The sequence below is a fragment of the Pundamilia nyererei genome, unplaced genomic scaffold (assembly GCF_000239375.1).
Source record: "Pundamilia nyererei isolate P.nyererei 1_Seehausen unplaced genomic scaffold, PunNye1.0 scaffold00226, whole genome shotgun sequence".
NCBI lineage: Eukaryota > Metazoa > Chordata > Actinopteri > Cichliformes > Cichlidae > Pundamilia > Pundamilia nyererei.
The window spans coordinates 126,358-198,446 of record NW_005187627.1 but is presented as its reverse complement, the minus strand read 5'-3'; the positions used below and the strand labels follow the sequence as shown (position 1 = coordinate 198,446).

The 72,089-nt window shown below is 39.9% G+C and overlaps 2 protein-coding genes across 3 annotated transcripts; both read right to left on the bottom strand.

Moving 5' to 3' along the window:
* Window positions 1–15,858: 15,858 nt before the first annotated feature.
* On the bottom strand, window positions 15,859–57,367 carry sdc2 (syndecan 2). 2 transcript variants are annotated; one of them, XM_005748652.2, is made up of 6 exons: window positions 56,844–57,367; window positions 38,296–38,313; window positions 24,921–25,035; window positions 23,980–24,152; window positions 21,900–22,020; window positions 15,859–18,325 (listed from the first exon to the last, which is right to left on the bottom strand). In XM_005748652.2, the coding sequence occupies exons 1-6, from the start codon at window positions 56,901–56,903 to the stop codon at window positions 18,162–18,164; spliced, it is 651 nt and encodes a 216-aa protein (XP_005748709.1). In that variant the 5' UTR covers window positions 56,904–57,367; the 3' UTR covers window positions 15,859–18,161. The 2 variants fall into 2 exon arrangements, with proteins under 2 accessions (XP_005748709.1, XP_005748710.1); XM_005748653.2 differs by lacking the exon at window positions 38,296–38,313 and having other exon boundaries at window positions 56,844–57,361.
* Window positions 57,368–59,920: 2,553 nt separating this feature from the next.
* Window positions 59,921–69,463, bottom strand: ppp1r36 (protein phosphatase 1 regulatory subunit 36). Its single transcript, XM_005748651.1, has 11 exons — window positions 69,382–69,463; window positions 69,127–69,310; window positions 68,948–69,028; window positions 68,683–68,819; window positions 67,067–67,136; window positions 66,870–66,968; window positions 66,598–66,723; window positions 64,923–64,965; window positions 64,092–64,309; window positions 61,980–62,180; window positions 59,921–60,334 (listed from the first exon to the last, which is right to left on the bottom strand). Exons 2-11 carry the CDS (start codon window positions 69,225–69,227, stop codon window positions 60,235–60,237), a joined length of 1,176 nt encoding a protein of 391 aa, XP_005748708.1. The 5' UTR covers window positions 69,228–69,310; window positions 69,382–69,463; the 3' UTR covers window positions 59,921–60,234.
* Window positions 69,464–72,089: the final 2,626 nt, after the last annotated feature.

Here is a 72,089-nt window from a genome sequence, read left to right as displayed (position 1 = left end):
ACTCAGATACGGACACGCACTGTACAGCTCATTTGATAAATACATCATTCAAAATGGCCCCAGCCTAAAAATATGACTCATTGAATCATTTATGGGTTAACAATCAAAGTTGTTCTCCAGACATGAGGAAGCACAGCAGGAGTCAAAGCCTCAGAGAGCTGCCTCAGCGAGCAGCTGTTAGAGACGAAAAAGAACCGAAAAGGAAAGACTTAAAAAAGAAAATCAGGTTTTTACTCCCCGTGCAGGGCTTTTATAATTTGGATCATTACTGATGTGGTGTCTCATGATACAAGACATTTAAGGTACAGCTTTTCGAACATGATGGCCCTTCCTAATGACATCCCACACTGACATTTTATTAGGCACAATATTCTCAAGTGGAAAGAGATTTTATGTGGCGCATTTATTTTTTCCATAAAAGAAAAAATAAATGTCAACGAGCAAGATTATCTCCATATTGCGACGGAAGATCTGGAACATTTACATTAATGCGTCCTTTAAAGATATTCTTTTCATAGAAAAAAGACTCAAAGTACTCAGGGGTTTTTGACTTTATTGTAAAAGGAAGATGGCTTAGGACAGGGGAGAGAAATGGATGAGGGCAGCATGCCCAACCAAGCAGAAGCAGAGAGGTGAGAATGAACCATAGCGCTGTGCTAATGTTGTCTTTCAACTCATTAATCTCTAGCTGGCCACGTCGCAAAAACAGAGCCTGGATGAGAAGGAGGCTGTAATCACACAGACTGAGCTTGCCAGTGGCTGACTGACCGTCCCTGGCCTCATGTATTCTCCATGAAATCCACAGTTTAATTCACGCATGCCAGCCTCAGCCCCAACAAACACAACAGCGCATGACTGCGTGGACGCAGAGAATGAAGACAGAAATAACATAGCCAGGTGAAGAACAAACCATTTCAGTCTTTGATTTGTCTTGCTATCCTGCTGGTAAACACGTGTAACAAGCATAATATCACTGTCAAGTCATTTCTTAAGCTAGTAGCATATAACAGAGTGGTTGGTCTTTTAAGAAACGTTTCTTTCTTTTGTCTTTATTTACCCAAATTAATCTTCAAGGCCTAAAAATCGTTTTAAACACACAGGCAAAGCAGTTATTGTCATTTTTTAGAGTGTAGAGTTCTGTTTCAGTAAGTTAACAACCATATCCTTCAAAACACATTGAGAGCCCTGTAGAAGCAGAGCATACTCTGGTATTAATTTCGATTCTTTTTGTCATTCCTGTGTCTGAATTCCTGCCTTCTTTACCTGCTATGTGCAGGTTGATGAAGCTTCTGAATAAAAAAATGGCAGAGACATTTCAAAAGAAACAATATGTAAAATATTACAGAATAGATGCAAGTGAATTATGTTTTCTTTCCTCTCGCACTTGAAGTGCATATCACATCACCGTGCACGGTGTAGGACAAACAACTCTGGCCCCGCATTTATCTATACTAAGTGTAGGCTGTCAGTCTGCTGTTTGCCTCAGTGTCCATGCTGATTTACTCTTGCGGAGGCTGTAAATCTTTGTGAATCGATTCCAATAAGAGTTGATGAGTCAGGCAAGCTCACTTGTGTCTGATGACAGCTATACCGAGGTGAGTTGTTGAGGATATCCTAAACTTTTCTGCTGGTAAGTGATGCTGTTTTTGCCACTATTAGCCTCTGTTAGCTACTATTAGCCTCTGTTAGCTGCTATTAGCCTCTTTTAGCTGCTATTAGCCTCTGTTAGCTAGTATTAGCCTCTGTTAGCTGCTATTAGCCTCTTTTAGCTGCTATTAGCCTCTGTTAGCTACTATTAGCCTCTGTTAGCTGCTATTAGCCTCTTTTAGCTGCTATTAGTAACATTCTTTGATGTGGATATAGCATTGTTCGACTCAAAGACTTTCATATGATGAAAGAATACTATCAAATTGTTGATCAGAAGGGAAGGGGGGGGGGGCGCATTGGGTTTGTTTGTTTTTTTGGACACTCAAGCCTAACATTAGCTGGCTCAACTGTAGCTACATGCAAAAAATGTGATTAGGCAATGTCCATCTTGCCCACTGTTTTCAAGATGGCAGGGCTACATGCTTCCACAAACCAGTGCCCGTTCCTATTAATTTTTAATGGATTATTTAAATTAAAGTATTTAAAGTTTATGGTGTCAATTTGTTGGAAGATGTAATTGTACTCTAATCATTGCGTATTTATGAGTACAACATAATTTTTTTCTATTTAATCGAAATAAAATATATCTACATATTTACACAATGGGGTAAAAGGGTTAAAAAGAATCCCTGGAGTGAGAGCAATCAGCTCCGGCCGCAAAGAAAATGGAACCAACATCTTTGGCTGGTATATTTCAGCAGTTGATTTTTGCTGATCATTTGTAAATGCGGTTCAAATGGTTAGGGGTGTACCTGCCTTTGCAGATTCTTGAACTTGCATAAATCTGGTTTCGAATGTACATCAAATGCTACTGTAATATTCATCATCACCAAATGTAGATGTAGAACAGGATGCTGTGAATAATTGGATGGTATGAAATCCTGCTTTTTTTCTTGGAAAGCTTCTCCATATTTTTGAATTTTACTCACAGAAGCTGAAATGAGGGGACTGATGTTTGGCAACATTTCCTTACAGGTCTTGGTTTTCCAGCAGGCATATTAAACAGTAAAAAGAAAAAAAAACCCATAAACTTACACAAGCACTATTATAATGTTTCTATATAATTGTTAGCTGACTCATTAAGATTTTTCCATAATTGCAAGCAAGAGGCCAAGTCCAAACAATATAAAACATCCCCAGACTAAAAGTATGTGACTGAGTGTGCTTCCATATGCTACTGGCTATGTAGTTTATGTTACTGATACTTATGGTACTTTGTAGAAATTGGGCTGAAACATTCCAGAAGTCTCGTTTGATACTACCGTATTATGATTGTTTATATCACATCCACAGTACTGCACGCTGAAGTTCACTTCCCCCCAGCTCAAATGCAAACCATATGCAGAAGAGTATACATTCCATTTGATAACACATGGCCTTAATAGATCGCTCTAGGCAAGATGTCATACTGTATGATAGCAGCCCACCACAGTGGAGAATACTAGATCGTTTAGCTTGGGGTTGGGTAAATAGAGAGCTGCTGCTCGAGAAAGCAAAAGGAGAGGATGACCTGAAGAAAGGAGAAGAAGAGGCGCATTGGAGGGTTGGATTAATGGGAGGACAGCAGTAAAGTTGCCCACGGAGCCACTTTGCTGAGATAACAGAGTAGTATCAGTGCCTGGGGATGATGGAAAGAGAATCACTATCTGTTCCTGAATGCTGCATGAGTGTTTCTGAATGTCTTTTAAAAAATGCAGATATACACACATGCCCCTTTGACACCACACACGTGCATACTGCTTTCCATACATCCCATCACATCACGAGCTTTAAATGTCGTGGAGCTAACGGGATGGGACCACCACGGTTAGTTAAGTAGAGACATGATCCATGGCCTGATCACAGAGGAGGACAAGAGGTGAAAGGGGGTTGGTGAAATGGGAGAAGGGGGTAGCAGCAGTGAAAGGAGGCAGTTGTAGGAGAGAGAGAGACAAAAGGAAGGAAATCAAGAGGAAGAGGTTGAAGATGTGAAGTGAGAGGAAACGACGGCGTGTCTTCGGAGAGATGCTGGTGGCTTTTGAAGAGGACACGGGTGCTGCTCAGTCATAGTAAACTTCAAAGGCTCTTCATTAAAGCCTTGCCTGGAGACAGGTAGCCCCTCCCCTTCCCTCCAGCCCCCATCCATCCTCCTCATCCATCTTTTCTTCACTGTCTGTCTCACTCACTTTCTCCTTTTTCCCCCTCTGCCTCCAGTCAGCCATTAAAAACAGCAGGTAGAGAAGCGAGTGAAAGAGAAGAAGAGCGAGGAAGAGACAAAAGGACACAAGGATCATCCAGACGTGGCAGCAGAATACCGCGTCTGCCGAGCCAAACGGGCAATGTCTTTTCTTAGAATCTCTCTTCTTTTGTTGTTGCTCAAGCTCAATCAGCAAAGTTGTCTTGCTCGTCGCGTTTTCAGCTCGAGCGGTTGAGTCAGAGACGGATGAAAAGCTGTGCACAGGCTTGAGTGAAGAAGCAGAATAGAAGCAGAAACGAATGCTTCGGAGTGTTTGAAGCCCACCGTGGCAGGGCGATGTGTCACAATACTTATCAGCTGTCACATGAAAACACAGCGTTCTCGAAAAGTCAATCTCAGCGCTTAGGAAGAGGGAATTTTTCAAGTGTTACGTTCAATGTTGATACGATCATTAAAACGATCTCAAAATCAATCGATTTAGCATCACATATTTTGATTTGACTTAGCACAAGCGAGAAATGATGAAATGTGCATGTGATCCTCCTGATGGTTCAGTCATGCAGTGAACACATCAGGTCTAATCAATGTCATGATGAAATATACACCATGGTGAGGAAAAAGCAGCACAGCTGATCATTAGCAGGATGAAGACTACACAGACAGGGAAAACACGCAATCGCATCTGCAGATAGAAAGACAAAAGTGGCATGTTGCTTTAATTGGATATGCGGATATGCAGATGTGGACATCTGTCAGGTGGAATAGCAAAAACAACAAGTTCCCTTTGAAGGTAGAGGGGTGTCTGTCACAAATGATGAAAATGCATCCCTGACTTTGTGAAAGCAGTGACACTGAGATGTAATTTAAGGACAGAATGATAAAGCTGAATTGCCAGCAGTGTGCTTTTTGCATCACTAGTTGGATGTTCGTTCAGGCTGTCATGTACCTGAATTTTTGTTATAATTCAGGATCTGACTGTCAGTTCCTCTTATTATCAGTATACTAACAGTAGCATCAGTACATAAATGTCATTCATATAATAGATTATAATAATTTTATGTAAAAATCTTGTTTGTGTTCTGTGAAAAATATATTTGTATAAAGTTGGTTTACATACAATTATCATGGACATGAATGCATCGTCATTTTTTTAAAACTGTTCTATTTTCAGGTTGGAACGATTGCATAGCGTATATTTTAATCGTTTCAAAAAACATGTATTGGGTTGCACAAGTTCCACTTTATTTAGCATGTTTTCTCTAAGCCACACATGGTCAAAATTATACACTCAACTAAAGCTTTTAATATGTGGTGCTGAAGAATCCGCTTTGTTTGACAGCCCTCATTAAACTGACGCTCACAAGAATGAGAAAGTCTAACCAAGAAGTCGCAAATCCAGAATCCAGATTTCAGCTTTACTGAAATTTGCAGTTGTCCACATAAATGAACAAAATCTGCAGAAAAGTTTACTAGTCAGGCAAGACAAAAATAGAACTGTTTGGTCACAATAACAAGAGGTATGTCTGAATTTGATTTTCAATTCAATCCAGTGTGTTAACACAAAGTAAGTGAGAAAAGTGACTGAAGAAGAAATATTCAGTGCATCATGGGAATCCCCCAGCAGCCTAGAACTATTGCAGCAAAACTAAGGGAGGATTCAGGGTCACCTGGTCCAGCCCTAATATGCTTTGGCAAAAAGGAAAGTTTTAAGCCCAATCTAAAAAGTAGAGATAGTGTCTGTCTCCCAAATCCAAACTGGAAGCTGGCTCCATAAAAGAGGGGCCTGCAAACTGAAGGCTCTCCATTCTACTCTAGGAACAACAAGTAAGCCTGCAGTGCAAGAGCAAAGTGCTCTAATGGGGTGATATGATACTATAAGGTTTTTAAGATAACATGAGGCCTGATTCTGGATTTAAAAGGTAGCCAGTGAAGGGAAGCCAATATAGGAGAAATATTCTCTCTCTTTGGACAACTAAAAGTTGTAAAAGAAACACATGATAAATAATTCCATATTCAGCATCTCCATGAAGCCCAGTTTGATAAAGCAAAGTGAAACACCAACAGCAGCACATGACATGGTGCCCAAAATCATCACATGCTGGAAAGTACACACGTTCTTACACACATTAACTATATTTTAATTTATTAACTATATAATGTACTACAATATCAATAAAATAAAGTTATAATTAAAGTGAATGCACTCTGTTATGTAGAAAACAGAGCAAATTATAAAGAATAGCTGTATTTGCTGTTGTATACATTTGTAGATGGGTGACTACACACCTGAACAGGAAAATGAGTATATGTGGGAAATCAATGATTAGTTGTAGTGATGGAGCATGGGGAAATAGAATCACTTAGAAATGAGTCACAATAATTTCTCTTGTAAGCTCCAGTAGGTTAACACACAGGCTATCATCAGCTGACTCATGCTGCTGCTGCTGCTCTCTGTACATTTACACAGCTGAATTCGACAAGGTGTAAGCAGATGTTTCATGAGCTATCACAGCTCTTTCCAACCCCTACACACTAGCTTTATGCTAGTGTAAAGGTAGAATTCAGTGTTTTTGTGTCTTTGCTACTTTCCAACTTCACTGTAGAAATTTCTCCTTGAATTCTGTGCTTATCCAGTCACCCACCGGACTCTTAGACCACAATTTCCAAATTAAATGCAAACAGACTTTCCTCTTAGTCCAGGTAAGTAAGTAACTTACATGCACACAAACAAAAATATTTATGATAATCTGCCTACAAAACTCCATCAGCCTTTGCTTCGTGCATCCAGATTTGACTTCAAAGATACGTCCTTTCATTTCTCTCTTTTTTAAGCAGATTTATTTTGAAATATGAGGCTTCATACAGCGCTGCAATGATTATAAGAACAAAGGCGGCTGTCCACCAGGTTTTCCTGAGTTCAGTGGTTGAAAAGTCTGTGATGAATATATAATCAAACAATATGAAAGATAAAAGAAAGACAGGTCAGCACGTTGTGACTTTACTGAACCTTTTCATTGCGTATTTTATTGTAAAGTTGATTTCAACAGCTTCCTCCTAAAGTAAACTTTCCTCTCCCTCCGTGATCTTGCGGCGCTTCAGTTTTCACTTCATTTATGCTTCTCCACAGAATAATTTAAATCACTCTATCACATGGCCTTAACACCTCTGAAAACCATAATTAAACCATCACTGGAGCAAATATTACACTTCCAGAAAAGAGAGCGTTCCCAAGAGTTCTGAGCAGAAATTCATATGACTTTTCCTCCCCCGTAGCCTCAAATTTAATTAGGATATAATAGTTATAAACGTCCCCATCACAGAGACCCTAATCTAAAACAAAACTTCCATTTTCCCCCAGTGGACCTCCAATGAGCAAGCTGCATTTTAATGAAATGACGGTAATATCACGTTGCAGGCTATCGTCGAGGAAGATGAGAAGTGTGTGTCATTCCCTGTGAGGGTGCTCAGTTCACTGAAATAATTTTCCAATCCTATCAAGAGTTAGCAAGGTGTCACATTGGCATTCATTATCAGCTGGTGTTTAATCAAGAAACTCTGTGATTAAGTGACAAAGTGAGCGGCTTGTTGTTTCTCCAAATGAAGTTTGTCGTGTGTGTGTAGAAGGTTTTATTAGTCATTTCGAAATTGCATCAGTCAGTGTTTTCTAATAAGCAGTATCCCACAAGCAATCCTGCTGTTTTGAAGTGAATTTAAGCCAAGGGTATGTTTGGGATGCAGACTGAAATATCCTAACATTTATTGAATGGTTTCTATAAAAATTGTAAACAAATATTTTTGGTGCCCAGATGAGTCTTAATGACCGTGGAAATATTTTTATTAACTCTATGCTTAACCCATATAGAGGGTTGAGATTCTATATTTAACTATAATACACAGAATCTTGGTCCGTCTGTGTGTTTGTTTCTTTGTCTGCAAACTCCTCTTAGAACATCAAGAGCTGAGCAACCAAACTTGGCACACAGTTACATCTTAGGTCCCTGTAGTTTTTTATCCTAGTCAGATCTCATGACGTCTTAACGTTGCCTAGCAACCATCTAACAATAGGGGCGATCGTGGCTCAAGAGTTGGGAGTTCGCCTTATAATCGGAAGGTTGCCGGTCTCTGCCGTTGTGTCCTTGGGCAAAACACTTCACCTACCGCCTACTGGTGTTGGCCAGAAGGGCCGATGGCACGAGATGGCAGCCTCGCTTCTGTCAGTCTGCCCCAGGGCAGCTGTGGCTACAACTGTAGCTGCCTCCACCAGTGTGTGAATGTGTGTGTGAATGGGTGGATGACTGGGTGTGTAAATCGCTTTGGGGTCCCTAGCTGGGACTAGTAAAAGCGCTATACAAATACAGGCCATTTACCATTTAAAATGGCCTGTTTTTAGCATTTATAAACCTATAAAAGCATTGGATTATTTGTATTTCATGACAATACTGCATACAAACATCTACCATCACTATTTTTATTACTTTTCTCAATGTGGTTAAGTATATCATCAGAGCAAACAATTTTGCAGCTAGTTTAGGGGAAACGCCAGGTTAGGGTAGTATAACACAAACGTGACAAAATTATTAATCCAGCTATCACAGATTTAAAAGCATTTGTTCACACAACAGTTCTCAACTTCATCACATATTTACTCTCCTTTAACCAGCAGAAAGCCCATTCTCATTCCTGAGTCATCAAATACTTCCATTGTGTTAAAGCCACTGGAGTCTCGGAGATATGTGGGAGATTTCTTTGGTGCTGGCTCATGATGTACAAAGTTATAACAACAGCGAAACAGGTCTCACTCTCAGCTTATACCGTTACCATTTCATTAGCCGAGAAACGTACGTGTTAATACAACTACCACCACACCCTTTCCTCCTAATACCAATACAGTCCTGCCATTCTCAATCGTCAGTGCTATATAGGACTATGAAATTATACCTCCTAAACATGAGCATGTCAGCTTTCTACCTGCATAAAGAACCGCCATCCCTCTCAAAGCTGTTCTCATGGCTGCAGACTTGGTTTTGCTCACTTTGATTTGCAGTGTGAGAGTTAATACTCATTTTCATTGTTTGCTCTGCAGGTTGGTGGTAAATGGGATGAGAGCTGAGTGTTTGTTGAGAGCTTCCCAGATTTCAATAGCACAGCCTATATAAGTCTAATTCATGGCAGAAAAAACTGGGACAGCTGCAGCTTTTGGAGCTGAATGTTTTGGTTTTATTGGCTCCCAGTTGTTGAAAATGATCCATCTGCTTTGTTTGACTAAGCGAGGAGAGAATAGTATTTTCAGGGAGCGGTCGTCCCTCGGAGTGAAACATAGTACAAGATGTTTTGTTTGCTCACAAAAGTCTTAAAGCTTAACATAATAAATGAGTCCTAATAATCTCATTACTTTATATCACAAAGCCGTCTCTATGGCTTGAGTCATCGGAACATGAGGTTATTCCAATAAATCGGTGCGATCAGGAAATTTAATTGAGCGTGACAGAAGTTAAGTCTGGGTGAACTCTTAGTGTTATGGAAGAAGCTCAAAAAGTGTAGAAAAATCTATTCATTATATATATCTATGTGCAAATAAGATTAAAAAAACACTTTGCAACATGTTAAATCTCTCATAAACAACAGTAACAAACATGTTTAACACGTTTATCTTCCTACTTTAGATTCCTGTTACTCCTGAAATGCATGCAAGCAGCTAAAATCCTGTTTTCTTCTTACCAGACTGTCATTCCATTTTTTTCCATCCCAAATGTGTTGTTCTTTATGTAGCAATAATGGCTTAGTTGCTAAATGTCTGAGCCAGACTCAACAGCCAACTTACAAAGGCATCCGAGTGTTGGACTCCACTCTAACAATGCACCAGCTCTGTTTACCCTTTTAACCGAGGAATTAAAATAGTCTAAATTCCCCACTGGATCATTCAACCTCCCTGTTATAAAAAGCACCATTGAGCTTCAAACCCTCAAGATCCAAACTACTTTTTTTGTTTTTTAAATTCGTGATTCAGAGCTGTAAAAAGTGGAACAATAATAATGGAGATGGAGATTAAGACACTCATTGTAGCAGTTTTCATCACGACATTTAGACATGATTTACCTTCTAAACATCTCTGAGCACTAAACCTTTGATCCTGAGAAGTACTGAGCTGAGCTCACCTCCCTCACAGTGGTGCATTACCCAGGCTCTGAGAATGCTTGGCTTTTAGGAAAGGCGTGCTGCTTGAGCCCCTTTAGACCAGTCAGACTTTAAATCCAGTAAAGTGTATTTACCAAAAGAATACTTAGTTTGACTTAGGACAGAGATTAGGATCTTCACTGCCAAGTTTCCTCATAGCAGCGATGACTAAATATAGTGGTTATATGACAGACAAACATTAAACTTTCCTTTTCCATCGTGATGGAGACTTATTTCTGCCCCTCTCAGTCCAGCCAAATCCTGTCCCACATGTCCCTCTAGACCTTCACTGCTTTAAATCCACAGTTTTGTAATGTAGCAGTTAGATATTTCCAATTTGGTGATGCTGAGCAAATAAATCTATACAATAGAGCAGCACTGGTCATACAATGACTATGACTGTCACCTCACAGCACGAAGGTCCTCGGGTTGAATCCACCTTGGGGCTTTTTGGATGATCTCCTGATGTCCACATTAATTCTCTTGAGAGATATAATCTCTCCAGCGTGTCCTGGGTCTGCCCCGGGGCCTCCTCCCGGCACATCTCACCCAGGAGGCATCCTTGTCAGATGCCCGAACCACCTCAGCTGGCTCCTTTCGATGTGGAGGAGCAGCGGCTCTACTCTGAGCCCCTCCCGGACGGCCGAACTTCTCACCCTATCTCTAAGGGAGAGGCCAGCCACCCTTCGGGGGAAGCTCATTTCCGCCGCTTGTATCCGCGATCTCGTTCTTTCGGTCACTACCCACAGCTCGTGGCCATAGGTGAGGGTAGGGACGTAGCTCGATAAATTGAGAGCTTCGCTTTTACACTCAGCTCCCTCTTCACCACGACGGACCGGTGCAGCGTCCGCATCACTGCAGCCGCCGCACCGTCTGTCGATCTCCGGCTCCCTTCTCCCATCACTCGCGAACAAGACCCCGAGATACTTGAACTCCTCCACTTGGGACTGGAACTCATCCCCAACCCAGAGTGGGCACTCCACCCTTTTCTGGCTGAGAACCATGGCCTCAGATTTGGAGGTGCTGATCCTCATTCCTGCTGCTTCACATTTGGCTGCGAACCGTTCCAGTGCGAGCTGGAGGCCCTCACCCGATGAAGCCAACAGAACCACATCATCCGCAAAAAGCAGAGATGAGATTCTGAGGCCACCGAAGTGAAAGCCCTCCGCCACTTGGCTGCGCCTAGAAATCCTGTCCATAAAAATTATGAACAGAATCAGTGACAAAGGGCAGCCCTGGCGGAGCCCATCACCCTCAGGGAACGAGTCCGACTTATTGCCGGCAATAGACCCTTCTCTTGTTCTTCTGATTGCTATTAAATTCGAGTGTTTGATGTGTTGCTCTGTTCTCAGAGCAACTTTATTCTTTTCTTTTCCCCCGTCGTGCTTAGAAATGAGCTTTAAGGCTAAATGAATATATATTATTATTTCAGTGTCCAAAAGAGTTTTTATGCTGGCCTTTGCTCATAATTCTGTGTCATATTTCCCTGTGGACAATAACATATATCAACAGAATTCTTTTTTTTTTCTTTTTATTTGGTACTCAGCTTTAATTTTAGGCTACACTTCTATAAACATTAGAGTATTTGCTTTTTTTTCCTTTTTTTTTTTGAAGGTGTACAGCACCACGTCACCGAGGCTGCAGCTGCAAGAACTGAGACTGTTGAGACTGAGGCTTGTGGCAACAACAGCTATGACCAAACCCAGACAAGAATATAGACATTTCTAGAGCTGAAACCAAGACTTCTGCTTCATAATACTATAATTACCACAGTTTAATTTGCAGGACCCATGCTTGAATTGGTGCATTGTCCCGATGCAATGCAGTGTTGTGTCTGCTTGCTATGCTGCTGTACTCTGTGTTTGGGTCAGTGAGATGCTTTGTGTCGATCCCGGTCGGGCCCGGGCTTAGCATTCAGCCATAAGCTCTTATGAGGCCTGACAGGCTGTTTACCTTGGACGCCATTTCCTTGACGTTTCTGCATGGTTTGGCGCTGACTACCAGTTGATGGCCAGCAGCTTTATTGAATTAGCTCTGCAGCTATACAGGAAGAAAAGGGGGGGAAAGAAAAAGGTGAAGAAGCAAAGAATGGGGGAGGGGTGAATATAGGACAAAGGGGTGGAAAGAGAGGGAAGGACAGCAAGAAAGGAATGAACAAAAAGATACGAGGAAGGACAGAAAGAAAAAGGGCAAGCAAAGAAAGAACATGGGGAAAAGAGTGGCATTCAGATGGTTATGCCTTCTGTATATATTTCACTCAGTGTGTTCTTCCTGACATAAACACATAGTGATCTCTTACATTAACCTAAAGCAAACACAAACAGTGCATGAATTCTGGTTGCACTTTGACACGAACTTGAGACTAACAAGCCAAACACTTGCAAAATATCTTCAGCAGCAGACGGGTTGGGAAATATTTGCTACTGCATCAGCTTTAAATGGCTTCTCCCATTGGCTCTCTGCTCCACTACACCCTAAATGGCTCCTATCCTATTGAAACATCGTGTATAAACTCCCTCTGGGCAAATATCACATACTTTATTAGAACATACTGACCCGATTCCATAGAAAGGAGCGTGAAGATGAGCATTCGCTCAGAACAACATATCAAGAGCCAAAAGTAGCCATACATTGTACCCAGTGGACCACCCCTACTCCCACCTCATCCCCAGGAAGCAAGATACATGCACATGGACCCAGACATTTTACCACAATAACACACACACACACACACACACACACACACACACACACACACACACACACACACACACATATCGTATTTGGTCAATAATTAAAAAATTGTAAAAAAACCTAGCATGTTTAGGCGGAGGCAGGCACAGTTTGTTTCAGAAACACTGTAGTCACAGTGTCATTTCCAGAGCACTAGTTCCCTTAAACCAAATCATTTTGATAGTTTCATATCAACAAATGACTGTTAGCTTAGCAACATTTCTATTATTCATTGTTTGATGATTTCTTTTAATATACATTTTTGTTCGTCCTTAATGTTTAGACACCAAATATTTCCATTTCCTTAATTTGATTTGGAATAAATGCAGTGCTTTTCACCTCTTACTTAATCATCAAGATGACTACATTTACCTCTCTCGTAAATAAGAGATGAAAAATTGTTCATTTTTAATGATCTTTAGAGAGGAGAATTACATTTACTTGAACAGCACGAGGGTCCCTTGTGTTTTCTTTAAATCAGTTAATGAAACTAAAGCATTCCTCCTGAGAGTTTTGTCAGAGGATGATTCAATCCCACTTTTTTCTTTTTTCCCCCATTCCACTCACGGAACCACTCAAGATGTGCAATCCTGTGGAGATTAATCCCCTCTGTTACTCTAATCTCCCCCTGTAACAGGGGGAGATTAGGGCACCAAAATGATATGGTGCAGCTCATACCCACATAAAGATTACTCATCTGCACACTGATAATCCCCTTAGACTTTAAGTAATGTTAAGAGAGCGAATGTGCTATAGAGTATTAAAGCCAGACTCGCATTTTAAATGTGCAGTTCTCTATTTATAAATGCACTGGCAATTTTTTTTTTTTTTAAATTGAGGGCAGCTCTGCTGTGGGGTATCTTGCGCTTCAGAGTAAGCACAGAAAGAAAAGCGTACCTTTGAATAATTAGCCAAATGAGCACTTTTTAAGGTAGTTAATGAAAGGCGTCTGCTTTTCAGACAAAACATTCAGTAATAGATCCCAGGAGAAGTTCTCGCTTAAAGATATTTATGAAAAACTGAAAGCAGATAAATTAAAAGCCACACACTTTTTGCCATTATAAGCACGCCAGATGCACCAGCAAGTTAAACTTCAGTTTTTCTGTATTTCAAAGGAATAATTTGGCCTACCAGTAAGTGGAGAGTTAGATGAGAAGATTGCTTGTCCTCTTATATCCATAATGTTAAATATGGACCTGAGCCAGGCAGCAATTAGGCGGCTTAGAGTAACAAAAAATAAACACGTGTTTTAAATCGTTTGTCTAACTGGTACACAAACAGCAGAATGTTATTGAACCTGAAGCGAGGCATTTGTTTTCTGTATCATTTGCCAAAAGGTCCCGAGAGAAACTTTTGCTCAAAGATGTTTACAAAAATGTTAAAATATGGGCTAAAATAACAAAGAGCCCTCTGAAAATGGAAAGGTGTGATTGATATGGTTGACTGTATAACATATTGTGCTTTCTTTGTTTTCTGTTTATGTGTCAGCTGACTCCCTTCACAAATCGACTCTCAACCAGAGGAGAGATAGTACTCAGCTTTCGTGACCTGCTATCAGGGACTGTTATCAGGCAGTATTGAGACGTTGATGCTCAAAGGTCATCGGCTGGAACCTATCCTGGATATCACAGGGCAAACGACAGGTTAATCCCTGGACAGGTCACCGGTCCATCACATGGCTCACACCAGTGACAGACAACCACCCACACGCTTTCACATCCACGCTTGGAGTCGATGTAGCATTACCACAGGCTAGTTTTCCAGCAGTTGGATTAAGTCATAATTCTCTGGCCTTTAAGGCTTAAAAAATTGTTAACAAATCAGCAGGTCATGCCTCAGTGGCTACATCCTTTTTTGTTAGCACGCATGCTTCTTGAAGTTGGTGAAGTTGCTGGAATTCTGAGGATTGAAATGGGAAAAACTAAAAACATTGCTTGAATAACATCACAAACTTTATCAAAATTTTCACTATTGGGAATTAATTTTTCTTATTACTCCAACATGATATTATTATGTATTGCTATTAAGTTTTTACACAGGCTTTGTTTGAGTGGAAACACAGTAAGTCTTAGAGGCACCATCATGAAAATGTTTGCAATTGCAGCAGATGTCACACTTAAATTACCGTCACCCAGCTAAACGAGCCAATGCTAACAAAGGCAATGTGGCTAAAGCTATGCAGAGCTCAGAGCCAGCACGAGCCAGCAGCCTCGGTATGAGCAATGAGAAGATCAAAGCAGTTACAAGCAAAATTACGGAGATAGCGGGGAAAACAGAAAATTCTTGCTTTCTGGTGAAGTTATAAAGATACTGGAAAATGACAGAAGTACATTTACTTTGTTAAATATATCTGTATCACATGCTTTTGTTTTCATAAGCTAAAATGTCCGGAAAAGGTGGGTTTACAGCAGGTCATTTTCAGTTAATTGTTTTTACCTGTTACCAAAGCCCTTTAATTTTTTAGCTGTTTCAGTGAGAGAAGATAACTTAATGCAGATTGAGGGAAATGGTGTTTAATTATTTCTTTTATTATGAAATTTTGCTATGTTTGGTTGTTCTAAACCATTCACTGAATTCGACTTTTGGTAATCCTTGGTGAATTTGTGAAATTTCTTTGCTCTTAGATATTCCATGATTAACTGTAATTTTTTCCAAAGTGGAAGCATTTAGGAAGGACAGCTACTCAGCTCTGAGCAGATCAGAACCATCTCTGTCATCATCAGCATGATAGTTGTGTGCCGGGAACTTCTTTGCATGAGTTTCCATGGCCAAGCAGCTTCTAGAGGTCTAATGTTTAGGAGACCTTGTACTTTTGTCCATAGAGTGAATCTTACTCAATAAAAAATATAGTCAAGAAAAAAGCTGATAATTTTCACAGAGGTCACGATGACGCCCTTAAAATTTGTTTGTCTAATAAGATATTGAATCTACTATCATTTGAGACAGAAAAAAAACACTAATGTGTCATATTTGAAAAGCCGAGTAAATTGCCTGAAACTTAAAATTATCAGTAACAAACAGCAAAAACGCCTAATTGCCTGTGAGGAGTTGCTACTATTGATTTGAAAATTCTTACAACCAACAGATTCAAGAGGAAATGGAATTTTAAAAGACGACGGCAAAAGCAGTTGGATATTAGGCCACAATGTTTATTCAGTAGTGTTGTTTCAACTTATAGGTACAATACTGTCAGCTTTTGTAAGACTAAAAAAAAGTTACCATTACAGTCATCCATGCTCACAGAACGCCAGTCAAGTCGCTTACACCCCTCCTCTGTGTACACACCCGACACGTGCTCCCGTTGAGCAAGTACATTTCCAAATGGTAGGCACTTTGAAGGTTTAAAACATTTGTGAATATACATTTATATATATATTTATATTTATTTTCTTATACTAATAAGTAATTGGACTCAAAGGTCAGGTCTCTAATAAAAAGGGGAGGTGAAAGAAAAAGAAAGAAGACAAAGAAGATGAGGAAATGACACGATGTGGCCACGATGTAGGGGAGTAGGTATGGGAAGTAAAATACTTTGAGTCTTTGGGTTTTTCAGTATAGTTCAGTAACTTAGGTCCTATTACAACAAAAGACAAAGGAAGCAGACAACAAAAAGGATCACAGAGAGACTGAAAGAAGAAGAGAGAAACACAAGGGATGGAGAGGTAGAGGGATGAACAGCTGCATGTGGGGGTGGTGTTAGAAGTTTAGACGATACTACATCTACTTCACATTACTGTACATCTAAAAAAAAAAAAAAAAGGCAACTTCACAAACCTGCCTGACAAATAAATGTCTCTTAAGAGCAAGTTAATGCAGATGTATCATTAAAAGGAAAAGACAACTATGACTTGCCGTCATGTGACCATAACCTCTGTTTTTATTTGATGTAGCTACATGGCCATCCTACAGCAGCCAACATGTGGCATTTTAAAACACTTGATTTTGAGATGTAAAATGGCATCAAAACAACTTCTTTAGTTTTTAAACCTGCTAAACAACCTCACCTCTCAGAGAAAGCTCTTTAGAAATGCAAGGACTGACCAAAGGAAAAGAAAATAGCCCTCAACATGGGTGTCTTGTCAAAGACTATTCCGATATAACACTGTTTTACATATTCTGTGCAGCCTTACGTATCTATGAGTCAGAGAAACTGGGTTTCTCAAAGGTCTTCTGCTTAAGTATGTGCACTGTATGTGAGGATTGGGCCCCAGCCTTGTGTCCAAGAAGTAGCTCGCCTTCGCTGAGTAAATCTTTGGGCCTAAAGTACCTACAATGGGACACGGACAATGACACCAGGCAACCAGGGAGGGGGAGGACTGACAGCTCAACTGGCTGTACTCTGTTTATAAAGAAGGTACGAGCGAGGTGATTTGGGGGAAAACAGAAAGACAGAGAGGAAATGCAAAGGTTAAAGTCTGCTAGCAGAATTTGGATGCAGTCAGTAAACTTGAGGGACCCATCAAGGAGGAGAAGGAGGAAAGGGGGGGGGGGGGGACTATGGGCCAAAAACACAAGAAGCCACGGAGAGGTAATACTCCCCCCCACACGCACACGCAAAGCTGGACAACAACAGTGGAAAGTAAAAGCAGTGAATGTACAAAATGGAAAGAGAATGAATTAAATAGAGAAGAAGAAGAGAGGTTTGTGGATTTCCTTGAGCCCTGACATGTTTTTCTTCTTTTAAAGACGAATTCCTGCGTTTGGAAAAAAAAGAGAAAAGAGGCTACAGCGAGAACAGAACATACAAATAAACAAGACATGATGAAACGCTCACACTGACCAAAAAACTGATGTGAGAGCAAATAATAAACATTGTAACCTGAAGGGAGAACATTTACATTGACCGTTAACAGCGTTAATATGAAGACCAAAGAGCTTCATTAAAACTACAAAGGCATTTTTTTTAAACATCAGAGAAAAAGATAAATTAACGTAATACACCTTTTAGAGATCAACATCAGACATGCTAGGACAAAAACAGAAAAAAAAAAAAGAAAGTAGGTTTGATACAGAATAATTATATTCAATTATTTCCACTTTTAATTTTTTTTCCTTTACAAATAACATACTGCTACAGTTAAAAGTAGTCAGTGACGAAAAACAGCTCCTCTGACAGAAAACAGAAGCGGTCAGTTGCCTCATCTTTACACATCCTGTTTTAATTTTTTTTCAGCCTTTTCAAATAATACACAAAATGTTTAAATATAGTCAGATGCCTTAAATGAGAAATGCTTGGTTTTCATTTCAAAAAAAAAAGAAGAAGAAAGAAAAGGTCGTAATTACATTACTCTACGCAAAAGCTTTCCTATTTTACCTTAATCAACTTTAAAACATTTTGTTGTTTCTCATGTTTAAGCAGGTTTGCTGTTATTGGACTGTGCTGTTGACAGTCCTTCGTGATTTTGTCGAACTGGTGAGGGGAGAGCGGGTTTTATGCATAAAACTCCTTGGTTGGAGCCTTCTGATAGGCTGCGCCGGAGGGTTTTCTCTCTCCCAAGTCATAGCTGCCCTCATCCTTCTTCCTCATGCGGTACACCAGGAGGAGGATGAGGAAGATGGCAAACAGGAAGCCAATAACACCACCTGCAATAACAGCTGAGAGAGGCAAAGACAGGAATGGAGAGTGAATATCAATGCTGGAAGTTCAAATCAATGTCGTGTGTGTGTGTGTGTGTGTGTGTGTGTGTGTGTTTGTGTGTGTATAATAACACCTTAACTATGTCCAAAATAATACGTTTTAAGATTAATTGTGTCTCGATCATATGCAGTCAGTTACACAACTGTTTGCTTTAACAGCTGTTTCTGGAACTGCTGCAGCAAATTTCAGCATGAATGCAATTCAACAGCAATGATGAAAATTGATGGCTTAAATGTGTTGAAACCAGGCAGCAACCCTCACGAATGATTGCTCAGACTAATGCGGTTACTTCACGTCAATGGAAAAAAAACTGCAACTTGTCTCAGGAGATACAGAGTCGAAGAGTTTCTTAACGTTTAATTTCACCTCTTTCAATATGTTGCTGAGCTTAAAATTTAGCGTTACGTTAGCAGGATATTCGAGCGCCAATCCTTGATTAGTGCACAGTCCTGTTGGCCCGGCTGCTGTTGGTTCAGCAAGGTTTATATTCCGTTCAGTGACTGCCGATTGAGGTTTTACAGGAAAAAGCCTGTGGCATTGGCTAGATCATCAAAAGTCAGGCAAATAAATACAGCGAGGGAAAGCAAACAAAAACAGGTCATTAACACCAAACGGGACGGTAAGGCTTTAACTCGATCCTGCGTCTGAACTGAGCAACTCAGACACCGAGCCAGAATGCAGTTTACGTACAGACCCTCCCCCTAATCCAGTATTCTTTTGGTACAATGTTAATGTTGTGAAATTTAAAACGGCCGGTCAGTTTACCTACCTAGGTACTTTTAGGCACACCAGCAGCCACTTTGAGTATATCAGTGGCCAACTTATTAGTTGTATTTTATTAAGTATACCTCTATTCTATTATAATATTGCCAGCCACTTTTTTTTTGGTTCCATTGCCTTCAACTTTGTTAGCCACTGCTAATCCTTTTACCTCTTTTTAGCAGCAAGCCTCAGACCAAATCCAAAAGAACCAAAAATTGCACTGCAACTTCACTAGAAATTGCATTGTTTTGTATTACTACCGTCTTGTACTAAATGCATTACTTGTATTACTGTATTGTATTAATATTGAAAGATATATAAAGATAGCAGAGATAGCTTAGAAATTTATCTAGACTATTTGGGAGAGGCATTTCTTAGCAGCTATGATACTGAAAACTTGCAGGATGTGATTATGTATCCCAACAAAGAAAGCAGTCTCTTTCTTAAAGTGAGTATAAGACAGCGCCTTCCATGAGTAGGAATTTCTTGAGCAAATTTATTGATGTATGTAGTATAAGGAAGCCTTCCTCTGAGTCGCCACCATGACTGTGACTGATAAAGACAAAATGTGCTGGTCGGGCTTTGACCTGTTTTGTCAGACTCCTTTGCCATTGGTGTTTTCTGGTTTTGAACTAGGTACAGGATGTTTCGCTGTTATACTACATCATGTTTTTTGTGACTGCTTTTCATTTTTTAAGCTTGAAACAAATTTTTCCACCATCTGATGAATTCACATTTTCAGCAGCCATCCTGTATTATACATTAAATACATGCTGATCTGGAAGATGTCTCAGAGATATCCATTCAGGATAGTGAAATGTAGTTTAGAGATACTAGAAGTTAGACTTTCTGTGGAGGACACACTGTGCAGTGCACCAGTGGGCTAATAGCAGGCTACCATAAGGGGACTCTGAATGAAATCCACCCACCCTGAAATCCCTCCCTTTCAATTATGCCTGCATGAGGTTCCTTTATAGCTCCTAAATCTATTTAGGGTCTCTCCTGGTGCTACAATCTGCCCTCTGCTGCACCTTAGGTTTCCACTTGTTGACTAGCCCTGCTCTCTCAGGGGTAAAGACCCTGCTACACACCCAACTGCCGAGCTCCAAGAAGCAGTAATGCAATACAGAGAGAATTGTGAAAATTACATTATGGGCAATTATTTTTTTATAGAAGTCACAAGGGGAACGAAAAGTAATGATTATAATCCAGAGGAAGAGAAGAGGTGGAGAAGAGAGAGAAAGATGGTGGGTTTTTGCAGGGGTGGGAAGTGGGGAGAGGACCAGGTATATTTCAATTTTCTCAGACTTTATCCAAAGACTGCATGCAATAATATTTTTTCCTATCACAATCCAAGAGCAATATGCCAAAAGATGAAGTGAGTTGATCAGTGGGAGGGAAATGAAAGGAAAAGTCTTTGAGGCTGTCCTGATTTGTCCTTGTTGATGTTGTTTCTGCATTTTGCCAACACCAGATGGATATCGCAGCAAAGTAGGTGCCAGTCAAGGTTTCCCTCAGACACACATGGAGATAGATACAGCATCAGAGAGCTCGGCGGTTTTGAGTCAGAAATATTCCTTTCCATCCTCTTTTATGTATTCAAACCGAGTAACACACACTTGAAACATCCACGATGGTCTGAACTCTGCAAGGTCCCACAGAGGAACATTTATGAAGCAGCTATTCTGGTTCAGGTGAGAGACTTCAGGGATAATATTACTGAGATTTCAGAGATTGTTTGTTGAAAATATGCTCACGTAACATATTATGAAGGAAGGCTGAGGGGATGGAAAGATAAATGACTACTTAAACACATCAAAGAACACTTTAGGAAAATAGGTATCTTGTTTTCCTAGACTTAACAAATTGGCACATCAAAAACACTGAAACAAATATGAATACTATATAATCCTACTCTCTGAAATTTAAGTCAAGGTTTTACAATTCTAATGAGCTTGAATAAACAAAAATCAGTATTTGTTCCAGCAACTTTTACTCTTTGACACAGCCTGAACTCTCTTAGGTAAGCGTTGCATTAATTTTTTGAGCAGTCCTCAGGAATAGTTCTCCAGGCTTCTTGTAGGACATTCAAAGCTCTTCTTTGGATGTTAGCTGCCCTTTGTTCCATTCTTTGTCATCATGATCCCATACTACTTCAATAATGTTAAGGTTGAACTCTGTGGAGGCCAATCCACGACTAATTGTGTCCCATTGTGTCTTCCTATGCAGGTATGGTTTTCAACTAACATAAAAGCTCTTTGGGAATCACTTTGATTGCGCAAAAGTACTATTTTATGCATGTCAAAATGTATTATCTTTGACAGTTTTTGTAGATTCAAGTAACAAAATAGGAACAAACGATGCTCTGCCTCAAGATACAATTTAAAAGTGATTCTTTACTAAGTTGTCTGTTGTGTGGAAACAACACTGCTTCATCCCTCAAGTTAGGTGCCCTTTCTATACTTGAAGGACTCATAGGTCAGTGTTAAGTTGCTTAACAACAAAAAACATTCCTCTGAAAATGGTCACATACAAGCACTGGGCTTAAAGTGACTCACAAAGCAGCCAATGTTCAAATACAAGCTTTGAAAGACCATCAGAAAACCTTAAGAACTATTTCTCAAGACCACTTGAGAAACTCCCCCCACCCCCTCAAAAACTCCAGAAAAGTCTGTCTCCTTGGAAGCAAAATAAAAAGAAAGACTCAAGACTTTTGCACAGCACTGTATATTTGGTTTGGTGTCTGCTCTGGCATACTACGACACATACCTGCCAACACCTCCGTCCTCTGGAAGAGGTTTTCAGTGTGGACCTCAACGGGATTTGGAGGTGAGCCGGGGGTGCTAGTCGTGCTAGTCCTCTGCGTGTCCTCTGTATCTGGCACTGGTGCCTGGGCGAAGAGAAGGTGGGGGAAGAGCCACAAGAAAGTTGTTGTTTTTTTTAAAAAAAAGAAGCTGAAAAATTAAGGGCAAGCTTATTTATTGCTAACTTTCACATTGCATCCTCCTATATTCCTTTTTTGCTTCATATGTTTTTCTTGGCATGATGGCCAAATCCATTTGAGGTTTCATTCCCAGATGTAAAGAATGTGGGGTTTTTTTTGGAACTTTTTTGTTTCCTGCTTTGAACTTTTCATAAATGAAAAAGACTGATAAAAAGCTCAAACATGTCCAATATTTTTTATTATGAAATTATAGCCAGCACCCATTTAGCTTAGCTTCACATAAAGAATGGAAACAGCTGGAGGACCAAGCAAATTATTTTATCTTGCTTAAGAGAAAAACTGATAGTTAAGGGTTTGTGTGTACAATTTCTGATTCCTTGAAACCTTACAGTGTTGGCAAAGCTTCTAGGAAAATGTACGATTTCAGAGGTAAGCACATGTTATTGTAGCGTCTGGTAATCAGTCTATGCTGTATATTAAGCTTCACTAACTAGCTGTTGCTTTAGTATTAGCTCAGACACATGAGAGGTCATCTAACTAATGTGTGCATTTTCCCAAATAGTTACCTTTTAGAGGAAAAACAAATTTTTAGTACGGCTGTCTACTCAAAAATTGAGGCGGGGCTAAAATGTAATCTGGCCAGTGAAATCTAAAAATGCTGAATAAAGATGAAAATGTAACAAATCCAGATATTCCAAAGAGATTAGTGGAATCCCCTGGAAAAGTAGGCAACAAAAACTGAGCCAGTGACCCCAAGGTTTTTTTTAAACATCTAGAAAACCAGGCAAACTATTTGGGCCCATGTATTTTTTCAAACAACAGTAAGAAGTGTGCAAGGTGCCAAAATGGAAGTGAGCCAGCGCGTTTGGCCTAAGACAGGACAGTGGCAAGAGGGAAAAAATGGAACATGTCCAGGTAGGCTTAGGGAGTTGAGACCTTGACGACTAATCCCAAACAGATGTAGTATCCAGCATGTTACAGTAAGAGTGCAACACAGAAATGAAATCTAGGATGCTTCCAGAATATGTGCTTATGTCCAAGAGAGATGTAATCCTCCATAATTTGCAATGGGGCAAAAACAGTGAGATCTGACATGAGCACTTGATCTTTATCCTGAAAGCAACCTCGCAGCTCCTGGTATTATAGAGGATTTCATGGCATACTGGGTCAGCTAAAGACATACTGAGGTACTGTGTTACTCTCTGTTGAGTCACGACAGTTACAGATGAGCCACCGTGATTACAAATGACTGAGTCACAAAGTGGCATTATAAAATATAGCTGCTTAGAAAAAAAAATTGAGCTCATAGCAAGAATTTTCCACCAGCAGCATCCCTGGTGGTGTTTCTATGTATCCCAACAGATACAAACACTTAAGACATTTAATCATTTAATGTCTCCTTGAAGGAATAGCTCATTTTTAGGGCTATAATCTTTTCTGCTTCCTTGCAAGTACTTGAGGAGCATGTCTTGAAGCTATAATTAAACACCCAAACGGCATTTAGCTTAGCAATGTGAGTTAAAACAATGGGAGTAGTAAATGACACTTATATAACACCTTTCCACTCAACTTTGAACACTCAAAGTCTCATTCACCCCACCATACACACTTTCATAGAATGCTCTTATCTACACCTAAGCACTTCCATCTAACACTCACACACATACTCACACTCTAATGTTGCATTGGGGCAACTCGGGATTCAGTTGCCCAAGGATACTTCAAAACATGGACAGTTGGAGCTGGGAAGCGATCCACTGAGCCTCTGATTGGTATACGGCCCACCTTTCCACCTATACCATAGCTGCCAATCCCACCCACTTTGAGGCCAACTGCAACATCATCGTCTAAACTCTTGTCTGGTGCTATAAAAGTTCTATGGCACAGACATAAGTGACATCTTACCTTTGTTGTGAATGGTTTCCTTGGTATGCTCTTCCCGGATTTTTCTCTAACCGGGTCTGTGTCCATTCTCGGGGTGAAATCTTTTGTGGAATCCTGGGTAGGTTGTCCTACACTGGGCTCGATATAAACCATAGTGACAGTCACTGATTCCTCTATCGCTTCCTCACCACCACCTAGAAGAAACACGCATTTCTGGTCAGTGTAATTCCTGCTGCATCCTTAATGGGAAGTTAGTTTCACTGGATGTTATAATACAGAATAAAATGTAAAGATTATGATATGTGGATGCAGAGAGGTAAAATATGGATTTACATTATATCAGTATGTCTGGAATTACACACTTTGTCTTGCTTAATTTCACACTGGTGGAATTCATTTTAATGTATTTGCAGTTTTAATCTCCAATAGAATATAGAGTGGCAGAGCAGAATAATAGGATATACACTCTGTACAGTATTGAATGGGTTATTGATCACAGTCTGCGCTCCTTTTACCTACTCTGACCTTTTCTCTGTGGATTTATACAACTCTCTTCGAAAATAGAGTTACTTTTGACCAAGGAATGAGTGTTATAAAGGTGCTTAAGGCGAGCAGAGCAAAGAACTAATAAAAAAGACACGTAAAATTTGCACACTTGCCCACAGCAGTCTCAGTGACAAGGCAATCTTAATTTAAAATCGAGTGAGAGAGAGGCAGCGAACAAAGAATAGACAAAGGCGAGAAAGGAAGGTGATTAAGGAAAGAGAAGAGGGGGGAAGAAATTATGACACAGCTCAAGTCTGCTGGTTAATAAAAAAAACTAACAAAACAACTCAGAGCTCAGAAAAGTTACAAGCAGTGGACGGGAGAATGGATGTCATCATGCCTCTGAGAGATTACTTGCTAAGACTGTAAGTGAGCGTCTTCACCCAACTCCGTCAGCATGTGCGATAATGTCTTACCTGAGCCAGACCCTGAGTTAAAGTCATCATCATCTTCAGGGTAGTAACCTCCTGAGCCTGTGTCATCCAGGTATAAGTCATCGGCCTGTGAGGGAATCTTGGGTGCTTGTGCTATCTGTAAAATAACAAGATAACAAGGAGTTGAAGACTCATGCGACTTTTTTATACATCCGATTTACTGCTGACATGCAGGAGTTTCACATAATCACGTATCCTGTTTTCACACATTCACGAGCTTAAATCAAAATCTGGTGTCCAGCTTTTTTATTTTTGTACCGTTTAAATCATTATTAACTCTGCTTTTAGCACACTTTAGCTGTTTACTGTTTTAAATGCCAGAAATAAACACCTCCTTTGTACTCAAAACTGCTATCAGTTAAATTTCTGAAGAAGGAAATACAAAGACTAAAATAATAGGTTGCAGTCTTCACTGCGAATTAGGAATTCTCAACATATTAAACACAGCATGTGCATAAAATACATTAACATATCACCCTTTGTTTAAGCTGAAGCAGCCAAGATTTACACTACCTTTAACGTGATAACATTGTCACAAAATTAGAGCCCAGCCAGTAAACAATTTTTAAGATTGATACCTTTTTATTTTTGTTTTATTTCTTTCTGACATGCGAAACAAAAAGATTTCCCCAACATCTGTAGTTATACAAATCTTATATGTAGTTATTAATTTACTTGTTACCAATCTGCTCATCATAAGCGCTGATACAGATCAATCATAACTGTACAGACTGGCATCGGCATCACTAGAACTAAACTGCTGGAGTAGATGACACCTGTTCTTTTTTTTTGACTTCAATGAAGCACAGATGACTAACCAGTCAGAACATGTAGCTTCTCTCTCAGCATCATCGCCTAGACAACAGCCCAGTGTAGTGGGAATGTTTGTGTTCTGGCTTAATGGAGTGATTGGCTAAAAAGAACACGGTCTGACAGTGAATGTGTGTTTAGAAAGCACCTCCTGACGTGCTGTGTAAGTTGAAATTCTAACAGGAAATAAGATAAGAAAAGAGATTTTCCAGCACCAGGTGGACATTGGGAAAAATATCAGTAAGTGAGTATGTTAGACGCTGCTATGTACATGTTGTGTTGAGTGTGTGTGACTGGACTAGCTATAAATGTGTCCATGGCAACATGTATTAAAGTCCCATTCGCCAATCTGTGTTTGGCTGTCCTGCCCCTTCTTATAACAATAGCCCTGCTTTCAAAAGACCCCCCTATACATAGTTGCTGTGCATCTGTGTGTTTTGTACCATTTAGCTGGTTGCTACAGCTCCACGTCTGCCCTGAAGATATTTTTATGATTATAAAAGGGGGGGAAAACAGGTTAGACTGCAGGAAATCAATTGGCTTGTCTCGAAGTCTGTTATTTAATTTCTTTTTAGGAAAATTGGCCAAAACCTCTCATTTATACCAGTTTTACATGTTCCGTGTTTGAACACAGCTTGTTTGAGTTGCTTGTTTTGGCTGCTCAGAAGTCAAAAATGCAAAGTATTTATCTTTTAGTGACATAAAACACTTTAAAAGCAACAAACATTCAAGCATTTTGGCTTATTAAACGCTCTTACTTCTATGAATTAAAGGAAGCAGAGGAGACAGGAAAAGTTTTCCTTTCAGTTGCATTCCTGATGTTTCTCGGCATTTCCAATTACACTAAGCATTCTAACACATTGCTTTTAAGTCATTGTGTGCACATATGTGTTTGGCCTTTCTTTCACGACTCCACACAGTCACTCTCCATAACAAAAGAGGCAGGGACTACACAGCAGTGTGAAAGAGGATAAAGGAAGACAGAAGGGAGATGAAACAGAACAATACGTTTATCCATCTCTCCTCTCACAACTGACTTGTGGAAAAAAGGCCTTTCACCAGTGAACCACCTGATCAAAGAGCGAATTTGTTCAAAGCAACTTTATCTTAACCTTTCTTCTCCTCCAAACAGCCCCCTCCCCCACGGGTCCATAGGCCTTTATGCACTGGAGATATAGGCACAATAGACCGAAAGGAGGTAGGCCACAGATTAAATAGTGACAAAGACCACTAACGAGATTGAGGCCACACACACATGCATAAGTATACATGTTTTACAAATGTATGCAAGCATTCATAAATATTAATTAAATACACATAAGACACATATTAGAGTGAGCAATTGAGCACATTGTTAAACCCTTGAATGAATAAAACAAAAAGTGATATACATTTTAGTAGCTAATTATAGTTTGTTTGTTTTTTATCTTGGGGTATAATTGTTGTTATATATTTTGTGATAGTATACTGTATACATGGTAAAATCATTTTTTGTGAAGAATTTCAGCTTTTTGTGAAGAATAGTAACTATTCTTGAGAAAACATTAAAAGAGTTTGCAAGCAAAATTAGTTCAAGTGCATTATATTTATGAGCTGACAGTGGTTGCAACAAGGCTACATCAAACTGTAATGACACTCACATCTCTCGAAAGCAGACAGGAAAATCTCTCGAGATTTTCAGACATGTAGAGACTTTTTTTCCCTTTTATATTTCAGACATGTAGGTACAAAACTGTGTGAACAAAGCTTTTGGATTAGAGTGGATCAACTGTGCAAGCTTCACTGCAACACAAAATCAGTGCAGATCGGAGAGGACGAAAAGGTCTGACCTCGATAAACTTCAGCGACTCTGACACTCAGGGAGACAAAGAAACTAAAAAGCATGCGTTCTTGTGAGTCTACACAATATAAACTTGATAAAGCTGACTTTATCACTAACACAGAAAAGTGTGTGCACAGACACAACAGGCCTGATAAACGTTGCTCTCTTTCTCTTTATCAATCCAGTGACATTTACAGTTTGTTTTCTGCTTTTAGCCCTTATCACAGGCTTTACGCTGACCCAGACATCAATCTGCTACCAGCTAAAGCAGGACAAACACCAAAAACTAGCTACCAAACAGATTTGCAGAAGCCCACTTTTTTTTATTACATTGCTTCACTGTTGTGTTGCTGCTCTAGTCTAAGCAACAGTTACCTAAAAAGTCCCATAGTGCTGTAAAAAGGATTGAGTGCAGGAAGGGGTAGTGATAAGGATCTAATAGGAACTATCCAACTTAGCAACTTTTAGCAACAATTTCATAAAGCCATCTATTACACAGCAAAAGATCAATTTAAAGATTACTTCTTATAAACCCAGAAACCAATATACTGTCCTTTTGCTCAAAAAGTACCGATTAAATCAGAAAAATTGGAAATAAGTAAGAATAAGAAATAAGAAATCCGAAGACTAATGTAAAATTTCAGTGAAAAGAAAAAATTAGACCAGTAGTAATTCAGTCTATAATCCAAAGCAATATCAGTATACTCTTTTCACAGGGTGCTATTTACTCTGCTTGGTGTTAATAGAAGTACTGAATACCTGCCTTCTTCGGGTACAGTCGCGTGCACCTATGCCCTGATATGAGCCTGGTTCAATTTTTGATGTATGGCCATGCAACGTCGTGTGATAGTATAGCGCAAAAGGTCTGTCCGAGTCTCACTGCAGCAGCAAGTCAAATTGGTGTTAGTGGAGGCGATGCCTTGTACTTTAATCCAGACCATGCCCACATTGACATTACTAATCTTTTGAACTTTACAACGAGAATATTTACTTTTCTGAGACCCATAATCTTTCCGTTACAAATAAAAAGTTGGCCTTCTAAGAAAGAAGTATTCAGTTATACATTCCTTGTTGCATCGTGTAGTATAACCAGTACCCTGTGAAGGTTGGCACTGCCATTAAAGTAAACAGTTGTGGCTTCAGAGGTTGCTGTTCATCAAGAGTTATAAAATACTTGACCCTTTACACCAACCAAATGTAGGTTCAATACCAAACCATAGAGCTGCTGGCTTTTTGTCTTATTCATTTGAGAGAAAATCGGCTCTGTCACGGCCTTGATAGAACTATCCAAACCTTTTTATCATCACGGTGAATAACTAGAGTCTTCCCATAAACGGGGACACACAAGGGCACTGTCTGTAGACACACACACACACACACACACACACACAGAATCTCATTTGGACACCTTAACAAGCAGATCCTACACAGTCTGACCAAGCTCACAGACAGTGAAAGGCAAAGAGATAAAGGGATCGACAAAAACAGAGCAAATGAAGGCAAGCAAAAAGGAGGGCGAGCTGCTGTAATGAGGTAGTGGCTTGCAATGTATGCTCTATTAGTTGTTAAGAGCTGCTGTATCTGGCACCTCTGCCTGATAATGAACTAATAAGCCAGCAGGAGGTCTGTCCGGCTGCATTTTCCTGTCACTCTGTCTGGTTAACCTATACATCCAACGACTGCATGAAGATCTTGAGACTAGGATTGTGCAAAACAGATGACAGAGAAGGAGGGCAATGACAGAGGAGAGTGATGATAAAAGAGAGGGTAGTGGTGGACAAATGAGGGAGAGGATGAGAAAAGAGAGAGGGAGGCAAGGGGGCAATAAGCCACTGCTGAAGAGAAGTTTGTAGCCTCAGGATGCCCTGCTAAAAGCTCGTCAAAAATTGCTAAGTCCATGTCTAGCAGGGTTTTTAAGGCATATTTGCACCTCTCTTTTTCTATAAGAGACGGGACAGTAAGAATGAGAGGATACATGGGTGAAATGGAGCCATCTCATCTGTGCCTGGGTCCTCACTTTCTACTGTTGACACACTGCTCTCTCCCCAAACACAACAAATATTAGCTCAACTTCAATTCAGGCCAGGGGAAATATTGTTCCTCAAAGGAATGCAGACACTCACACAAGCATATGCGTGTCCATGAAAGAGCCCATGGGACACACGCATGTGCCAACACAGGGACACACACACACACACACTCATCCAGCCCTCACATCTTGAAGGCGCGAGACGAATACACAGACACACACATCATAACACCAACTTCAGAGAGAAGAAAATGTGGAAAACAAGTGCACAGGGGCCAGCAGACAGACAACGTCTCAGATCTTTCCTCGCTGGTCTGACGCTTTCTCTGGTTCTTAACAATTTTTTAAGTATACCACAGAACTGCAAGGTGCCTGCAAAAGAACTACCAAAGAGAGGGGAAAAAAACTCTGCTTTTCAAGCACTGTCGTTGTGCTTCACATCTTTGTGCTTTACAGGAGTACCTTCTCAATATTTAATCAGAATGTCTAGAGTATATGCACTTACACTAGCCACTTTCAGATATTCCTTCAGCTTAATACATTTCCTTTCTTTTATTAGACATTGTTTCAGGGAGCAAATTTACACTGGTGAAGCGCGCTACATCATATTAATGATTTATTATTGGACAAATTTAAATGTTAAGTGGCTCTTAAAGGTTTGCGGTGTTTCAGAGTTGGAGGATGTGGGGAAATGCACCGACAATAACTTGATAATTATCTGAGACTGGCAATCCTAATGCCGTACTTTGTTAGCATGCAGTTGGAAGACATTATGGTACTTAGATGTCATCTAGGCTGCATGGAGATGCTTCACTTTTTGACATCTTTCTAGCAAAATAGCTGCAAATTAGAAACCTGCCATGTGCCGTCTTGTGCCACAGAGCTGAGACGTAATAAGATTCATCATCTTTGCCTGAGAATAACTTGTGTATCTATATTATTTATTATATTTATAAGTTGTATTACCGTTCTTTAGTTCATAGGGTGTTTGTGAGGTAATGCACATGTCACAGAAATTTTAAAGAAAGAGGAAAAAGGAAAGAAAAGATGTGAGCATTAAAGATGTTGCTTTCCACAGCAAGGGTTTAGGCTTTGAAGCACTTAGACATGCTAGACTGAAATGTTAAAACACACTTCTTTCTTTCTTGTGGACAGCTACATGAGAAGAGTAATGCCATTCTTATTTATTCTGCAGTGAAAGCAGGGGATGAAAAAAATATGTGATTTAAAGGGAAAAAAAGGGTTTAAAATAGGAAAAACAACATCTACCAGTAACTTTAAGGATGTATAGGCTGCACTCATGAAAACTATTGTTCTATGTAGCCTTAAGTCCTAATTTACTACATGATTACTGAAATATCTCTTAAGTTTTGTAACATCAACATTCTTCATGTGTATCCTGTATTAGCTTTACTCTATGGAGCGCGCTGTCGGCTTGGTTCTGTCCTGGAAGTCAATAATAGGGCAGGTGTGTGTAAGAAAGACACAGTGAAATAAATAGTGTGTTAATCCCTAATTAACAAAGTAAAGATGGCAGATTGGCCTGCTGGACTTTACTTTATCTGTTCTACTTGGCCTGCTGTAGTTCAATAGAGGAGGTCAATATAGCAAGACAGTCTGCTGAGCAGCACCCGTGCTCTGCCCTGTTTCACCCTCCTGTCGACAAACCAAGCCCACTCTCTTTTTCTCCCACTGCCTCCTTCATATCGTGGACTTCATCACAGTAGACAGGACAAAAACAGCAGAAATAAGGAGGGAATGCAAGTTGAGAGGAGCACACGAGACGGTCCTCCTACACCCTTAGGCAGAAGAAGAGGAAGAGGCAAAGATTCACTTAGTGGAGGCATTATTTCCAATGTCAAGAAGTCTAAGTAATAGTCCTGGGACCTGTTGCATCAGTTTAAATCCTTAAAATTAAAGGATAAATCCACTTTAATTGAGGGCAGTTAAGTAGTTAGTTTCACAATAACAAATAAATCACCCGTAATCAAAAGACTGTTGCAGAAAGGGATGATTTTATCTGCATAGAGCAAAGTATTATAGCGAGAATTATTAGAATAACGCAATAAAGGAAACTAGTATCTAAAAATTCTGTAATTAAAAATCCAACAGTTGGTTACCATCTCAATTCTGTTTAGTAAGGTCATGATATCTGAATCACACTTAATTAATCCTTCACAAATAATAATCGTCAGTCCTTTCAGAAACAGCCGCAAGATTTTGCTACAATTAAAAAGCAGCACGATTCACAGCAAAACTCAACTAGCCATTTGATTAGGCACACCCATTCATCTGGTTGTTAACACAAATATCTAAGCAGCCAATCATGCACCAACTTAATGCAAGATGACCTGGTAAGAGTTCAAACCGAGCATCAAAATGAGAAAGAAATGTGATCTAAGTGTTGTTTTCCTCACTTAAACATCTCTAGGATTTACACAAAGAAAAGCAGTTTTGATGTTTTTGGCATCAGAGGTCAGAGGAAAATGGCCAGACTGCTTCAAGCTGATAGGAAGGAAACAGGAAGTTAAGTAGCCACTCATTGCAACCAAGCTATGCAGAAGATCTGAATGCACAACACATCAAAACCTTGGAGCAGATGAGCTACAGCAGCAAAACACCAACCTGCCTTGTATCAGTGTTTCAGGTTATTGGTGGAGGGGGTATGATGGTGTGGGGGACAATTTCTTGGCAGTTCTTCCAGTAGGATAATGCACCATGTCATTAAGCACAAATGATCTCAAACTGGTTTCTTCAACACAACTGTTCATTCGCTGTACTGAAATGGACTCCACAGTCACCAGATCTCATTCCAATAGCGCTGACAAATATGCAGCGACTGCACAGTGCCATCACGTCAATAAGGAATAAAATCTCAGGAATGTGTCCAGCACCTTGTTGAATCATTGCCATGAAGAATGAAGGCAGTTCTGAAGGCAAGGTGGGGGGGTTGGGGGGGAAGCAATAACATCAACTTTTCCTTCAGGACAATCATTTATGAGGCATGATTTATATCTGCTTTGTGAATTTCCGCAGCAGAGGCTGAAATTGTGTTTGCCGTTTTCAGCTAACTGCAGGAGTATTTCCTCTGAGTTTATTAAATACTTGCAACCTCATAGGGTTTCCTATAGGATGTGCATCCTGGAAATAAGAAAGCTGAGCCTGTTTATAGAGGTAACAACAGTTACCGTAACAATACTTACAAGAGTAAAGAACAATCTGTACTGTTCTACCTCGGGCAGGTGGGCTGTCGCACACAGACTCAGTCTTACAGTAAAATCAATTTTTACACAGCAGCCGGTCTCAGATTGAGTCCTGAACTTTGCCACAGCTGTTAGATCATGTTTTGTGTCATAGTGTTAGCAGAAATCTGAACCCTTTACTAAAGCTGAGCATATTTTTCTGGTCTAGATTAGTTTGTTTTTTTTTCCTTTTTCTTCCTTAAATAGAAAAATAATTATTTGCTGTATTGCTTAAATCACTACCTGTGTGCATATGTGTTTCTAAAATAGCTGCTGTGACCTCTCTAATCATTAAAGTAACCACCAATTTATAGCAACAGGCAGCCTAGTTACGATTAATAACCAGGCTGCTCGTTGCTATGATAATTTATCTAACTACAGTGAGGGACATTTTATAATACCTTGAAGCAGTGAGATAAATTATTACACATTGGCAGAACTTTTAGTGTAGAGGAAATATGAAAAAAACAACAACACACAAAATGCAGCTTTAGTGTGATAACTTGCAATAAATTATTATGCTTATTTATTCTTTTTTAACCTCAAATACACCTCTCACCTCTACCACCAGTTACCTTGAGCTACTGTTTCAAATACTCAAAGCAAATGATATATGTTCCCCCAATAGCGCAACACATCCAAACATCACACTGGTCCCACAAACACCTGCTGAAGGTTTAACAAGCTGACAGCAAAGATGGACAGAAAACGGGTCTCTGTGAGTCATGTATGTGGGCGGTGAGCATTGTTTGGAAAATGTAAATAGGAAGAAGAGGCAGTAACAGCCACCCACAGGACTGCCAGTGAGGATGTCCAACTGTAACTCTGACTGGTCAAAAAAAGGTTAAGTGTGTATGTGTGTGCGCGCACATGTGCGTGGGGGGGGCATGTGTCTGTCTGCCTGCCTGCCTTTGTGCTCTTTTGAACCCACTCTAACTTTTATTGCCCTCCCAGGGATCATAATAAGGAACTAATTGATAGTCTTTGAGCTGTGGGCTGAGGAGAGGGGGAGTTCCTGCAGGAAGTCAACACAAATCAAACTCTCTCTGAGCCCTAAAGGTCTGGAGCTATTCCAGCTGAGTTGCGGTGGGTTACAGTTGCTGTGAGCATGTGTGTGAGAGCATGTGTGGGTGGGAGTGAGGCCGACAGAGAGGAAATAAGAAAGAGAGCAACAGTCTGGAGTTGACATTTATGGAGTTTTCGCATCAACTTCTCTATGAGTTGCCTCATCACGTAATGACATAAGCATCCACTTTTGATCTAGTAACTGAAGATTACAGTTGTATGAGGTATGAGAGACATCAAAATGCTGCCTATATTGCCATTTTGACCTTTAAATTGCTCAAAATTATTCCTTCCAATGTGCGTAGAATATTTAAGAGATTTTTTTTGGTAAGCAGAAAATAAATTTGATGAATTTGACATCTCGGAAAAAATACTTGCTGCTGTACCCAACCCCCTCCCTCCCTCCCCTGCATTTAAATGTCTCACTGCCCCTGAAGGGTGAGATCACATTGCCCTTGTAGGTGAAAGGCCCCCACCCTCAACAACCTGAGCACAAGGACAGCATGTGGGTGCATTGGGCTCAGATTCACATCGTCTCCCATTCCAAAACAAACAACTGTCTGACACAGAAAGGCATACAGTACATTCCATGGGGCTCAAGCCCCGCCTTCCCCCCGCCCCCATAAGACGGGTGGCTGGAGCGAGAATGGTTTCCAAGTCAAGCTACCAGGGATGTTCGCTCTATGATGCACTGTGGGAAAGATCACGGCCTTCCAACAACTAAAACCCACTGCTAAATGCAATTAAAAGATTTTTATTTTATTTTATTCTACTGCTGACCAAATCATAGCATAACGACAAACACCAAAGAATAACTGTTACTAACACAGACTTCTTTGCCCAAAGAATTGCTCATTTCTTTGCACCAGAGACTCAAAAACATTTGACATCTCATTAATGAATCACACATTTGCAATGCATGAAATAATCATTCATCACAATACAAGTTTGTAATGTTTGAAAAGATTTTTTACTTGCTTATTTTTTCAAGTGAGTACAGACCTGTGTGTAAGAACTCAAGAGGTATCCTTACTAAGTGGGCTTGAATATCTTCAAAAGCTATTCTGTGATGTTCAGGATGAGAGGCTCAAAGGGTTTTTACTTTGGTGCAAAAAATATGAGCTGCCCTTCCACTCTTCATACTGTACCCTTTCTTGCATTCTACCATTAAAAAGGATGAGCGCAGCCTTCTACAACTTTATGTCCCTATAAAAGATTAAGAAAATGGCTCTGAACTGCGGAACAATCGAGCGAGGCAGTCCCTTCTGCGAGTGCTGCTGCTTCATGCAGGTGTCGCCTGACTTCTTCAGCCTCTGCTGCTCAGCAAACACACTGATTTCTGAAATACGACAGATCAGCTACTGTAACTCTTCGCTGCACAGTGAGAACATTTTCTGCCTACAGAGAGGGTATCTCAGATTAAAACTACCTGCTTTTGGAGGGATTTTTGTTGACGAACAGGATGTGAAATGTTGAATTAGGTGATTTTTATGGACATGCTAGTGACGTGTATGTCAAAGTCCAGTGAAAGAGCTTATACCTTACTGTAGAATTATATACGGACATTACTGTTACCAAGAAAATGAAACCTAGTGATGATGGCAACATACACTGTGTGGTATTTTTAGCGTAAAACTTAAAATCTATTGACTGGAATATCATTAGAATTTGTAGGTGAAAAACATCAGTGATCATGTCCCCAGAAAGCATCATCATCAGCTCAAAAATTACTTTTTTCACTTTCGTTTGAGGCCTCTTAATATGCTAAACTAAACTGATGACACCAGCTACTCATTAGCATCATGTCAGTTGTATGCCTGTTGCCTTTTGTATGCCATTTATTTTAGCTAGAGCCACCATCTTGCCTAACTGAAGCCTTGAAGGGCTGCCATGTTTCTTCGAGAACAAACAAAAGCGAGTCAAAGTTCATTCCGACAACTCCCACTAACAATGAACACCTTCTGGCAGCAGGGATTTAATTGCTACTTTCAAACACAGCTGCCAGAGTTTATTACTCTAGCTCGTACCATGCAAACTGCACACGTGGGCTCCTACCTACAATAACATGCTGCTTTTGAACCAAAGCCACATGCACCTCTGTTTGGAGTGAGTCTGATTCCCTACCCAGTATTCCCAACAGGAAGAAAGTCAATTTCATAGTCCCCCCCCCCAAAAAAAGATGAAAGAACCCCACCACTAATATGAAACACAGTCCAATCCCCTAAAATTGTGAGAAATCAGCGTATTTTAAAAAGTGACTGCTCACTGAAGTGTTGCAATTATGGGTCTCTGTGGCTGCATCAGTGTAAGAATATTGATTCTCTCACGTGCTGTGCACACATTACAGCCGAGTTACTTCATCTCAGACCGTTAAATATTTCAGCACTGTAATTAAAGGCTGTCTGATCCTGTCAACTGGCTTCTCTTGGAGCACTGATCACATTTAATGTAAAGTTAATGTAAACCTTCTCACTGTGAAATTTGCCCCTCTGCGCTTTCCACAACTTATAATGAGGGGAACAATGTGGAGCTCATGTGGCTTCAACATGGCTCTATTTAGAAATACCTCAGTGCTGTGGTATCCACGCTCATGGACCGTAACTGGCTTTTTTTTTTTTTCCTTCTTCACTGCCTTTTGGACAAGAAGGAGCTTTGCAGATTCCCAGGCCGAGTGAGCACTGCTGCTCTCCCTTGACTGAATCACTCCTTCTCTACTATAACTCCCGTGCTTATTTGGCCACCGGGTGGGAATTGGGGGAAATTCTCCACTCCGGTAAATGGCCTCTGATATGCACGGGAAAGTCTAGATTCTTTGTCAACTATGAAACTCTACGCACTGGAAAATGAGTTTTACCTTCTAGTCATCTCTTGTGCAGAGAAACGGTGAAACTGTAAGATTTGTTTCGGCAGAACAGCCCTGCTCCCTTCAGACTGGAGAGAAATATGAAGCTTCAGAAATATGAAGCTTCAGAAATAATCTTGCGTTCAGCAGCGAAAAGAGCAAATGGAGTAAGCGAGGGTATTTTAAGTGCATTATATAAAACAGGTTTCATATTCTCTATGTGAAAGATAGTACCCCAAAAACCACTAATCAGCACCATGTGAACAATCCGGTGTTTCTCCATTTAGCTGGAAGTGATTGCACAGCCCATAACATGAACACCACATATCAGAGGCTCAAGCCACTTAAAGGCTCTTAAAATGGAGCTGAGCCATGTGTACACAACGGTGAACTGCTGTAAGAGAGACTCCACGTGTTTAACAAGAGTAGAAAATAAAGTTTTACCAACACTTCAACCGTCTACTGAAAGGGAAGACGATTACTTGGTCAGTCTGATTTTTAAGCTGTTCATATTCCAAAACAACTCACTTATAAACTAAATGGAGCAGATTAGCTTCCTCTGTTAAGTTCTAAAGCATCCTTACGTCACATAACTAATCTTCTAATTGATCGAGATGCGCCCACAATGGCTGTTTTGGCTTTAATACCATGATATTTTTTTAGTTCTCTTCCTTCATTTTGTGGTAGTCAGTTGCTTTTTTCAGCTGTAATCCAAGGACTTTAAAGGACCAAAACTGTAGGCTTGTATGACTGTCCCTCAGAGCAGACTGCAGGACTGGAGAAGAAGAAAAAAAATCCCCAGGTAAAAGCAATAGCGTCAGTCATTAACAGAAACACACAGATCCACTAAGCGAGAGGAATCATTTTACTGAAGTAGTTTCTACATTCACTTAATGGACACCTTTGGCTTTTGGGTCAACCTTTCAAAATAACCTAAGCCTGCAGTATATCCTGGGGAGAAGCATAAGCATTATGACAAAACCCTATTGTCTCTGAAAGGTCTCAGTAACTCTCTTCTATTCACTCGCTCCCAAAACAACATGAAACCTATCCGGCACCAGGGCCCTGTATCGGTGCAGTCTTTCACCTGCACCGCATTAATTCTCACTTAGCTTAACTTTTAGGGCACAGGTGCACACTATATGAGACATAAGCCTTTTGTCTATGCATGAGCAGGAAATTAATAGTTATGTTGCTAACTTGGCGTGTGTTCTCCCTGGAGCTGCAGTGCATTTTAGAGGAAGTACAATATAGAACATGCATAACTCTTCCCCCCCTCCTCATTTCCTGTAAAAGCTCCCATCTTTCAGCTGTGGTATGTAATGCTCACCTCAGTGGGCAGGAACATGTGCGTACATTCACCCCTACTTAAGCACACGCAGTTTTTAACTACCTCTCTATGTCAAAAGATTTCCTGCTCTCTTGATGCAGGCATACGTGCTGTGGTTGAGTACCATGCGGTCCTGAACTGAAGCAGTTCTGTGTTCGGATGCTGTCAGCAGCCAAGAGACAACACGGTGGGAAAGCTGGGAAAGAGGAATACTTACAGACTGTGCCAACACCATCTGAAAAGGAAAGCAAGACTGAAAACAGGTCTCTCTTTATCACATGTCTTTGGATTAGCCTGTTCAGAGGACAGGCTGGACGGTGGAAAAATATTTTCACAATTATTTTTGGACTTCATGTGCTTCATGTGATGTGTTGCATACACTGTCAGAATAATGAATTTTGTTATCTTCCTTCATCAGCGAGAACACACCAAATTCTTATTAGTGCATGAACAAGTAGTTCATTACTTGATTAGCTGCTTGACATGAAATGTTTCATCAACTGACTAATAATTTCAGAAGAAAAAAAAGTGCATCAATCTCTCAAATGTGAGAACTTGCTGCTTACTGTCTGGTTTCTATCACTCCAAATTAAATATGGCTGGATACTGGAATTTTGATTAGGAAAACATGACAATTAAAGACAGCTCACTGCACTGTTGTAAACATAAATTTCTATGAACATGGCCTGAAATTAATATTTTGAAATTGGTGGGGAATTTCCCCTTTAAACGCTTCTCAGAGCAGGGATTTATACACCTTGGAGCAGGCGGGTCAAGACCGGTCCTAGCCTGCTACGTCAGGGTGGGTAGCTAGAAATAATAGGTGGGAAATTTGGGACCACCTAGTTAATACATAAATACATGCAGCACATACACACAGAGGCAGGTTCTCACTGTGTATGTCAAAATACTTAACACTGCTATCAATCAATGTCCCTTACAGTTGTAAAAGCGAGAGGGAATAAAAATCAACAGTTAAATATTAACATCCACTAAAAGCTATAAATGCCTCAGCCTCCAGATCATATCTAAATAAAAGCATCTATCCAGAGGAAAAAAAAAATTTTTTTTAACATTAGGTTTCTCATTCAATCAAGTCCTTCAGTAAAAGTACAAAACATCACACACATATAACTGAATTAGTCAGGCCCCTCCAGCCATCAGAAACAATCGTTGAACATGGTGAGACACCTCAGTGATGATCTATTACTGAGAGGAAATTTAGACTTTATGGTGGAGAACAAAAAACAAGATAGCCAACAGACTTCCTCATCTAGACAAATGACACCAAATTAAAAAAATTTTTTGCCCCCATGCAGGGTAAGCATGAGTAAATATCTCAACGCTTTAACACACCGTTCTGCTTCATCTTAGTGGTGTTTTACGATCCTGATAACAGAAATATATACAGAAGGTGATGTTAACATATCGCTTCTGATAGAGGTCCATGTTTGCATGCCTTCAAGTGTGCATTATCACAGCTAGATTTACACAAGTTGCTTAAATTATACACAATAACTGCAATCTTTCGCTGAAACTCAAGCAGTGTGATAGTCACTGACTACACAATTACACAAATAACAGACATTTAAATCAATACTAAACGTAGCTGATTGCAGCATCCCTTTTCATATTGAGAGTAGTATTAGAGACTAAGATGTTTAAGCATCATTGCTGATTTCGTTATCACCCTGTACTAAATGATCGGGTGGATAAATAAAAGTGTAGCTATAGCTATGAAGAAAATTCGGTAGAAACCCCACCTCTTTGCCGTCAGCAATGTTTCACTGATGCACAATTTTGCACTTCTGCTATTTGATATCGTACCACTCATCTCCATTCTGACAAATGATCAGCAGTCTACGCAAGAAAAATTAATCATTGCTGGTGTAACATGCTGCCAGAATGATCCTTTTATGATCTCACCAGATTTACGACTTGTTGACTAAACTGGAGACACTGATCTCAAGCTCAACAAACTGAACTTTAACTGTTTAATGAAACAAAATAAAGTTAATTCTCAAAGTGGGCTGACTACCACAACATTTAAAGTGAGTGCGTATCACACAAAGTGACAGATGAATCGAATTATATTTTACTTATAGTCATAGGTAAATGGAGTTGCATTTGCCAACAACAATAAGAACTTCAAAAGCTTCTCAATTGTTCCCAAGCTGAGATATATCAGGCTGTTTGCTATAAATCTCGGCTGTGCATGTACATACACGCAGACACACACACACACACACACACACCTGTGCCACAGGAAAAAACACACCGTCAGTACAATGCCTTTGATATACACAAGAACACACAGGCATATATATACTTTTGAAGTGTTGCATATCCATTGTTGGACAAGTTGGTCTACAGCCAAAATACATACATTTTTCCAATTTTGGATGAACACAGTACACTGAAAACTCAAACAACACAATTGTTGGTTGAGTCTAGTTTTCATAAAATAGACTCAACCAAAAATACATAATTACCGCTGAATTTTAGCAAAAGTTGTTTAAATTGGGGTAGGTGAGTAATTTTCAGCTGGCCACTAAACTATTCATCCAGTTTCAATGAAAATGAACTCCTGTATGAGCTGCAGCTGTACTGAATGTCTCTAGCATTGGAAGCTAAGTCAGATTTTTTTTTTAAGGATCTTAATATACCGTGAAAGTAATCGCTTATTTCTTTTCTTTCATTGTGTCCGACTGCAATGCATTTAACCCTCGGCTCTCTTCTTTAGGAACATTACACTGTTAAATAATTAAATACATTTGGTTGTGCAGACATCCACAGACAGACTAGATTAAACAAACTTAGCCACCTAGACGTAACGTCTTGACCTGGCAGTGTAGCATCTAAATAAATTCAGTACAGCTTAGTGAATTGAGGTGGAAAAACCCTGCTACGCTTTCATACCAATTCTTCCCTGATGAAAGGTGAAGTATTATGAAATCAAATGAGCATATACAGATGAGAAAACACGAGTTTCTATGATTAAATTGCAACTATCCAAACCTTCTACACAGGTGCAAAATGTAAAAGGAAATAAATGTTGAAACTGAGCCAGGCAGCTATTTCATTTTGTCATATATGGATTCAGCACATTCAAAGTCCATGCCATAATCAGAGTTCCTTTGACCCGTTCAACGACCTCTTCATGCAGTGTGCACATGCATGGCCTTCAATCTTTCTTCCAACCAACGCGTATACTGTACATACACGCATTTCTTCCAGCAGGTAGTCGGTCTGTCAGTCAGCTCACTGGAAAGGGATGAATGCGGTCTTTCAAGCTGCAGCAAGCCTACAATATCAGCCATTCCAGCGCTAACACAGGTGCTGCTTCTGCTAGATGAGTCAAATAGTAGTCAAGTGTGTGATACTCTCTAAACAGAATACATACACAACGAGAATCATAATCACCTGAGAGACACACTGGGGCAGCCAGAGCTCTGTGTTCTGCACCACTGACTCACAGACTACTGGAATGCGTTTTGTTTGAACCCTATCACTATAATTAGGCTTTGTGTATGTGTGTGCACTTGTTCCATGATGCTTTAGCATTCTTTGTACATGGACTCTTTGTTCTTGAGCTGGGCAGTTGTTCAAGTATTGCCAAATGCTTTTTGTGTGAATTACATGCTGAAAAGAGCTCAATCTGATGGGGAAAAAATATATATATTTTTTGCACTTTGACATCTTATCTTCACTCTCTTATTAGCTGCTATACCTCTGGCATGCACATTATTCCTAACATAAAGGTGGACAGCTAAGGGTTTTAAACTCAATGTCCTTAATCTTTAAAACAATGGCATGTACATGCTTCCAGGCTTGAGAGGGGGTCAGTGTAATTAATCACTGACCATGTGCTGCAGACTTGCAGCTAAGCTAATCAACTTGTCTTACTCCAATCAAGTTGCAGAAGCGATTCACTTTCAGCTCAGTAATGGCATTGCACATTCAAGCAGTTTTTTCCTTGCAAGAGAGGCTATTTAATCAATCATTTTTAGGAAACTGGATATTTAAAAAAAAACAAAAAACATTCCAGTTCAAAACCTGCAGGGGAAAAAAAAGTCTCTTTTTGGGGGAATAGATCGACTGTGAGAGGTTTCTGCTGTTAGCGGTCAAAGCCATCAACAGTCCTATAGGGCTTCATGTCAGTGAACACATCTGTCACACCTCACACGGTCTGCTTTTCTCTGTCACTTTTTCAACAGAATGGCATGGTTTCCATTAACACACCCGTTTAAAGGCTGGTGTGTCTTTGGAGTTGTTGTATATTTAGCCCCCATGATGTGGCTGCACCTTCTGGTCTAACATAAGAGTACATGCAAAAGAAACTGCGTGCATGCATATGCATAAGTTCACTACTATTTCAGTTAGTATTTTGAAGTTGTGTCTTTGCGGTAACAAAACCAGTTTGAATCCTGAGCTCTTCACTACCAGATCATTAATACCACAATGTGAAAACTCTCTCGAGAACTACGGGGGTCAAAGTTTGACCCATTTCTTCCAGACCACACAAACTAAATCAGACTGACAGTTCAGACAACCAAAGTTTAGAATAAAATAACATATTTCCCATTCCTTTTGATACGTATGGCTATTTTTGCAGGCAGCGGAAAAAATGAGCCTCCACACTCCTGCCAGAAAGACAATCCTGTAACTGCTGTCAGCACCGACAAATAGGCCTTTATCACCTAAGATTATAGCCAGAGGAAGAAAAAAAAAAGAGCGAGAGATGAGGCAGAGGCATGCAAGGAAGGGGAAGAGAAAGGAGAATGGTTTTGTCGCTTTGTTGGCTGATCTGGTTCAATCCTTGTGGTGCAGCAATTGAATTCCCATCCAAGCCTTTTCCTTAAGAGGATTTGGACTCAAGGGAGTCAACAAGCCACAGGACTACAGGGCAAGGGGGAGGAAACCCCTGATCAAATGATTGGAGTGATAAAGGAGAGGCATGGGTGCATGGGTGCGAGGAGAATAGATTGGAAAATTGCGTAGAGGTAAAAAAGAATTGATAACGATAAATCCTTCACACTATCACTTCTAGCAGGAATAATGTGGCAGCTATTTAAAGACTGGTAGGAAGCACAGATGGTTAGGAAGGTTAATGAAAGATGTCACCACATTAAAACCATCAGAAAGCAAATGTGAAAGAGAAAGGGGGCAGTAACGATTAAAGTGATGGATAAACAGTGGACGAGCAGAGGCAGGATGAAATGACGGGAGAGGAGTGGCAGGTGGTGATCTCTGATCCCATTATACAGGGCTAATCCTGAGCAGCAGTGAGTGTGTTTGGATGTGTAATGGTGTGTGCACACATTGTTACTGTTGGCATGCAGGAACACAAGTTTTGAGTCTGTCGGTCAAGTTGTAGACGGGTATTAAGAAAAAAATAGAGCGAAATGTTTGAAAATTTCACTGCAACGCTAGTGGAAAGGTTAATTAAGAAAATGTTATTAAAGGTGTGAAAAAGAAAAATTGTATATAATTGTAAACTTTCACTTAACACTTTAAATCTTTGCTAAAGTATACATTTCATGAGCAATAAGCTATTTTGTTCCACTACTATGGTGAATCTCGACTGAAGTCTGGTTCTCAATGTTGCACAGAATTACTTCTCTAAAGTTTTAACAAGACATTTCTCTGTCGCTTCCCAATTCATTTTCTCTTGTGTCTGCCTGCTCTCCATCTTGCCCTCGCTAAAAAAGCAACAAACATCTGACAGCTCGATGCCTGTCAGATCTCTGCCAGCTTCCGCAAAAATAATAAAACTCAGGTGTAAACTTTTCAGAGCCTGAGAAACAGCAGGTACGGCATGATGACTGATGCTCGGTGCATGCAACCAGGCAGCTCTCATGTCTCAGAGTTCAAAGTGCCATCGCCTACAGTGCAGTCATTCGGCCAGTTTGTCTGGACGTGAGTCAACATCGATTAAATTGCATTTTATGTTTTCAGGATACTCAGGATTTAACCTACATACACAAACACACACATAATGCCAAAAGGGTTTTATCTTTTGGTCCTAATCAAGTCTGGGTCACCAGGTCATATGATGATGCAAATGTACTCAAGCAGGTTAATGTAAGCTTTATAAAACTGTCTGTTCAGAAACAGAAATCCTCCTCTTATGTTCCGGATAAAAGAAAAGTGTGATTCAGCAAATTAGCAGCACATATTATCAAAACCTTTATGGTTTCTCCATATGTTATTTGACGTGTTGAGCTTTCTTCTAGTCGAGCGATACGGTTACACTAAAGCCAAGTTGGGTTGTAATGTGTTGGCACGGGCTAGAATAAATGATAAATAATGGCCACAAAATTCTTCCCTTTAATTCACTTGATAAAAAAAAAAAAAAGAAATAAAAAGGAGACACATCCAGATCTGAAGAGACAGGCTTCAATTAATGTACTGGAAGGGATTCTGAGCCATGTCAGTTTGAAGAAATGTAGGCTCTGATAAGAGTTCTGAAGTCAAGAGTTGCGGGGGATATAATAGCACATTTAAGCCTTCATTAAAAGACATCCTGAAAGTAGGTCAACAGAAGAAGACATCTGAAAAGTGTTTTCTTGGCAGGACATCTCTCAACAAAGACGGGCAAGATGGCAATCACAGATGGAACCAAAAAAGAAGGTGGCACAAAGTGGGCTCCAGCACAACAGAGACGAGCTCCAGCGTGGACTACGCATGACTCATGTAATTGCACATTAATGACACTGTCTAATTATGGGTGGGTGAGCTGAACAGCTTTCCAGGCTCAGCTTATGGTCCAATACCACAATCTTCTTTTTCTACTCTCCATCAATATAAAACCTTTAAATATTTCCAAATATGCCATATTCAATATTTTTAGCAAACCTCGGTACAATTGTTTAGCAATACTATAGGTGACTTAATTAGGTGGTGCATGTATATCTATACTCAGGTGTCCCGTGTTGGTAAAAAACACTGTTTACTTCACCGCCATCACACAGTTACCTGTATGGATAAGCAGTGTTAGAAAGTCACCCAAGGTTCAAGAAGCACAGGCTAAAGATTAGGGACCTTTTAACTGTGTTGAACACTTGCACTTGGCATGCAAGCACCACCACACTCACAACTACTTAGAGTCACATTAAACTGGCGTTAACACCAGTTTAATTTGCTCTCAAGTCAGAGTAAAGCCAAACAGCTCTCATGTAAAGCTAAAACAATTAGTTTATATTTAATTAGTTCTTCGAAATGTTTAATTATCCTATCACTTTGAAAAATTGGTTTATTGGACTCACTAATAAGCAAAAAACCTTAAACTTTAAGTGGTTCCAACTTCCTCAGGATTTAGATTTCATGTTTTCTTTCCTCTATACATCTCATACTACATTATGATAGAAAAAATAAGAAGTCCTCAAAATTTCCCTTTTCTTTTTACTTTTGTGGACTAATCCATTCATTCAAAATGCTGCAAATAGATAACAAACAAATGCTAGTTGCTTAAAGCTTTACAGGAAGAGGTAAGCCTCCAGTTAAATATTATGGCATATGCTGTGTTACGAAAAAAACCCAAAATCATGCTAATCTCTCAAAGAGGAAGTCATTTATAATGTACGTCTGTGTGCATTCGAGTGAAGTTTGACAGAGACGGCACATCACCATCCGCTCAGTTCCTGTGCAAGTTGAAACAAACCGATCCACAACAAAAGGAAAAATGCTTCCATGTTTTACATATGTTGGCCAGCTGCTGTATGTGCGATGCATTTTTCTCTTATCAGCCAAACAACAAAGAGAGAGCTTAGAAATATGAAAGAGTGACTCGAGTCATTCTGCATCCTGCGAGGTGGGTTACACTTCAGTTTTGATTAGCCTCTCACTGGAAAGTCTTTTAGGTGAGGACTGTGCGATTTTTATATTATGTTGAATAAAAAGAAGTTCCTACTCACGGGTGGGCTGTCTATATCAAATGCCGTTTTTCTTTGGTATATTTTTGTGACTTTTTTTTTTAAGTTTCTGGCCTTGCTTGTCATTGGAAATGAAATTCTTATTCATGTTCCTGTCCTATGTAAATAATTGAATTCTGGCACCCAAAATAGTCCCAGTTCTGCCGCCAACGCAGCTAAGCTGCATTTTCAATATTTAATGAGTATGTGAAAGAATAAGCTGAGACTTTGAAAGAGTGCCAATTTATCAAGATGGGAAACACACTTTTGTCTGAAAGAACACACAATTACAAAGCCAAATAACAGAAGACAGAGATTTTTGTTCTCCTTCTTTTGGATGCAGGACAGAAATCACAACCAAAATTCCTGTAGCTAAAAATGGCTTTCAATGTGTCTGCCAAACCTTTGCTCTTGTGCTTTTCGCCCCAATTCATTCTCCGTGCTGTAATTCTTCAAGAATGAGTGGTTTCTTAAAACTACGGTTTGGGAAATGATCCTGGAAGGTCCCGAGATGACTGGCCAACTGGCTCTCCACCCTGTGCTCCAGGTTCAACTTCCTTATTGATGGCTGGCTACTAGGGTCTCAAAAGAATCATTATGTGGTTAAGAAAAGTCAAAAGATGAGTTTAAAGACAGCTTTTCTCCCAAGTCTTTGGGGAGTCAGGAAAAACAATGCAATAAGATGAAGCCATAAGCTCGAATAAATCGTACGGCATGAGAAACTTTAAAGATTGATCAAATAAAAACAAAGATATGCCATGAAAGCTGGGAGAGGTTGTGGTGGCACACTAAAAAGCTTCCATTATCAAAAAACCCCATCACAAGGCAACAGATGTGTTGCACAGTTTTAGCACTGTATCTCTAAAAAAGAAAAAAGTCATAAGGCGTTTTGTGGTTACCGAGTCACACATGAAGTGCAACCACACTAAACAAAAGCAGAAGCTGCTAATCATCTTCAAACGGCTATCTTCAATAGCTTCTTCAGAGCTGATGCAGTAAATGTGGAGGCAGCTCTGTCTGCCATATACACATGTGGCAAGACCACTCGAGTTCATCAAAAAGAGCATGATGCTCCACAGTTAATGCTATAAAAGATGAAGGAAAGAGCTGATGCAGCCACGATTAGTCACATAAAATTACAGCGACTTGTCATTTGCTCTTTTTATATGATAGAGGTGATAATTATTCCTTATTAAGCATTGGCCACAAGTGCAAAAGAGACTTTTCATCTCACTAACAATGACACTGTTTTGAGGTATGGTATTATTCTAGTAATACTAATAAGACACAGATTTTGCCTCAACTTAGAAAGTTTAAAGTCAACCCTACTGATGCTGAGCCTAGATAATCAGAGTTTTCTTCTCACGGTGCAATTCATCAGAGATGTTTTGTTAGACCTTCCTCTCCACTCCCATAGCTTGTAACACAGGCTTGCCGAGCTCAAACTGAGAGATTCTTAAACCCGAGAAAAATCCCTATGGAGCCAAAGCTGACATTATACTGTACTTGTTTTCACAGCCTCTGTAATCATCTTCTTGACTAACAAGCTAATTTTCTCGATAGCATAAGTACTGGTCCAAAATCGCACAAGCTAGCCAAAGAGTTATGAGTTTTGGAGCTGCATGGTTTGCCAGTAAAAAACTGTCTCCTCAGATCCACTATTTCATTTATTGTGGTGAATCTGAAACCCCCTACAGTGAAAGCATAGTAAAACTGGGAGGCTCCGGCATTTCCTGCTGAGAGTGGAGGGTAGCGGTCATGCAGCCATTCCACTCAGCCACCCAATCACTTGATTAAACAAATTATCATCATCAAAGTAATCAAGCTTTGCACCCTGCCGGCCTTCATTACACCATGAAAATGGGTTTAACCATAGCATGAAAATCATATGGATTACAAGTGAAGCTGTGACCTTGGCTGGTGTCACTGTCAAAAACGGTTTTCGTTTTTTGGGGGGTGGCGTTTGAAAATAGAAAGCCAAATAGGCAAAGAGGATGGGTGAAAGAAGAAGACAGAATGAGGACATTGAAAACAAGACAAAAAACAAACAGACATAATTTGTTTTGAGATTAATATTAATTTGGGGAGCATTCACTTTAGTTTTTCAAAAGTATGGCAATGTCTCCGATCTAAACGTAGTCAGCAGTGCACAAGTAGATTTCCAGTAAACGGGTCAAAGAGTCAGCTGTGTACCCAACTGCCGACATGACACATTCTGACTGCCAGGCTCTGTTTATCTAGATACCTCTTCCTGAAAATTTCCACCCATCAAAAGGGTCACCCTGCAAAAAAACCTAACAAAAAACCCCACACACGCCGGCAGTCAGTGATACTTGCATTTCAAAATCAAAAATGGTTTCCATATGACATGGCTTCCCAGGTCTGAAACCTCTCTGGCCTGAATAATGAACCCAATCCCTCAGCATAATGTAGGACTGACTGCCGGGGAGCTGAACGCTGCTGATAGGGTTTACAGTTGGTGCCGAGAACACAGATGGCTGTTAACAGAATGAATTAGAAAAGATTAACTCGCCTGGTAGATTTGCCACATTAGTTCCCTTTGATCATGTTAACAAACATGGCAGAGAGATGGTCTGTGGCGTGATAAGGCTCGGGCTGCACAGTTATTGTGTGGGCAAATCTTACTTTTATTTAAATAACACTGACAGTATCAAAATGCAAAACAATGTGGAAAATTCCAATGTGGAGTTCAAAACAGCAGGCAAGATGTTGATCAAGATGCCAACTGTGCAGGCAAGTCAATTTCTTCTATGCAACTGTAATAGTTTGCACATGTTTTGCCTCATTAAGTCATGCCTGCTATAAGTTATTCATTTTCCATTTCTGTTGAAAAACTAGAGACCATCTTGCGGGACTGGAATCACACCAGGCACAACGACAATGAGATCTCACACATGCTTATACATCAGACAGAGATGCTTTTGTAAGGGAAGCTACAAACGCATTAAAAGCTTAAGTGGCTCCTCCACTTCAATTACCAATTCACACCATTAAAGTTTTGTGACTGTCTCTTCATACACCTCTTCTCATTTACACTCACGTGTGATAAAACCACATCTATTCTTTCTTTCTCATTTCTGCAATTCTGACAACACATTTTAAAATCAGCTACCATCCTGTTATGGCCATTTGTAGTCCGAGAGTTGCAGAAAGGAAAAAGCAATCTTGCTTGGTATATATATCTAGCTGCTATTCATATTATGCTTCTGAAACTCAAGCATTGTCAGAGAAGCTAAATATTTAACTGTTTTACTGCAGGATTTTGCATGAGAAGTAGGACAGTTAGTTTAGAACTCATTGCAGAACTCCCCTGACTTTTAAATTTACCCTAATTCTTCTGAAACATTTTGCTTCTGAATTGGTGTAAATATACTTCTCAGTAACTACCACCCTAAGAGATGCTGCTTTTTATTGCAGTACACTAACAAAAAAAACAAAAAAAAAAGAAATTAAGAACAAAATTAAGTAAGGTGTTCCTAATAAAGTGACTAGTAAGTGTACACTGTATACGTGTTTGTGTGCGACTGTGTCTAAAAACTACTATTTATATATTTTATTAGTAGATAGCAATGTCCCTTTACATATTTTCCCTCTTTTGAACCACTGTTAGCTCATGCAGTCTTACAATATGAGTCACTGTCTCAACTGGATGGCTAATGTGGTCAGAGTTTAGACTTTCATCGGATGTCTGCCACGGTTCCAAGAGCAACTCAGGATACAGATCTAGGGTGTTGACATCAGAATTCCTTCAAATCAAAATAATGAAACTTCAGCAAAATCATCAGTAACTATTACCTTTGAAATTAAGCTGGAATTATTTGAAAACCACTACTGAAAACTAAAATGTTTTTCTGTTGCCAAAAATATGGAATACTGGAGACATTTTTAAGCCATAGCCCTATGGAAAAAAGCCCTAACATTAAATTACAGGTTATGTGCTCATAAGGAAATTATTGAAAGCTGGAAGCATTCAGCAGTTTACTTAGACTACCCACACTGAGACAAGAAGGAAGATTTCCTTTTTTTTTGTTGACATGTTATAATGGCAAACTCATCTCAATTATGAATATTCATGAGCACTTAATTGGAGCCTTTAAAGTCACTGCTTTTCACTAAATTGAGCTTGGATAACACACTGGCCTGCATTTAAAGGAAGGAAGTCTTGTGTGCTGTGTGGGGAGTTCACTAATGAATTCCCTTCCCCAGCTCATCAACTTCCCCAAATACTCTTTGGAATCTCACCGTTTTCGTATGAAAACAGCTCTAAATTAAGTGATTGCATGGAGTTTAATTTGTGGTGGGTAATACACCCTGCATAGAAAGCATAATTTACATGCTTTAGCTCATTCAGAGCTCTTTTGACTCAAGAGGAGGGAAATAATGGAAACACCAGACATTAAAGCAGAAATGTTTCTGTTTGGAAAAATGCCAGTGCAGATATCAATTTGGAGTCTTTTTGAAACGATAAAGCGCGCTCGTAAATATGAGTGAGCACAGATGTGTTAAATGTGCCGTGCTGTTTTCCATAGCAATCTTCGGAGTTAGATGGAAAAAATCTAGCTGACGTCATGGCTTCATATATCCACCATATTTGGATAGTGTACACATGGAACACATTTGTCCATATACCAGAACAAAGTGAGGCAAGACAGCGTCACAAGCTGCATTTGATTTCATTTCATCATTTAACGAGCCAGCCACCAAAACCTGAACTGACCACAATCTAAACTAATGATATTTAATACAACTTAAAAGGCAAAGCCTTTATTTTAAATAAAGTCAAAGGGTAGGCCGTCGAATGTCCGAATTCCCAAATTATAGTAACAGGAACAGCATAATGTATAAATCCTGTTCATTTTTCTATGCTTTGTCCTCTATGAACACTCTTGATTTCAACAGATACTTATGTTTAACAACCACCTGAATATCATTGCAATCTCAAAATATCACCTAAGGCCTCAATTACACAAACACAGACACCCGTCTGCGACCATCTGGCAACCACCAGCTGTAGGGAAAAGACTAACCCCTAACCTAACCAGTTGGCAAGTGGTTGCTGGAGGTCAGTGACAGTTGCTAATATGAAACTGGTTGCAAAAAGCATATGGTACTGCAACAAAAACCTACTTACAATTGTCTTGCTCACTAGTAATTTCCTGCAGTCAATTGCAGTTTACATGGAAGACCCTGACTTTGCAAACTACTCACCAAATTTTCATTTCCCAGTTTATGTCACAATTTTTCATGCAGCACTACAGCTCAGACAGTAAATGATGAGTTTCTGCAGATAAGATGGCATCATCCATGCAAACTATGGGTAACTGGGGCAATCTGCTTACTATCAAAACAATTACTTTTGGTACAAAACTTCTTGCAACCTATAAAAGCATGTATTCAATTCAGTTCTATTCTGTTTATATAGCACCAAATCGCAATAACAGTCGCTTTAGCACAGTAGATCGTACAATAATAGATAGAGAAAAACCCAACAATCATATGACCCCCTATGAGCAAGCACTTTGGCAACAGTGGGAAGAGAAAGACACATATTCCCTAAGCAGTCGCCAATACTAATATATATATACTGTATGTATGTATGTATATATATATATATATATGCACACTGTTGCACCACATGGTTCAAGCCCCGCACAAGACACTTTTCACACCTCACATGGCTGGCTATCTTGGCGGAAAACGACAGAGAGAGATGGGGTTAAACTCCTTTTCTTTGATCTCTCTTTGTTTTTCCTTCTACTGACTTAAACTGTAAAGCAACAGGCAGTTAAAAAAAAAAGAAAGGAAGAAAACAGACGTCCTGACAGGGTTTTCCCCCCCATTTCTCTTCGTCAGAGCCACAATCCCCTCAACCACGGTCCTGCCAAGGAAGTTTCCATTTGCTAAGCTAATTAAACCGAAGAAAAATGGGAAGAAAAAGGGTGGGAACACGGGTGGTGGTGAGGAGAGGGGGGTTATGTTCCTGATTTGCTGTGTCTAAATATTTTCAAAAAAGATCGCGACATGTGCGTGCAAAAGGTTTTGTTCAGTGCCGTGGCTCCAGATAGGCTGTGTCCCAACACAAACTAGCAGTACTGTCACTGATTTCTGACTTATTTACTGATTTCTGCAGTAGCCATGTCACCTTAATGTGTTTTCCCCATGCTCTGGTGGCTGGGATGACTGTGTATTTTAAACATGTGGTTATAAACTTGCATATACACGCACACACATGGATGTAAAAAGGCAAAAACAGGGTCATACAAACATGCCCATTAAACACAGTTTGACTATTTGTGAGTCTCTACTAGTATGCACAAGGCGCTGCCAAAGCAAAGGCCTCTTCCAACTGATCAACAAGGGAGAGGAGGGGAGGAGAGAGGAGGGAGGGAGGCAGCTTGCTTCAAACACATACGTTCTGCAGATGTTAGCAAATTCAATACAAGCTCTCACACCTTAAGGAAAGGGAAAGAAGGGGGGGGGAGAATGAGTCCATCTTCGATGACAAAAAAAGAATATATATTATTTTCCTTCATTTCTCTCCATCTGCCTGAGAGGGAATATGCTGACAGTGTTCTCAGCCCACTCTGAGACACAGTGGTAATGACATACAGCATCTTGACCGCGCAGGCAGAGATGTGGCAAGAGGGGAGCAATGTGGAAGAGGGACCCAAAGAAACAACAAGGGGGAGGCAAGAGACCATGTGTGTTTATCTACTCGTGCTTGTGCGCCAGCATGGTGACAAAACAACAGTTCATGCATGGACACAGATGGATTCAGGGAAAAGGGTGGTGGGGGGTGGGGGTGGCGTTGTGCTTTCAGTGATCTTGCAGCCCCTGCCTCCTGTGGAGTCCATTAGCGATTGCATAATGCTTGGCAGACAGGGACTGAGTGAATGCGCCCCCTGAAGGGTCAGACACTAGCGAGGACGTAGGATGTTCTGCAGCGCTCAGAAACTCTGCGCTCCCATGTGTGTCAATGGCAGATTAATGAGAAAAATAAGAAGTCCATGCCCCCCACCCTGCTTTTAAAAAAAAAACCTGCCGGACAAAATGCAAGCAGTTCCCTCTGAGCTGGTTATTATTTAAGACTGAGGAATTCTACACTGATGCAAAATAAAAGAGCATCATTAAATATACAGCAGGATAAGCTGCAGCAGCAGCACAGCATCTGGCTCCTGCTTGTACGTGTTCATTTTTATTCTCAATACTGGCTTTATCTACCTTTTAATGCCCTCCTTATTTGGACATTTCTGTTCTCGCATTTCCCTGCTGGTCCTCTCCTTTAATAGTATTCTCTTCTGGATTGAGTAGCGATTGAATAAGAGAAATATTTTGCCCATGCATTGCAGACAGGCATTTTACTTATTCATCATGAAGACTACTGGAAATGAAGTGCTTAAAAAAAAAAGCTTGTTGCTGTTAACAATGGTGAATGGAGAGAAATTTCGAGTGTACACACCTCATTCAGGCCCTGAAAGCCTTGTGCTGTGCAAAAAAAAAAGAAAAAGAAAAGAAAAGCAACACATTCAGTTCAGTTGCATTGGATAGAACGAAAAAAAAAGAAAACATTAAGAGCGAAGAGAATGAAATATGAAAGAAATGCGTTTTCAAGATTAACATAAGCTTCATATCAATCTAATCACAAGGTAATAACAGTGTCAGTTATTTGCTCTTGGTCGAGGAAAGAATAATGTGTGTGAGTGTATTTGTATCTTTCTGGTAGTTTGAGGTTGTCTGGAAAAAAAAACTTAAGTTGAGAGGAAGGTCAGTTAACATTTGTGTTTTTGCTTTAATTACCACCAAAGCAGCAGATACAAAACAGTCATTTTAGTCATTTAATAAATCTTGAATACAGCTGCGGGACCTAGATGACATATCCTTTTCAGTAGAGAGTAAGCACCTTCTCCCCTCCCTGAAAAAGCCATCAAAGGCTTCATCTTTAGTTTTGTATTTGTTGCATTGCCCTTCTCAACCTTGAAATATTCTTAAGGCTCAGGCTTGGTGTGTCTTTTTGTCTGTTTGAGGATAGGATCCAGCCTCACTTGCCCTTTTGAGACGATACAGCTTTCACCCCAGATCATCTTCATGAATGGGGCAAGTCTACAACAAATGTCCAGGAAAAAAAATAAAAACTGTCAAATCTTCCATTCAATGGCTACAAAATACTGTGAATTTGAACCGGACCCTTCACTGTAGCTCTGTCTCCTTAATCCTTCAATTTTCTTTCCCATCACACTCTAGTTTTTCCTCTACTGTCCTTGGAAGAGAGGCTCACACAATATCCAGCTTTCCTCTGAAGTCATTCCTTCTGAGAACAAGACAGTACTCAGAAGCCCCCCCACCCCACCACCCATAAATCACAGATGTAAAGGGAGGTGAACAACACCCCCGCTTCCCACCAAAACATGACACAAATTACACACCACAACATCTGGTGAGTGGTGTGCACCAAAACACAGCAGGGTGGGCTGAGGATATATAGCCTAGCTTCACTCAAACTCATCCTCCTTGTTCACAGAAGTACTTGGAAGCAGAGGCGTGACAAAGGGTAAGGTTGTAGTGGTCGTCAGCTGATAAAGACAATCCTGGCTGACTGAAATTGAGCTTTCTCTAGTTGTAAGGGAACCAAAAAACCTAAACGAAAAAACAATTGCATGTTAACTCTAGATGAGCTAAATCTAAAAGAGAGACAGAGGGTTTACATCCACCTTCTACTGGCATATGGTAGTGCCCTGAAGCTGTTGCAGGATGTGCCCGCTGTTACGAGACTATTTTTAGACCAAACTTATTGAAATACGCCAATTCTGGCATGCTCACACTCAAAGGTTACTCAAGCATGTAACACAGAACACCTGAAAGCAAACAAGTTAACATGCAAACTCGCCACTAATCAGCTCTGTTACGATCATGCCGCTTACACTTTGATTGACTTGAAGTAAATGTTTAGGTCATGTTAAAAGGTACAAACACCCTGTTTCCACAGGTAGCCTGCTCTAAAGATAATGGGTTAATCCTGGAAGGCTATTGATGTAGAGCTTTTCTCCTTATCAAAGTAACCCCAGGGATTGTCTGACCAATTTGTTCGGATGAGAGCGTATTGACCAACCGATCGACATGACAACTCAAAGATTCCAGACCTTGAAAAATGAGAGGGGAAACAATCAGACCGCTGCAGCTCCACACTAAGTACATCATCTTTGAGAGATATGACGACCGCACGCAAGCACGGTTTGGCAAAACCCGTCTTTTCATTAGCATGTGCAAGGACCTCACATGTGAGATTGCTGTAAAAGAATTACTCAGCAAGCAAGCTGGTGAGCAGGAAAGAAAACCAAAGCACGATAAGTAAAAGAGGCACTAGTGGCGCCTAGAACTACAGGGTAACAAAGAGTCCTGTCTCTTGCTCTGTGGTGATATAATTCCTTCTCTGAAGCCAGGAGCAGTTAGTTTTATCATTAAAATTTCAAAAGCCTCTAAGTGTTACAACATACCTCTGTGATGTAGTGGGGTAATTAACACACAGACAGATGTGCCTGAAGCAGGTTATCAACCACTTGTCAACATCGGTGCCAATACTGAGAATCAATGTCACGTGTCAATTTCCATCAAGGCCTTTAGGGGACACTGATAAAGGGAGGCCAGTAATGATCAGGTTAAAGTCTGCGTGTGCCTGCGTGTATGAATAGTTGATGAAGATTTAAAAGCATGCAACTATGTGACAAGTTTTGCCAGATATTACATTTTATTCATATGAATCTAAAATGTAGCAAAAATTTCATTATAGGTCTATAATAGAAACCTCTGAGTATAATTGTCTCTTGTACTGAAATTTTGAGGACCTTTACAAAACTTAGCATCCTACAGTCAAAGTACAGTGAAGACTCAAACGGTTTCTTGCAGACACAGAGAAAACATTAAAATAAAATAAAAATGTGAAAAAAAAGTACTCTGGGGGTGACATCATGTAAAACAATGAGTCATTAAAACAACAGTGACTGAATCAGCTAATTGGACAAGTGGTTCTAACAGTGGAGGAGGCACTGTGCCAGGCGACAAGTCACAACCCACAGAGAAACAACAGGAGGGGACAATAATGACAGAGGCTGCACATAAAAGTGCCAAAATCTGTCATTCCAACAACCCAGCCAATTTACAGGGCGATGCCCACTCAGTTAGGAGACTTACTCTAGCCTGAAACTGGGAAGAGATAAGGGAAACTTCAGAGATTTTTTTAAGCATCATTAAGATGATTCTTGTCATCAAAATGAAGGGGGGGGGGGGGGGGGGGGGGTAACAGAATTCTCCAGTCATGATGACATTTGCACTACTACTAATGTGGGCATGAATCTGCACAGTTGTCTCCATGGGGATTAAGAGATTCTCGTGAAATCACTGCAATACAGCTGCACAGAGCACCTCGTAGCCAGTTTAGTGACCCCTCGTTCCAGCCTAACTTTGCTCGTATAACGGCATTTCAAGTATGGAAGACTAAAGCCGAGCACCTCTGGGTAAATAAGAACGAAGGCAGGTTTAAATCTAAAAGAAGTGAATACTTGAGCACAGGGGCAGCAGTACCTTTATTGTAGCTGGATAGATTAGTTGACAACGATTTATCATTCTAGAGAACCCTTGTCGTTATTTGCCGTGAAATTAAAGACTTTTTTTTTGCTTGGAAAAAAAAATAATGCTTTGACGGGATTCCTCTAACAGCTACAAACAGCAGCGCGTTGTCTCTACGTGGACCCAAGTCGCCTTCCTCGCCCCCCTTCACAGCCCAACTCAATGCTCAGTAGTTTAAGTTTGCTTTCCAAAAACCCCCCAAAAAACTTACCGTTTCCAAGGGGAGGAAAACAACCAGCCCGAGGGTGAAAATTATCCAAACGTTCCTCATAATTCCTCTGTGAGAGTTAAAAACGCGTTGTGGCAAACGAAATGTCAAATGTTTCCCCACTCTTCTTCTTTCTCCCTCTCGTTTTCCTTGCACCCAACTCCTGCCGCTTCTCTCTCTCTCTCTCTCTCTCTCTCAGGAGTGGGATCCCACCGGATACGTGTTGCGTTTTGATTATTCCTCCTCCCCTCACCCCGGGCACTTCTTTTTTTTCTTTCTCTCTTTTTTCTGCTGTGTAAAATCTGACTAAATGTATGTAACCGTACAAATGCGCACGGTTTAACAGCGAGGTCCTCCGCGCTCCGGTGTGTGTCAATGGAATCGGCACGAGACACCTCGCTCGCTCTCGCTCTCCCTCCGCGCGAGCGCTCGCTCAAAATAAGAAAGGGGCAAAGTGTAGAAGCGCGAGCACGTCGCTACCGGCGCTCCGGTGAGTGCGTGCGCTCCTTTCGACCGAGTCACCGCGAGACGCAGAGAGAACTTGCGAGCGAGCGACCAAAAACAAGGCAGTAACGACACTCACAACAAATCGCTCGTGTAGTTTTATTGGTGTACAGTAAGTCTTTATTTTAATTAGTTTACTATTGTCTATTATTTCAACCCGGGAGGTCGGATAACAATTCTGCACGAGGATAAAAAGGCTCGGCTAAATGAGCCATTTATCTCCTTGTCTGCGTAACAATCCTTAATTGCACCGTAATGAGGATTACACAGTTTAATTCAGCAACTGCGCCAATTTACAATCAAGCTTCGAGTTTGTCGTGCAGCATTTCTACCAACGCGTTTGATTAGCTTCTGCAGCTGTATTTTTGTATCAGTAAACAGGCTTTATGTGAATAAAGCGCAAAGCACCCCGTTAGAAACACGCTCACAATATGGGTGGAAATAATGCTATGGGCAAAGTCTCCCCCTGTTGGTATAAGTTGACAACTTTCTCTAGAGGCTTAAATCTGCAATTCTGCAGTTTGTGATGAAAACCAAGGCTGAACATTTAACTTCTGATTCAGAAAAACTACGTTTGCTTTCACCTTCATTGCACCTTTTTTTCTTCTTTGTTCGCAGATTTATTAAGTATGTCGAGTGGTTCCTGGTTCTGGTAAGTCTTTAAGTGTTAGGTAGTTCTTGGTAGAGTATTGCACCATCACTGGTTGTGTTTTTTCTAGTGAATTCTTCATGTTTGCAAATCATCAGCTCAAGCCTTTGAGGCAACACACACACATCCTGACATCTTCAGATTCACAAGACTAAGTGCTTTTTCCTCCCTCATCTAATCTTATTAAAACAAAATAAAATACTGAAATAAAATGCCATTTGAGGCACAAAGCACGGGCACAAAACTAAATTCCAAGGAAACCTTTCTTTGAAAGATTCCATGAGCGTTATTGAAAGGCTATTAGACAAATGTGGTATGTTTTAATTACATTTCAATCAGTGGCAGACACTTTTGTACAAAGGGTGGTAAAAATCAGAGCCGGAGCGTATCAAAAAGAAGCCTTTGAGATGGAGAGCTTCAACACGCTGTTCCACTTTCCACCTGACACAAGTGGCACTCCGCTTGTTGGTGAATGAAAGAAAGTTGCAAGCAATCACCCCTTCTTTTTTTGAGGGGTTGGGAGAAGTTGCTGAAGGAAAATCAAGGTAGAAAGAAGATGGTTTTGTACTTTTGCAGTAACATAAGCACCGTTTCCTCCAAATTGCTCACTAACATAAATAATTCACCAGAATATTTTGTGGAAGGAAGTGCCATTTAAAACCAAACTATTTCCAGCTGTTTGCATGGAATTAAAATTAATTTCACTACCCTGTGCTGAGTTGAGAGTGTACAGTCAGTAGATTAATTATTCTTTTTTCCTTGTGTTTTGGAAAATTGGCTTTAGGTTTCAGGGGCACAATTAAATTCTAGGAATGGTCATGTGATGGTTTACATGAACTAAATTAGGCTTTATTATGCTTTTCTAAAGAGAAAAGCATCATGAAGCATACTGGGATTTAATTCTTTATATCAGAAATGTTAATGAAAAAACTTTACTTGTTTTATCTCCAAATAGTTTGACTGTCATTAAACAGCAAATTTTACGCACAAAGTAAGTAAAAATATTCCTCCGATTACATTTTGATGAACAGCCTTTTTAGTTTAACTTAAGTTGTTGTCAGTACTCCCGAGCCAGTTTAGCACCTCTGATTATTAATCCAGGCCAGTGAGCAAGAAGCATTAACAGACAAGACAGGTTTCACCCTGTCAAGTATCTGTCAGTTTGCCTGTTATTAGCCACACCGATCTAGAGGAGGAGGAAGGCAAAAGGAACAAGGGAGGAGACAGAGAGGGAAAGTGATATTAATCATCAGGGGGGAAAGACGGTAGCCAAAGAAGAACAAGAGTAGCATGTGACCTTTACAGTTTTCCCTGTGCCTGTCTTCAGATCATTCATCCTCTGTGACCTGAATAAAAACAAGCAAGAAAACTGAATTGTGTCAAAGGCACTTGGGCAGAAATCAAATACACTTCAAAATTTTTGAAATTAAAACTATATCCTGCGACCCATCCCCCGTTCTAATGCTTCCCAGGCTCTCTTTCCTATCCTCACAGGGCTTAAGTCTACTCCTGGTGTCCCAGATTACACAGCCAATTAGGGCAAAGGCAAAGCCCCTTCTGCTTCCAAGCCTGGCTAGGGTGGTGTGTGAGTGTGTGTGTGTGGCACTAGTTCACATGATTGTGAGTCTTGTTTCCAACAGCACAAGGACCCATAAATGACAAAGTCAACTGAAGGAAAGCCTTCAAAGACCTAAAATAAATAAAAAAAATCTTGGTGTGGAGCATGCATAATTTTACATATCGCCCAGTTTGAATTATGAACACGCTGAGGTCGACTTGCTTTATTTTTCTATGTGAACTGAATATATTTCATATTCTATAGAAAGGAGACCTTCAAAAGTGTTATGGATTTCATTATATTTTATTCAACAGCACCACCAGCTGGAAGCACTAAACAGATTTATATTCAGAGGCATATCCCAACAAATAGCATGTATGATAACAGTCCAGGAATATGATTTTTGAAAATGAGCCCCACATGAAAGACTGAAATCTCAGCTTCTACCTCATTCTTTGCCTATTCTTTACCTGTGTGATGTGCAAATAGATGTTAGGCCACTGAGAGTACACACATTCACATGCAAGTCATTCAATATGCAACGTTTACAGTGTGCAGTTTTTAATCTTTATGTGGATGGCGCTTCCATGTCTGAAAAGGCCGCCACTTGTGTCCTACGAAGAACAACTCGGTACCTTGAGCACAGATTCCAGAATGATCTGCACTGTTATTACCATCACTGTCTACTTCCTTGTCCTTATCCTCATGAAATGTTTCTGTTGTCCATAGGGTATCAGCGTACTGTGGCTGAATCGATCCAAGGGCTTCCCAAGAATCCCAAAGCTGATTAAATGAAAGAAAGATTTAAAAAAAAAATAAAAACAATAGTGATATCTTGGAGGAAATATTATTTATAACTTATAACAAAAAAGGAACATCATTTGTATAATTAAAATCTATGAATTATTCCACATTTTAGATCAAATACAAAACGTAATTAGATGGCCCTAAAGATTACAGGTTTCCTTTTCACATTTTTTAAAAATATTTTCATCCTGCATTTCAGTCAGTCAGTTACAGTCGAAAAAAGAAAGTCTTCACAGGACTGTAAGCAGCCCTATGAAAAACTAAGAACATCCTCACTGCTTACATTAGAATTACGAGGGTCAGAAGCAGCCAGGTGGTGCTAATCTAATAGACTTGATTAACTGATCAAGTGCGACCCTCTGTAAAAGCAGACGTTTTGTTAGTTTAAGACAATCCTTAGGAGGAAGGCATCAGCAATAATCTTAGATAAACCACTGTTTTTCTAAGCTCATTGTCCAAACAATCTGGAGTCCATCATTATACAGTGAGAAAGATTACTCACTACATCCCAGCAACTTTACGCCAAGGTCAGACTGTAATGCTCAGAGAAACAAGAGCTACATCTCAGACTCTACATACCTCTGTTGGCATGTTAAATGTTAAAGATCATAACTGTGCAATTGTTTGCTTGTTTGGAAAGGTTGCTAGGAAAAAAACAACTATTTTCTCTAAAAAGAACAGCAGCAAAGCTTAGGTTGTCCTGCTCAAACCATTGGAGTTCTGGAACAATATCCTTTGGACAGACAAGACCAAAGTGGAGATGTGTGGCCATAGTCAGTTGTACCACATTTGATGAAAGCATATCAGCACAAGCACTTCACACCAACTGTCAAGCACAGTGGTGGAGTGTTGTTGATCTGGACTTGTTTTGCACCCATCCTGGAGGGTGGCCAGGACCTGGACACCATCCAGTCATTGAGTCAACCGTGAACCCCTCTGTATGCCAAAGTATTCTGGAGTCAAATGTGAGGCCGACAGCTGTCTGACTGAAACTGGGTCATGCAACAGGACAATAATCTCAAGCAATAATCTACAACAAGACGGCTGAAAAAGACAATAATGAAGGCGTTGCAATGGCCTATTAAAAGTCAAGACCTGAACCTGCTGTGCCAGGGCCATTAGAGAGCAGTGCTTAAACAAGAAAGAAGAAGAATGGGCCAGAATTCCTCAACAGTGATGTGAAAGAATGGTAAAATTAAAATGATAAGTTATTGCTTTTTGTTACTGTTAAAAGTTACTGAGTCATGGAGTGTACTTAATTTTTAACTAAGTACACTTAATTTAACCAGATCAGACTCAAAATGCAGAACACAGTCATCATCTCCCTACTATTTATACAACCAAAGGCAGTTTTTTTTTGCAGTAGGTAAGCTCCTGCTAATAGGTAAGGAGGAGAAGTAGGTATCAGATAAGCTGGATCAAAACAGAGGTTAAACTTAAGAAACACTGACAGAAGCACTCGTCTCTTTGTCTTCTGGGTGACTTTTAACAAGCTTGCCATAAGCCTCATTCATGTTCTGTCACACAGCCTTGACCATTGTTTGTGATACGCCTGTAGTCAAACCAACCCATCTTGCCCCTCATCATAGTAAAACACAAAGGACATGAAGTTCTACATCACCTGACAGAGGCCAGCTGCTGGTCGAGCTGCTCCATGAGGGCTTTGGTGTCACAGTACTCGGCCTTCAGAGGGATCTGATTCCTGGCTCGGCTGCCCAGGAACAGATGGGGTGACTGTTCTTTGGGCGAGGGCAGCAGAGACACCATCAGAGGGGATCGCTGATTTACTATGCTGCTGAGGAGTGGGTGCCTTTGGGATGTGCTGATAAAAAGCCAAATCACAGAACAGGTGAGCATTTTAAATAAATGAATAAATAAACATTCTATATTTAAACCCCCAAGGGAAATATGCAAGTGTAAAAAGGGTATATTTAAGGAGAAGGATTGTGTGTGTCATACAGCAGTGTGGACACATTTCTCTCAAATACATTTGAATTACACAGCTTACAGCAGAAAGGCAAACTCTGGAGCTGTTTACATATTTTACAACACTAAAGCCATAATGAATATTTGTCTATATGAAAGCTCATCCAAGCAACATAATTTACACAACAGCTGTGTAAATTATGGAAAAAGACACATTTCGTACTAATTTGTCATACCTATGATCTTTATGGTGGAAACTTAAATACATATCCTGACGTGGTTAATCAGAAAAGCTGTTATGGTAGTAAGACTTTCCAGATCCAGATGCTGATACTAAAGAAAAAAAAAATACAACAAATACATAGCCTAACACAGCGGTCTCCAACCCCCGGGCCTCGGACCGGTACCGGTCCGTGAGTCGTTTGGTGCCGGGCCGCCAGAGTTGAGGCTCAGGTGTGAAATGTATGGTTTTCAGGGTTTTTATTTCAGCGTTATTTTGTTATCGTTTTTATCGTTTACTCGGTTTTCCTGGGTCTTTTCACGTGTGTTATGAATAAATCTTCTTTTTTTCGGTACCGGTACTAGTTTTATTTTGTTGTATTTATCCGCGACACCTTAAAGGCCGGTCCTTGAAAATATTGTCGGGCATAAACCGGTCCGTGGCGCAAAAAAGGTTGGAGACCGCTGGCCTAACAGATGTTTTAGAGCATTTTCTGTGGGTGATGAAGGCATTTCAAATTGTGTACATCCACCCTCAGGAGGAGAGCAAGCTTCAAGCCTGGCTTTTGATTGTTTGCTTTCAACCTGACAGCAGGAAAGAGCTCCAGGCCTCTGACAGCTTACAAAACTACCCATCTCATGTCCAACAGAACTGAGCTACACAAAGCAGGCTGTCAGATGGTCCCCTCCTATTGGACAAAGCCGTGAATCTGTCTACATCAATCATTTTTCAGTTAGACGTCAGACATGGCATCCATCAAACTCAAATTTATTGTCCGAGCTATTAGCTTGTTTGCAGTGTAATGTGGTGATCCAGGTTAAGACTGGTTACACATACTAATGGTTAAACTAAAAATCAATAAGTGTTTAGGCGCTAATTTCCAAATAGCAAATCTGGAAACTGATTTCATGGGATGCACTATATTGCCAAAAGTATTCTCTCATCTGCTTCACACACATATGAACTTGAGTGACGTCTCATTCTTAACTCATAGGGTTTAATATGAGGTCGACCCTTTGCAGCTATAACAGCTTTAAATCTCTGGGAATGCTTTCCACAAGGTTCAGGAGTGTGTCTGGGAATTTTTGACATCCTTCCATTTCTAATTCATCCCTGTTCACTCAGGTGGTCTGAGTGAATACACCAATTTCTTTTCTGCAATGTAGATGAACAGAAATGGTAACCTGGATGTTTGGTCTGTTTCTAAGCATCCACTGGAATAAACTTTAAAAGAGTGAATTTAGGAACAAGCTAAAGCAGAATAACGATCTCCTTTTACCTACAATTTCTTTCCGCCTTACCCTCTAGTCATGATTGCTTTTCACCATTTGTAAATATTTAAAGAATTGCTTGTAAAAATGCCGGCATCAATGGGAAAACCTCAGCAATGCTGTAATTATACACCAAGGCCATTGCATGTGCTGCTTTATAACCTTTTCTGACTGGCATGTGGGTGAAAACAATAAATATGGAATGGTAACGTCACAGTAGTAGGACTCAAAGGCATTTTAAATACCTGTTAAATAAAAATATGCAAAGGAGTCTGTAGTAACACCTCAAAACAACCTTTACTTCACATTTATATACCTTTGTTTTAGTGGACTATTATGTCTCATCTTGGAGTGAGCTGCTCCTGTCTCCACTGAACCATTACTGGTAGTTCCCGAGTCGCCGTCAGTCATATTCTTCACTGCCATGTTGAACGAGTCAGAGTACAAAAGACGTCCAACCTCCTCTTGGATGTCCTTCAGGTCCCTCCTGCCAAACGTCACCCAGGCCACGTAGCAGAAGAAGCTGTACAAGCACTAGAAAAAGGGAGACCGAATCAGTTCTTTATCAAGCGGACATTCGTACATTTTGTCCATGTATTCACAGAACAAACATTTAGTATCCCTACTCGCAGAGCAAAGCCCCAGGTGGCACCTTAGTCATCTGTGTTTTTGAAAAGGTCACAATAGCTATTTCTGTTCAAAAGGTCACACACTGAGCAGTCAATAGGCTGCTGCTGTTAGCGTGGCATTGCTCTCCTTGTCAAGCCACCTGGCTAAATACCAGTGAGGACCTGTCAAAGCAAAGCACCTGTGTTGAATCAACATCCCCTACCAGTAACTAATTCATTAAGGACACCAGCTAAAACACCACTCAGTGTGGTTCTGCTCTGCTCCCCGCTGCCTGCATTCACAGATGGTGAACTGGCCTCGACCCTGACCAGCTGAAGGACCCATTTTTGTCTACAGGTGTGACAATAGAGTTTTGAATCTTTCAAGAACATCCAGCCAAATTCATCAGATTTCAACAAGTTAGACAACTGACATAGGGAACAGTTCCTAACACTCATTACAAATATATCAATCTGGGTGATCCGTAAGCTTTGAATGTGAGAAACATGTGCAGCACATTGTCATGATTGCACCTTACCGCATGAAGAAGCCACTCTCTTCTATTTGACGATATCTGCCTCCTAGAAATAAACACAGGATATTTGTATTAACAACACACTGGTATTGACTGACTATGAATGACATAATGATTTCAGCATAGAGCCTAACTTTTTGGTTTAGGATTTGTGAGCTGTCTGGCCACATTTAAAAAACTATTATTTGCTGTACTTAAACAGCAGGTACCATTTTGCTGATTAAACCCTTTTAAAGACATGACCACAAAGAACAGTATTCAACACCATGCCAATCTGTGATAAAATGTAAGCATAAAAACTGGAAAAGAAATCCAAAGAAACCTTTAAAATCTTCAGAAAGAATACATAAAAAAAATCTAGCATCAAGGTGTTAGCATTCTTTAAAATATACCTATTACCTGAATCCAATTAAAGGAAGAAAGCATGTGGATATGGGCTCTCTGAGCAAAGTAAACCCAGAGTTCATATTTTTCAACTCCTTCCTCCCAAACCCAATTCCAAAAAGCGAGACGGTGTGTAAAATGTAAATAAAAATTGATTAGATTCTTTTTTTTTTTATTTTTTTTATGTTTTCTCACTTTTTTCACTTTTTCTTTGTTGTGGTTGTAACATGCATGTTTAAAGACTCTTTACTCCTGTGTCTTCCAAGCACAATATATGTACAATGGAAAATTCAAATGGCTAAATGACTTCCTCAACATGTCCTGAAGTTCTCCTGAGGCTTGGTAACGAACTAATCATGTGATTGACCTGTGTTGACCCAGGGTAACATCTAAAACCTGCAGGACAACAGCCCTCGAGCCCTGGAGTTGCCCACCCCTGGTCTAATATGTAGCTCTTGGGTTTCTGACAGTTTCTCTGAGAATTGCACAGTCTGCGCTTGAGGTGAATTTTCTGAAACATCCAAAAATGGAAAGATTGGCAGCTGTCTTGGATGTTATCTCCTTGTGAATAATCTTTCTCATTGTAGAATGATGTACATTAAATGGTTTGGAAATGGCTTAACTCTTTTCCTCTAAGATCATGACTGATGTCTTTCATCACTGGCATTGTGTTACTACAGATTAGCAAACTGCCAAAATGTGGGCTTTTAACAAGGTGGTCACACTTGCTGATGATCAAGTAATCAAGCGATTAGCAGCACTTGACTGCTACTTACCCTCTTAATTCCTTTGGAAGCACTAATGTTGTACTTCATTTTTTACACATTGCTTCTGCATTTTGGGTTTAGTTTATGTAAAATAAATAATGACACTGTGTAATATGACACATGTTGTTATAAACCTGAGATTGAATTTACATAATAACGTATATAATCTGACATCTAAGCCCTTAGAATTAAAAGAGGCTACAATTTCTTTTTCATTACTGAGGCTTCAGGAATCTTGATCAGCCACACTGCTGATAACAAACGACAAGAAAAATGGAACAGCAAAAAATAAAAACATTTTTAAATGCTGCACTTAGTGATGTAAATTTAATCTCAGCTAAATAATATTCAGTGGCTTCCTTAGACCTCTTTAAGAAAGTCTCACTATTGCTACTCAGTAAGTATTTTTGTTCAAGTATCATAAGTAATACATCTGTATACATAACAAGTATACAACATCGGAGTGAAAATATTACAGAGAAAAGGGGACATTCTCTGCCTACCAGCTGTTCAGTGAGTTTGCTCACTTGTGATATGGGCAATGCTGTTCTCTTTTCAGATCCATCATCAGGCGGAAGTAGCAGACAGCCAACTTCTTTTGAGCCATCTCCTTTTTAGCCCAAGCCTCCACCATCATCTGGTGCTCTGACAGGCTATCACCATTAATGGCATTAAGGGGTCGAAGAGGAAAAAAAGAGAGCGGTAAGAGACACGAAATGGAATTAAACACAGGTGCATGTAAGTAAAATACAACAGGATTCAAACAAAGGTAGAATTTACCAGCTTGTACTCTACTTACACTGCTGTAGGCACAGATTTATTCTTCAGGGTCTTATGTATGAAAAAGCAAGACAGGTAAAGAAGAAGTGTAATGAGGACTTCATCGAGCTCGTCACTCCTGCATCAAGAGAAGGGCACAGAAGTATGAGATCTTTTTTATATGATACCTAGAAAAAAAGTTATGAATGGATAAGGTCATATTATGTAATTCATTACTTCAATAACTCCAGAAAGCGGAGAGGAACGGGAAGCAAATAATTCTCCTGTAGCAAACCGACAGCCACCTCTACAACACAGAAAGTGTAATCACAAACAGCCATCTAATGTCAGTAGATGTAAAAATATCAACATCTAACTAAATGAATCATTGTTTGACATTTTATGTGAAGACTGGTCTGAGTTTAAAAGCAATTGGTAGAAAAATGTGCACATACAGTTAGGCCAATAAATATTTGGACAGAGACTATTTTTTTTGGTTAACAATTCTGGTTAAATGAAACAACTCAGATTCAGTTGAAGTGCAGACTTTTAGATTGCATAGAATTGTGAGAAACTAGAGAAACGAAAGCATTTTAACGCAATCTCTTCATTTCAGGGTCTCAAAAGTAATTTGACAAATGAAATAACTCAAAATAAAATGTTCATTTCTAATACTTGGTTGAAAATCCGAACTCATGGACATCACCAGATGCTGGGTTTCCTCATTTTTGGGCCTTTACTGCAGCAGCTTTCAGTTGCTGTTTGTTTGTGGGCCTTTCAGTTCAAAGATTAGTCTTCAACAAGTGAAATGCATGCTCAGTCGGGTTAAGATCAGGTGACTGAACTGGCCATTCAAGAATATTCCACTTCTTTGCTTTAATAAACTCCTGGGTTGCTTTGGTTGTATGTTTTGGGCCATTGTCCATCTGTATTATGAAATGCCACCCTATCAATTTCTCAATTTATTTGAATTTGAGCAGACAATGTCTCTAAACACCTCAAAATTCATTCAGCTGCTTCTGTCCTGTCTCACATCATCAACAAACACTAGTGTCCCGGTGCCACGGGTAGCCACGCACGCCCAAGCCATCACACTGCCTTCGCCATGTTTTACAGATAATGTGATAGACTTTAGACCATGAGCTGTTTCGCGCCTGCTCCATACTTTTTTCTTGCCATCATTCTGGTAGAGGTTGATCTTGGTTTCATCTGTCTAAAGAATGTTTTTCCAGAACTTTGCTGGTGGTTTTAAATGGTTTTTAGCAAAGTGCAATCTAGCCTTTCTATTCTTGAGGCTTATGAGTGGTTTGCACTTTGCAGTGAACCCTCTGTATCTACTTTCATGCAGTCTTCTCTTTATGGTAAACTTGGATATTGATACGCCTACCTCCTACAGAGTGTTGTTCACTTGGTTGGCTGTTGTGAAGGGGTTTCTCATCATCATGGAAATAATTCTGTGATCATCCACCACTGTTGTCTTCTGTGGACGTCCAGCTCTTTTTGCGTTGCACCAGTTCACCAGTGCTTTTGTTCTTTCTCAGGATATACCAAACTGTAAATTTTGCCACTCCTAATATTGTAGCAATTTCTCTGATGGATTGTTTTCCTGCAGCTTAAGGGTTGTGTCAAGCATTAGCACACAGCAACTAAAATATCTCAGAAAAAGGGTAGCTCTGATTCCTTAGCTTCACAAACGGTTTATTATTTGTTTTTCTTAAAAACATAACACAAAAATATTTGTAAAAGTTTTTTTTTAATGTAAGTTTTGAACCCTTAATTGTCCTCCAATTGTATAATGACCCTCAAATCACACAATATAAGTGTTGTTAGTTCAGCATCATAGTGGGACTTGCGTTTAACATCCTCAATGGTGACCCGGTCCGCTTGTCTCTTCAGCACTGAGGACCTGTACGCATTGAAATGAGCAGGGCTCAGTCTGCTCCCAATCCTTTGGCGCCCTCTGTGGTTCATTGTAAATATGTCAGCCAACCTGAGGACACAGCAGAGATGAACATGTGCAGGTTAGTTCCCTAAACATCACGAATTACTTAAAAATAAATATATAAATGAAGAGTCTTTTTATTTTCAAGTTTAAGGTACTGTTTGATCCACACATACCACTCTGCTCGCTCCTGAAGCTCTTTAATGTTGTTATTGGTTTGACTCGCCGTCAAAACACTTTCTTCTCTTGGGTAAGAACTAGAAACGGAAGAGAAAAGCTTACCATTGTGATATTTAACAGTTTCTCCTGCTCGCAGGTGATGTATACTAGTGGCTTATTGCCTTGCTTTCCTCACCTGATAAACTCCAGCTTTTTAGATTTATCATTCCAAACCCAGCGGCCTAAAGGTGGAATGTTCACCTGAAAAGTACACACGGCGAGTTTCGAGTCTGGCATTTCAAGGTTAACGACGAAAAGGGAGCAGCCCAGACACCGCGCGGTAATATTTACTGGCAGAAAAATAACATTTGATATCCCCCCATCTTTTTTGTTACAAAAATGTCCAAAAGTTTAAGAATTCACCCATTTATTTGTCGTAACTTACATTTTTGGAATCCTTTAAATATTTTGTCATTTTTTATAACACAAATTTCCCAGAAAGCTTTCACTCCGTTATGCTCCTTCCTGTTTGTTGTTTGCTAATGTTAGCCACGGTATCCAGGCAACAGCCAATGGCGAAAAAGCTGGTCAGAGGCAGTCAGAGCCTTCAGATGCGGATTTTAATTAGCTGACCGGAGTGCGGTAAAAGCACAAAAACAAACAAACTTGGATTAATACGCGTGCAGAAGCATTTTAATCGTACAACATAACCCCATAAGGCCATCAGTAGATTATATCCTTGTGCTAATGGTGTTCATAGTGTTTTACACATCACTTTTTCTCCCCGATGATGCTGTTAGGATTTATGTTACTACAACGTTATTTGGCCCCGAAAAAATAAACCGCATTAAATGCCCGATAGTCCCAGTTTATTGCAATTAAAAAAGGGGTCAAAACATATTTAAAATGAACATACAAGTTGCTGTTGTGTTTAGATATACTGCAGGGGTCTAAAGAGTCAGTACATTTTTGACATCTTTCAAAAGTCAAGCATTAATGTGTGTACTATAGTATATAGTGCAAAAAGTAAAAATTAAAAAAAAGAGAGAGAGAAGGATATGTGGAGTGTTTTGTAATCATTCTGGAATATCCATTTTCTATTTTAATTCTTTTTTCTGGCTAAGCGCTTGTGTGTTTACCCAGTATCTGCTTTCCTGAGCACTCGAATCTCCTAAGCTTGAATCACTCTTTGGAGTGTTCAAGAAGTCCAACCCCAGTCTTGCTTTTTGTTGGGTCATCCACTGATGTATGTATCACAGCTACTTGAATGTAAGATTAAAATCTCTCCTAATGTTTTGTTTCTGGTTGCTTTACAGAATTTAGCATTAAGTAAATTTTGCTTATGCATATTCTGATTGCACGTGTTTTGCTATTTCACCTCATATGGTATAGTATCAGGTTAAATAAGGGTTTACTGAGAAAAACCATTGTACTGAGAGCGGGTAAAAACCCAAAAAACAATTTTTGTATATGAATAAAAAAGGTTATTTCAGGTCTGAGAAAGTGTTTAATGCCTTTCAGCAAAGCACGAACAGCAGCAGTTATTACTTGTGGTTTTTTCTTTATGATATGACATGACTGGCGAGCATTTTCTCATATCTTTAGCTGATAATTCCTATCACTTTGTTAGGAAAGTTCATGCAAAGTTGTCTACTTCTCGTGTATGCTATCAAAATTCATCGGTAGTCCGTCTGATAAATGAGGCTCCAGGTGGGGCAAAGCATACCGACATGGCTACAGTCATTCCTATGACCCCTCTTTGCATACAAAAGGCAGTTTGAACTAAGACCAATGATATAATGAGAACTTTAGCGAGAAACTTTAACATTCATATCTGGAGACAGGGCTGAGAACACATGATGTTACAAAACCAGACCTAGCTGCAGCTATCTAAGGGTGAGTGATCACACACAAAAGAATCAGTAGTTAGTCAGAGTTGATTCGGTTAGATTACTGCAGATGCAGTAATCTGCATCTTCTATTGTGCAAATCCACTGCAAGAAAAGATAGTCAAAGCTTCTAGCTCACATGCCTTTGATAACTGGTCCAACTTCTTGAGACAAAGAATTTCTCTTTTGTCACGTGAGAAACCAAACTGTGATGTCTGAAACTTGCCAAATGACTTGCATAAAACGAGAAGCTTTTTAAGGTAAATAATCAGATTTTTCTTTTTTAGTGATGTAAATAAACTTGGAAATATATTGATATCATGGCTAGAAGCAATTTATTCACCCAAAACATATGGAAAAGTTTCACAATGTAAGTTACCCTTTATTAGTCCCACATTCACATCCTTCTTTATGTTGTTGTGTACCAATGATTCATAAAACAAACCAGTGAGGCAAATAACACCAAAAAAGTGACGCTGTGTAGCCAAAAACCAGCTGCGGTTTGAGGGTAAATATTTTCTTATCAGATGGGGACATTATTTCCAAGAACACCTTTGCTTACAAATCTGGAAGTATTAATCATACAGTGCATAACAAAAAGCAAATGTCTTTCTTCTTTTTTTATGGTTCCATATGGTTCCTCTGTGGAACTAACTCCCAGTTTGGATTTGGGACACTCACCCTCTGTACTTTTAACGAGTTAAAAACGTCCCTTTTTTTCCCCCCAGCTTGTAGAAGAGCTGGATCAGGTGAGCTTGAACCCTCCGTTCGTTTCACTGCAATAGACTTAAGCTGCTGGGGACCACTCACAATGCACTGAGAGTTTCTTCTTCACTCACCTTTTCTTTTCAAATCAGTTATATTAAAAAGGATGGATCACAGTTGCACCAGGTTATTAGATTAATGCACATGGACAGAGCCAGGAAAGAGTCCAGTATCATTTATATTGTTGACTCCTGAAAACTGGCCATTGGCTCACAATTAAATTCGAAAGCGTCAGATGCTGTAGATGTGGACTGGTCGGAATTAGCACTACTTATAAATCCAACAGGACTCTTGGGATTTAGGCCCCTACATTCTATATATGGTTTTATTTTTAGTATGTCCTAAAAGAATGCAATTAATAAAAAAATACAACAAAAACAGCTATCAAACTCGTAAAAAAAAACCCTCACACATTTTGTAAATGTTTTATAAGTAATTTATTAACATTTAAAGTGTATAACAACTGAGGTGTTATAAACATTTTGTTCTATTTTAAAAGTATTGT

What these genes read in the sequence shown, in the direction of transcription:
- sdc2 (XM_005748652.2), bottom strand. Translation starts at nt 56,903, where the DNA reads ATGAGGAACGTTTGGATAATTTTCACCCTCGGGCTGGTTGTTTTCCTC. An exon ending in TAACTCAGGGTCTGGCTCAG is followed by an intron (nt 24,153 to 24,920) that starts GTAAGACATTAT and finishes TGTTTCTTCTAG; the next exon opens with GTGGTGGTGAGGAAGCGATA. An exon ending in GAGGACGGAGGTGTTGGCAG is followed by an intron (nt 18,326 to 21,899) that starts GTATGTGTCGTA and finishes TGCCTCTCTCAG; the next exon opens with CTGTTATTGCAGGTGGTGTT.
- ppp1r36 (XM_005748651.1), bottom strand. Translation starts at nt 69,227, where the DNA reads ATGCCAGACTCGAAACTCGCCGTGTGTACTTTTCAGGTGAACATTCCA. An exon ending in CACCATTGAGGATGTTAAAC is followed by an intron (nt 67,137 to 68,682) that starts GCAAGTCCCACT and finishes TCTGTGTTGTAG; the next exon opens with AGGTGGCTGTCGGTTTGCTA. An exon ending in GAGAGTGGCTTCTTCATGCG is followed by an intron (nt 64,310 to 64,922) that starts GTAAGGTGCAAT and finishes CCCTTTTTCTAG; the next exon opens with TGCTTGTACAGCTTCTTCTG.